The sequence below is a fragment of the Leucoraja erinacea genome, chromosome 26 (assembly GCF_028641065.1).
Source record: "Leucoraja erinacea ecotype New England chromosome 26, Leri_hhj_1, whole genome shotgun sequence".
NCBI lineage: Eukaryota > Metazoa > Chordata > Chondrichthyes > Rajiformes > Rajidae > Leucoraja > Leucoraja erinaceus.
In genome coordinates, this window is record NC_073402.1 from 32,356,456 (window position 1) to 32,421,372 (window position 64,917).

The 64,917-nt window shown below is 49.2% G+C and overlaps 4 protein-coding genes and 1 pseudogene across 5 annotated transcripts in view; 2 read left to right on the forward strand and 3 right to left on the reverse strand.

The window, feature by feature from the left end:
- The window catches only part of LOC129709581 (uncharacterized), a 13,940-nt gene extending 7,880 nt beyond the window's left edge, over positions 1 to 6,060 (reverse strand). The window contains exons 1-3 of the mRNA XM_055656031.1: positions 6,017 to 6,060; positions 4,696 to 4,860; positions 469 to 548 (exon numbers count right to left, since the gene is read on the reverse strand). Of these exons, the coding sequence (XP_055512006.1) occupies positions 469 to 548; positions 4,696 to 4,860; positions 6,017 to 6,060 (289 nt within the window). The remainder of the gene's footprint in view (positions 1 to 468; positions 549 to 4,695; positions 4,861 to 6,016) is intronic.
- A 6,845-nt stretch (positions 6,061 to 12,905) lies between these two features.
- tmem234 (transmembrane protein 234) lies at positions 12,906 to 19,097 on the reverse strand. The gene is made up of 5 exons (XM_055656669.1): positions 19,083 to 19,097; positions 18,152 to 18,303; positions 15,787 to 15,853; positions 14,416 to 14,508; positions 12,906 to 13,238 (listed from the first exon to the last, which is right to left on the reverse strand). The coding sequence occupies exons 1-5, from the start codon at positions 19,093 to 19,095 to the stop codon at positions 13,162 to 13,164; spliced, it is 402 nt and encodes a 133-aa protein (XP_055512644.1). The 5' UTR covers positions 19,096 to 19,097; the 3' UTR covers positions 12,906 to 13,161.
- Positions 19,094 to 36,404, forward strand: eif3i (eukaryotic translation initiation factor 3, subunit I). Its single transcript, XM_055656032.1, has 11 exons — positions 19,094 to 19,167; positions 21,278 to 21,395; positions 24,042 to 24,129; positions 25,194 to 25,259; positions 25,522 to 25,671; positions 27,355 to 27,482; positions 29,999 to 30,109; positions 31,364 to 31,453; positions 31,988 to 32,061; positions 34,477 to 34,569; positions 36,250 to 36,404. Exons 1-11 carry the CDS (start codon positions 19,094 to 19,096, stop codon positions 36,329 to 36,331), a joined length of 1,074 nt encoding a protein of 357 aa, XP_055512007.1. The 3' UTR covers positions 36,332 to 36,404.
- Positions 36,405 to 36,547: 143 nt separating this feature from the next.
- On the reverse strand, positions 36,548 to 56,887 carry LOC129709958 (myotubularin-related protein 9-like; annotated as a pseudogene).
- A 3,764-nt stretch (positions 56,888 to 60,651) lies between these two features.
- On the forward strand, positions 60,652 to 63,223 carry fam167b (family with sequence similarity 167 member B). 2 transcript variants are annotated; one of them, XM_055656672.1, is made up of 2 exons: positions 60,652 to 61,119; positions 62,621 to 63,223. In XM_055656672.1, the coding sequence occupies exons 1-2, from the start codon at positions 60,841 to 60,843 to the stop codon at positions 62,879 to 62,881; spliced, it is 540 nt and encodes a 179-aa protein (XP_055512647.1). In that variant the 5' UTR covers positions 60,652 to 60,840; the 3' UTR covers positions 62,882 to 63,223. The 2 variants fall into 2 exon arrangements, with proteins under 2 accessions (XP_055512647.1, XP_055512646.1); XM_055656671.1 differs by having other exon boundaries at positions 60,787 to 61,119; positions 62,618 to 63,223.
- The last annotated feature ends 1,694 nt before the right edge of the window (positions 63,224 to 64,917 follow it).

Sequence of the window (64,917 nt, forward strand, 5' to 3'; positions counted from 1 at the left end):
CAGGGAGAGGTTGGGCAGGTTAGGACTTTATTCCTGGTGGGGGGGGGTTGCAAGATGATGAGGGGTGATCTTATAGAGGGGTACAAAATCATAAATAGAATAGATGAGGTGAAAGCACAATCTTTTACCCAGTAGCGGAATCAAAAACTAGAGGACATAGGTTTAGGGTGAAAGGGGGAAGATTTAATCGAAACCAGAGGGGCATCTTTTTCACACTAAGGGTGGTGGGTGTATGGAACGAGCTGCCAGAGGAGGTAGTTGAGGCTGGGACTATTGCATAGTTTAAGAAACAGTTTGACAGGTACATGGATAGGACAGGTTTGGAGGGATACAGACCAAACACAGGCAGGTGGGACTAGTGTAGCTGGGACATGTTGGCCGGTGTGGACAAGTTGGGCTGAAGGGCCTGTTTCCATGCTGTCTCTCTCTGATCTTGCTCACCAATCACAATGCTGGTGTCAGGCTTACCATCGTCATAATCTGTGGCCTTCTTGGAATACTTCCTCCCACTGGTTGGGCTTTGCTTCTTTTCTATCAGTCGGTCCTCACTGGTAAAATGCACCGTGTAACTTTCACTAAGACTTGCCTAATAAATTCATATTTATCATGTCATATACAAACATTGAAATACTTATCGCAGGCATTCCGTGCCTGATTGCGCAATGTCCATATTTTGTGTATAGTTTTATAAAAGTAGTATTGACGGGGAGAATAACTTTGACATGACACTAATGTGCCACTCTTAGGAAATGAACGGAAATAGGCCCTTCGGCCCATCTTGTCCATGCCAACCAAGTTGGAATGTTGGGCTAGTCCCATTTGCCTATTTGGTCCATAGCCCTCTCAACACTTCCTATCCATACATATATATCCTAAATGTATTTTAACAGTCAGATTGTATCCACTTCCAAAAGTAGATTTCCTTTAAAAGTGTAACAGTATTCACCTAATTCTCTCTACTCCATTGGGCATAAGGTACAGAAGTTTGAAAGCCCGCACCACCAGACTCAGGAACAGCTTCTTCCCCTCTGTTATCAGGCTTCTGAACGGCCCTTCCATAAGCTAGGGTACTGTCCGATTCACCTCTACCCCATTGCGGACATTGGACTTTGTCTGTGGAACTGATGCTACAATGCTGAGAACTATATTCTGCACTCTGTATCTTCCCCCTTGCTCCACCTATTGTACTGGAGTTTGACATGCTTATATTTATGTATGATATTATCTAATCTGATTGGATAGCATGCAAAACAAAGCTCTTCACTGTACGTCGATATACGTGACAATGACAAACCTGAACCTAAACTGAATTAGTCATCTTTAGGAAAATAAACAAAGCTCCAAGGCTTGGGTTGTTAATTTGACTGCTCTATTCCAGAACGTTTCTCTGAACTATCACCCCATTGTGATGCTGTGGCCCTGGTCCTTATTCAGATATTTTAAACCCCGCTGCCACATGCTTGGCCTCACTGACTTGTCAAACAGGATTGACTGTCACAAACTCTTGTGGAAGTTACAATCTTGTGGGCTACTGTACTATAAAGGACATGCCAAGCTCTGTGAATGATCGAAACAACAAACACAAATAAACATTTCGAGCAAGGTCCACTTTAGTTCATTGTCGATCATGCCCGTCCATCAACTGTTTTTAATTGTTCAAGAAGGAACTGCAAATGCTGGAGAAACTCAGCGGGTGCAGCAGCATCTATGGAGCGAAGGAAATAGGCAACGTTTCGGGCCGAAACCCTTCTCCCCCCCACCCCCCATCAGTCTGAAGAAGGGTTTCGGCCCGAAACTTCAACCATTTTTAATTCACTGTTTATACAATTTCATGACCAAGGCTCCCACTCCAGATATTTAGTTTAGTTTAGTTTAATTGAGAGATACAGCACAGAAACAGGCGCTTCGGCCCACATAGTGTCTGCACCGATCAGTGACCACACATTATCCCTATCCTACACACTGGGGACAATTTTTACAACTTACCAACGCCAATTAACTTACAAACTTATAACCATATAACCATATACCAATTACAGCACGGAAACAGGCCATCTCGGACCTACAAGTCCGTGCCAAACAATTATTTTCCCTTAGTCCCACCTGCCTGCACTCATACCATAACCCTCCATTCCCTTCTCATCCACATGCCTATCCAATTTATTTTTAAATTATACCAACGAACCTGCCTCCACCACTTCCACTGGAAGCTCATTCCACACCGCTACCACTCTCTGAGTAAAGAAGTTCCCCCTCATGTTACCCCTAAACTTCTGTCCCTTAATTCTGAGGTCATGTCCTCTTGTTTGAATCTTCCCTATTCTCAAAGGGAAAAGCTTGTCCACATCAACTCTGTCTATCCCTCTCATCATTTTAAAGACCTCTATCGTCCCCCCTTAACCTTCTGCGCTCCAGAGAATAAAGACCTAACTTATTCAACCTTTCCCTGTAACCTTGTTGCTGAAACCCAGGCAACATTCTAGTAAATCTCCTCTGTACTCTCTCTATTTTGTTGACATCCTTCCTATAATTGGGCAACCAAAATTGTACACCATACTCCAGATTTGGTCTCACCAATGCCTTGTACAATTTTAACATTACATCCCAGCTTCTATACTCAATGCTCTGATTTATAAAGGCTAGCATACCAAAAGCTTTCTTTACCACCCTATCTATATGAGATTCCACCTTCAAGGAACTATGCACGGTTATACCCAGATCCCTCTGTTCAACTGTATTCTTCAATTCCCTACCATTTACCATGTACGTCCTATTTTGATTTGTCCTGCGAAGGTGTAGCACCTCACATTTATCAGCATTAAACTCCATCTGCCATCTTTCAGCCCATTCTTCCAAATGGCCTAAATCACTCTGTAGACTTTGGAAATCCTCTTCATTATCCACAACACCCCCTATCTTGGTATCATCTGCATACTTACTAATCCAATTTACCACACCTTCATCCAGATCATTGATGTACATGACAAACAACAAAGGACCCACACAGATCCCTGAGGCACGCTTCAGGAAGAGAACCTTGGTCTGTGTGTGACCTGTGCAGATATTGATCAGGGTTGATATAGGCGATCAGAGCCAGCGACCTTGCAGTGGGGGATCAGTGCCAGGTTGTTGTACAGAGACCACTGCTGATTGCCAAGTGACAGGGCACTGTGTGGATGGACGGCAGCTCACCAGGCACTAACACAAAGTGTTCCACGGGCATACGCACTATCTGGTGTGCAAAAGCTCAACGCTGAAGTAGGTCATCAACCCCACCACATCCTCACACAGAGCGCGAGGCTGCATCTCGCTACGAGTGGAACAATGCTTCACTCAGGAAACATCAGTCCCCGACTCTGATCATTGTCACGTAGACAATAGCAGGAGCTCAGCACAAAACTTGGTGACCACCCTTTACGGGCAACTCTTTGTATCCCGTGGCCAGGTATGCTAACAAAGAAATTCACTGTGACTTGTCACATGTGACAATAAAGTATTCTACGTGAGGGGTGCCCCAACAGTAACTCCCTGCCCAGTCTTGTGTCCACTTGCCCTGGCTACAGACACGTGGCAGGCACCTTCAGTACATCTAACTCTCAAAATCATGAGAGGAATAGATCGGGTAGACGCACAGAGTCACTTGCCCAGAGTAGGAGAATCCAGGACCAGAGGACATAGGTTTATGGTGCGTGGGGAAAGATTTAATAAGAATCTGAGGGGTAACATTTTCACACAAAGGGTGGTGGGTGTATGGAACGAGCTGCCAGAGGCAGTCGTTGAGGCAGGGACTATCGCAACGTTTAAGAAGCAGTTAGACAGGTACATGGATAGGACAATTCTGGAGGGATATGGGCCAAATGCAGGCAGGTGGGACTAATTTAGTTGGGACAAGTTGGCCGGTAGGGGCAAGTTGGGCCGAAGGGCCTGATCCACTCTGTATCATTCTATGACTCACCCGAGAGTTGTCAGTTCTAACCCTGTTGCTGCTGCGTGTGTCAGGGACTAAACAAGGAGTTTATGCTAATTACAAGGAACTGCAGGTGCTGGTTTACCAGGGAAAGACACCGAGTGTTGGAGTAACTCAGCAGGCCAGGCAGCTTCCTGGGGAATTGGGATAGGTGACAGTTTGGATCGGGACCCTTCTTCAGACTGATGCAGGGGTGGGAGGAACGAAAGCTGGAGAGTGAAAGGGCAGGACAAAGCGTGGTAGGTGAACACAGTGAGGGAGATGATTGGACAGAGCAAGATGAACACACACAAGGTGTGAGAGAAATGAATTAGGGAGTTGTGAATTGTGAAGCTTGAGGATTGATTATTTCCAACTATTCAGGAAATGTTCAAGAAGGAACTGCAGATGCTGGAAAAATCGAAGGTAGACAAAAATGCTGGAGAAACTCAGCGAGTGAGGCAGCATCTATGGAGCGAAGGAATAGGTGATGTTTCGGGTCGAGGCCATTCTTCGACCCGAAACGTCACCTATTCCTTCACTCTATTGATGCTGCCTCATCCGCTGAGTTTCTCCAGCATTTTTGTCTACTAACTATTCAGGAATGTAAAGTGGAAGGGAGGAGTGTAGGTGGGGGTCGGCCAGGGCTTTCTTGAGGTGACATAAAGAATTCAATGTTCACACCGTTGGGCTGGTGCAGGGTTAGACAGATATAACTCTTTTTAGATTAAAAATATGTAATGAAATACCTGCAGGATTTGAATGCTGGAGTTTGCTCACTACTTCCCTGGTAGTTTCTCTTCAGATGTTGGTTGCTCCCTTTGCAGCTGCTGCATTCGATGCATTTCTGCAGGAAGAAAAAACAAGAATGAAGTGTTAGTGTAGTTTGACACCTTCTTGTAATGATATCCAGGCTGGTAGCAAGGTGAAGAGCCCAGCAGGTCACAGGCACCAGGTACAGCACATAGAGTCATAGAGTGATACAGTGTGGAATCAGGCCCTTCGGCCCATCTCGCCCACACCAGCCAACAATGTCCCAGCTACCCTAGTAACACTTGCCTGCACTTGGTTCATAACGCTCCAAGCCTGTCCTATTCATGTACCTATCCAACTGATTGTTAAACGATGGGTTAGTCCCAGCCTCAACCACCTCCTCTGGCAGTTTGTTCCATACACCAACCACCCTCTGTGTGAAAAAGTTACCCCTAGATCCCTAGATCCCTCTGCTCTACATCACTACCCAGAGGCCTACCATTCACTGTGTAGGTCCTGCCCTTGTTCGACATCCCAAAATGTAACACCTCACACTCCTCTGTATTAAATTCCATCAACCATTCCTCCGCCCACCTGGCCAATCGATCCAGATCCTGCTGCAATCTTTCACAACCTTCTTCACTGACATTAGTTAGTTTGTTTAGTTTATTGTCACATACAATATATGAAAAGCTTTTGTTGCGTGCTATCCAATCAGCAGAAAGACAATACATGATTTCAATGTAACCATTTACAGTGTATAGATATCTGATAAAGGAATAACGTTTAGTGCAAGGTAAAGCCAGCAAAGTGCGATCAAGGACAGACTGAGGATCACCAAAGAGGTAGATAGTAGTTCAGCACTGCTCTCTGGTTGTGGTAGATGCTATAATAAATGATCAATAATACCAGGTAGCCACACCATAGTAGTGCAAAGCAAAGTATGTAGTATTATACAGAGTACATGGCAGATTGTTGCTGGATTAGGGCTGAGGTCAGTGTTGTGCAGTGTTTAAGAGCCTCATATTGTTGGGAAGAAGCTGTTCTTGAACCTGGAGGTCACAGTTTTCAGGCTCCTGTATCTTCTTCCCCATGGTAGCAGCGAGATGAGAGCGTGGCCAATGTGGTGTGGGTCTCTGATGATGCTGGCTGCATTTTTGAAGCAGTGCCTCCTGTAGATCCCTTCAATGGTGGAGGGGTCAGTACCTGGGATGGACCGGGCAGTGTGTGGTGGGGGGGTCAGTACCTGTGATGGACCGGGCAATGTGTGGGGGGGTGGGTCAGTATCTGTGACGGACCGGGCAGTGTCCACCACACCCTGTATTTTCTTTACTTTCGACTTTACTTTTGAGATACAGCATGGAAACAGGCCCTTCGGCCTAACAAGTCCACGCCTATCAGCGATCACCCCAAACACTAACACGATCCTATAAACTAGAGACAATGTACAATCTGCAGAAGCCAATTAACCTACAAACCCGTACGTCTTTGGAGTGTGGGAGGAAACCGGAACACCGTGAGAAAACCCACGATGTCACAAGGAGCACATGCAAACTCCACACAGACAGCACCTGAGGTCAGGATCAAACCTGGGTCTCTGACACTGTAAGACACCAAGAATACCACCTCAGCACTGTGCCATCCCTATTCTAAAAGGCAAGGCCTCAGAAATACTTGAAAAGCTGTTCTCTAAAAGGTTACAGTTTTAAACACTGCCTGAAAGTGCTGGTTTAATCCAGATTCAGAATGATTTCCTTAAGTTAAAAATTAAATTCAAGAGTAGAAGCATGTGATAGATCAGCCATGATTTCAGGGTGGACTAGACTTGAACATGACAGGGTGGGCTGAAGGGCCTTCCGGTACTTTATAACAGCGCCGGGCGGTTTTGGGATCACTTGCCTCGCGCGTATACTTTTTGTTCTGCTCCATGGTCTTCCTCACTTTAGTGCGGACTGAAGGTGCAGCATGATCTTTGGGAAGAGCCTCAATCTCTGCCTCAAGTGTGGGCCTAGGGCTGAGAGAAACCTCACACATGCTCTTCAATAATCTGTAGACAAGAAATATATTTCTTTCGATAATGTTCTGCAGCTGTAACCACATCTATGAGTAAAATATTAGGTCTTGTTAGTTTAGTTTAGTTTAGTTTAGAGATACAATGCGGAAACATGCCTATCAGCCCACTGAGTCCGCACTGACCAGTGATCCCCGCACACTAACACTATCCTACACACACTTGGGACTATCTTTCATTCATACCAAGCCAATTAACCTACAAATCTGTACGTCTTTGGACAACCGAAGAGCTTGGATAACCCAGGCAGGTTATACACACGTACAAACTCTGTACAGACAGCACCCGTAGTCAGGATCGAACCCGGGTCTTTGGCGCTGTGAGGCAGCAGCTCTACCGCCACGCCACCGTGCCCACCCTGATTCTTAAAATAAAGTCTTGTTCCCTTTGAATACGATGTGAATCGTGTGTATTACTCACCAATTATCCACTATTCTTTATATACAGTAATTTACGAGCTTTTTTCACACACTATGTTGCATCAATGATGATCTGCATCACACATTTAACAAGATGTATTTACGTTTATATTGCAGTAATTAACTGGAGTATCTCATCACAACATCAATAGTCCTTCTGCGTGTCTGCCATCACTCATCAGAGACACACAGCTGATGACCTCAAGGGCATCTACCAGGCGAGGAGGGGAGTAGAAGGTGGATCAGGAACATAATACCAGCCTTCCATAAATTCAGCAGTAATTGTCCTGGTGATAGTTGGTTTATGGTAAGGGGGGGGGGGGGCTGCCAATATCCCCACCCCTTGCTATTTACCTTGTGGCCGGTGCTGAGGATGTGACAGTGTTGTGAGAGAGACATATGCATTTACAGATCACTGACTGTAAGGGATGAGACAGCAGAGGGTGTGTGTAACACCGACCGCTGCATCTACATCCTGTTGTATCGAGGGGTAAACCTCTTCAATTCAGCCGTGCTAATTAATTATTAAAATCTCATCAACAAAATAAACTCATGCGATGCAACTTACAGGAGAATGTGAACACTAATTACCTCCACTTCCACTCACACTCAAAGGAGTAACCCTCCTCTCACACACAAGGAAATACGTACCAGCCCAACTAGGACATGAAGTGCTGGAAACTCAGTGAGTTCCGCAGCATCTCAAGAACATGGAGAGGTGACGTTTCGTGTCGGGACCCTTCTTCAACCCGAAACGCAGACGGCTGCGGAGGTCAAGTCAATGGATATTTATAAAACAGAGATAGATAGATTCTTGATTAGTATGGGTGTCAGGGGATATGGGGAAAAGGCAGGAGAATGGGGTTAGGAGGGAGAGATAGATTAGCCATGATTTAAATGGAGATGACTTGATGGGCTGAATGGCCTAATTTTGCTCCTATCACTTATGACCTTATGGAACCGTTCCCCAAAACATCACCTATTTCTTTTCTCCAGAGATGCTGCCTCACCCACTGAGTTACTCCAGCACTTTGTATTCTTTGGTGTAAACTAGCATTTGCTCAATCAGTTGGTCCAATTACAATGACCACCTGTGTGGATAGATCAGCCATGATTGGAATGGCGGAGTAGACTTGTGGGCCAAATGACCTATGCATTCTTCTAGAACTTATGTAACATCATACTTTGTGTCATAATCAAACACAGCAGGTGCAAGCTGGAACTGTTCACAGCTGGAATATTGACAAGGGGCTCCATATAGTGCATGAAGCACACAGCACAGAAACAGTCCATCCAGCACAATGTGCCCACACTGGTGTGTACGCCCTACACCTGCTTCCCAAAATGTCCACCACTCCATACCCTCCACAGATGCTGCCTGGCCCGCTGAGTCTGTCCATACCCTCACAGATGCTGCCTGGCCCGCTGAGTCTGTACATTCTCTCCACAGATGCTGCCTGACCCGCTGAGTTCCCCCAGTACTTTGTGTCGGCCTAACCCCATTCCTTTCCCACTCGCCCTGCCAACAGCATCGATGCTCATTGACTCAACAATCACAGCTGCAGCAAGCTCCCTGGGCAGAGAAGTTTCTGATTTAGTTTCAACTCTTTTGTTTTAATTAAACTTACCTGGTGCACAATGTAAATGCTAAATTATTAAGTGAAAAAACGATTAACTTATCAGAGCTGGATTACTCCCGAGAGATTTGAAGACAGACAGTGCAGCAGTGGGAAATGTTCCAAGCCAGGGCGTGTCATAAAGATTCTAAATTGACAGATACAATTGATTCCCTGTGATCACCTTAGTAACAGATTCTTAACTAGATTTCTGTGATGTCACAGGGCACCAAGTACTTTGACCTTTGATCATTATTATTTACTGAGACCAGACTTATTGATACTGTCTCATTGATCCACAAAATCTATAACGATAGATTTGAACCAAAGAATTTGTTCTCCAATACGGTGCTTGACCCATTTCCATTTATTAGCCCTGTCTCCTTCATTAACTCGATCAGACTGTAATGAAAGAAGTTGCGCTTGTACATTAACTCTCAATCTTTGAATTAAATAAAAACCTTACCTGCTACTGAGGAACCATCATTCACTCTGAAAGAAACCTCTGACATGGCTCAGCTAGTTGCGATATTTGACAGCTGACGCATTTTCCGTTTACACTAAGTTAGCTGATCCATCCTAAGGTGTCAGTAGCTTGTGCTTACTGCTTAAGGTGATAACTTGGTACTATCTCTTGACTCAGATAGATACAGCATAGAGCCAGGCCCAACTTGTCCATGCTGACCAACATGCCCCACCTGAGCTAGTCCCATATCCCTGTTTGGACAATATCCCTCTAAACCTTTGCTATCCTTGTACCTGTCCAAATGTATTTTAAATCTTGTAAAAATTGTACGTCTCATTCCACATTCCCACTACTCTCTGTGTGAAAAAGTTTCGCAGTCTGGGATTCACATACACTGGGAAAAATATTGAATGCATTTGCCCTATCTATTCCCCTCATGATTCTATACACCTCTATAAGATAGATCCCCCCTCAACCTCCTGTCCTCCAAGGAATAAAGTCCAGCCTGGTCTTGACTCCTTTGGAAAGTGTGAATATTTCCTCTTGATTAGATCTTTAAAGCTTTCAGCTGTGATGCACTTACACCAAGGCAGGTGGGACTAGTGTAGATGTAGCATTGTTGGTCGGTTTGGGCAGGTGGGGCTAGTGTAGATGGGCATGTTGGTCGGTGTGGGCAGGTGGGACTAGTGTAGATGGGCATGTTGGTCGGTGTGGGCAGGTGGGACTAGTGTAGATGGGCATGTTGGTCGGTGTGGGCAGGTGGGGCTAGTGTAGATGGGCATGTTGGTCGGTTTGGGCAGGTGGGGCTAGTGTAGATGGTCGATGTGGGCAAGTTGGGTCGAAAGGCGTTTCCACGCTGTATCACTCCGATTCCTTGCCAACTTATGTCTTAACTTACATCACCAAAGTGGATTCAATGCTATTGTGGAAGCCTGCTTGGGATAGACAATAGGTGCAGCAGTAGGCCATACGGCCCTTCAAGCCAGCACTGCCATTCAATGGCTGATCATCCACAATCACATTGGATAAATTGGTTGATGCTGCTGTATGTCGCTGCTGTAGTAGAGTATGGAACATGGAATTATCTCTCCACATCATTATCTATATCTCTCCTTTCCCTTATCCCTAACCAGTCTGAAGAAGGGTCTCGACCCGAAACGTCACCCATTCCTTCCCTCTGGAGATGTTGCCTGTCATGCTGAGTTACTCCAGCTTTTTGTGTCTATCTTTGGAATGAACTTGCTTGGTTCCAGTTTCAGTTTCCCATCTGTGGGGAACCAAGAGCCGTGGAGCAAGCATGGAATCAACCAAGCCTCTCGGAGAGTTGTAGGAACCACAAGACTCAGCACTTATTTTCCAAATTGGGAATCTATGGCACCTTTAATAAGGAATTAACAATTTTGGGAGGAAAAATGGTAGAATATTTGTAAATCGGGCATTTCAAATGTCAGCATAAAATTGCACATCAAATATTTAAAACACATTTGCTGTCAGCGTGATTCAAATATCTTGTCCACATGTGTTGTGCAGAAAGGTGTGGTGAATATATTCCACGTGACGTTCTACATTCAAACACACTTGATTGTTCCGACGTTATGGACAGACCACCCTGATGTTAATATTTTAATCAGTGCAAAAGTCACATGGACTGTGCGGTGGCTTTGATTCATTCCCCTCCGTCACTCAGTTCCAGAATAACATCGGCTAAAGAGAGCTGTGGCTGAATTTCCAGACCAACTGCAACAGCAGCAGTTACTACATGAGCAAGGCTATAACTGTTAATTATGGATTAAACCACTTATTTATGCGTGTCTACCATGGTTTAATGCTGGTACTAGCCTGCGATAAACGGATGCTTACATTTTTGGCATGTGTTCCTGTCTCCCACACTGTCTGTTCACACTCTGCTATTTAGTCAGCTTGTTCTTGAGAGGAGAAATGACTATCCAATATCCAACTCAATCTATTGCTCAGCAATTTTCAAGCATCGTACTATTTACAAGAAGAAAATGCTGACATTAAAACACTGGATTCTCATAGATCAGAAAAAAATCACGTCACTAGAGGCTGAAGAAAAACAAAATGGACTCTAATTACAAAAACCTTCTTGTCAAACAATGTATCTGGTTAGATGATAAATATTACTTACCATGAATGCCCAATGGCTCCTTCCCATTGTGATGGCATTGATTTATCATCATCTGTGTCGAGATATAGTGCAAAGCTTTGTTCCTTCGGTCAAATCAAACCATAGTATGCACCAGTACAGTTAAGCCACACACAAGAACAAGAGGGAGTCCATAGAGAAAACTATCAGTGCGGGATATAGTGTTACAGCATTGTAACAACTACAGAGAAAAAGTGCAGCAATCTCAATGTGGTAGGTTGGAAGATCGGGACGACACCCTAGCTTACGGGAGGACCGTTCAATTGTTTTGTGGGTTCATTGTTTGCACCCAGTCCAATTTGTCCTTCAGACCCAAGAGATGCTCTTTACTTTAATGCAACAGGAAATTACTTCCCATATCTTAGAACTGTGGAGAGGAAACAAACTCCTTATTAATAACACCCACACTGACCATAAAGAGAATGCTCTGAGAAATCTCTGCAAAATTAACTTGGTGTTGTGTCGACAGATTTATGGAGTGTGAAGGCACTGTTATTGCAACAGGTTGCAGACATTAATACCACCTAGTGGCAGCAACACCATACCACAGATTGGTCAAATCCATGACTGACGTTATGTTTGAAGTATGGAGATGTCACAACGTGGGACACTGATGGGGCATGACAACATTACTCTCGCAGCACTACACATTTACCATCTGCTGCACATTGCTTTCTGTTTCTTGGTGTTTAATATTACCAAGTTTTTCACTTCCCTTCACAGTTATTTTTATGTTACACCATGTCCAGGGAATGCCCTCTCTGTTCACTGCACATCTTTCAGCACAGATTTAAATCTGAAACTTCAGCTTCTCAAATAGGAACAAGCAAGAATTGAAAATTACCGCCCTCTAAATCAACAGCAAATTGAAGATAAAGCACAAAGTGCTGGAGTAACTCAGCGGGTCAGGCAGCAACTCTGGAGAACATGGATGGGTGACGTTTCACAAAGTACTGGAGTAACTCAGTCGGTCAGGCAGCATCTATGGAGCTAAGGAAATAGGCAACGTTTCGGGTGTTGAAACCCATAAGGGTCAGGCAGCATCTGTGGAGAACGTTGCCTATTTCCAGAAGGATTTCAGCCCGAAAAGTTGCCTATTTCCTTAGATCCACAGATGCTGCTGCACCATAACTCAGTGGGTCAGGCAGCATCTGTGGAGAACATGGATAGGTGACGTTTCACAGAGTGCTGGAGTAACTCAGCGGGTCAGGCAGCACCTGTGGAGAACATGGATAGGTGACGTTTCACAGAGTACTGGAGTAACTCAGCGGGTCAGGCAGCATCTGTGGAGAACATGGATAGATGACGTTTCACAGAGTGCTGGAGTAACTCAGTCGGTCAGGCAGCATCTCTGGAGAACATGGATCATCAACATTTCGGGTCTTTACCGTTTTTCAGGCTGAAGGATCCCAACCCGAAACATCACCTATCCATGTTCGTCAGCGATACTACCTGACCCACTGAGTTACTCCGGCACTGTATTTTATTCAAGATTTCAGTATCTGCAGTTCCTTGTGTCAGCAAATAGAACATAATTGCAATATTTAGTGCAGTATAAATCCCTGATGAAGTTGTGAACACACCAACGGCAGGACATATCCAACTGCTTGTAAGGTCTTTGTTGGCTTGCCATTCCAGTTTCTTCCTTACTTTATGAGGGTCAAATTCAGCAAAGGAATGAAGAGTTTCAGTTGATGGTTTTGGTAAATTGGGCTCCTTTTGGTCAAGTTTCCATGCTGATATTGCTTGCAACACACAGAGTAATGCCGATCAGGGTCAGCAGCATCCCTGCCATCGCCTCTGCAACAAAAACACGGTGCTGATCACTGAGAACAAATACACAATAGGTGGGTAGCAGTACCATTAATGCATTCATGTGTCATGGATAAACACGGAGCTGTACAGTACAAAAACAGTCCATTCAGCCCATCTCTCACCTTAATTTTATGCTCTCTAGTTTTAGAATCCTCTATCCTAGTAAACAAAACAGTGAGCATTCACTTTGTCCATGCCCCTCATGACCCAGCATGCAAGAAATCAAATGTAGCAACAAAGTTGTATGTCAGAGAAGTTGTATGTTGAACCTTAGCAAGACCACAGTTAGAGAGAGTGCTGCAAGCATTCCATCCCCATATTGCCAATCAGATATAGAAATAGATGCAACTGTGCAAAAATAGATTTACTGGGAAGGCATCAGGACCATCAGGAGAGATGTGATCAGACTGCAAATCTTTTGTCTCGATAAGGGGTCGGAGAAACATAACAAGAGAGTTGTTTCAGATTATAAAAGGATATTTCCATTGGCAAGGTAGCAGAACGAGAGATCATAAACACCTCCGCTCAGTCCACCTTTAATGGAACTGATCTCCCGGTTGCTCAGTACTTTAACTCCCCTTCCCATTCCCAATCTGACCTTTCTGTCCTGGTCCTCCTCCATTGTCAGAGTGAGGCCCAGGGCAAATTGGAGGAACATCACCCCAGCGGTATGAACATTGACTTCTCTACCTTCAAATACCCCTTGCTTTCCCTCGCTCTCCCACCAGTCTTACGGTCTCCGACTACATTCTATCTCTGTCCCGCCCACTCCCCTGACATCAGTCTGAAGAAGGGTGTTGGGATCCTTCTTCAGCCTGATAAAGGGTAAAGACCCGAAATGTTGATGACCCATTCCTTCTCTCCAGAGATGCTGCCTGTTCTGCTGAGTGACTCCAGCATTTTGGGTCTATCTTCGATAAATATTGAGGACTTGATAAGTCCAATGTAGATTTCAGAAGAACCCAATTTAGTCATTAATGTAGAATGAGAATCACCTGAGAACACACAAGTTCAGATGCATAGTAAACACAAAACAGGAGATGGGGATTAGTTTGTGGAGTTAGAGAGAGGTGAAGAGGTTGTGTGGAGCATAACACTGATGTGTGGTTATATACAACAGTCTTTAAAGTCTAAAACAGTGTGTGATACACATTGTACTTACGTTTACCGCCAATATCTTCCCCAAGTAATTTTCCAGTTAGTGCAGTGAACACAAATGTGAGAGAATTTGTCAAGAGGATGGCCAAGGACAAATCTGCAGAGACAGAGATTTCCCATTGAATAATGACCTCTCTGAGTATGTATGTACATTCACATCATCATTACAGAGCATTTACAGAAGTTACATTAAATGCTTTGCAATGAAAACGTGAAATGAAATTAAATTAAATGTTTAATTTCCTTGTTATCATCTATTGATCCATCCCTGCAATGCCAATTCAATTCAACTTTATTGTTATTGCACAAATACAAGTATAGGTACAACGAAATGCAGTTTAGCGTCTGGTCATAGTGCAAGATAGTAGAAATAAAAATAAAAATACTGGTTAACAATGTGTGGACTGTGGATGAATTAAACTGGTACATAGGCAAATAAATGTATACAAATGGGAGTGTCTAAAGATAGCTAGCGACGGGACTGTGAGTTCAGCAGTGTAATGGTGTTATTGAAAAAGCTGTTCCTGCCTGCTTGTGCGAGACCTGAGGCTCCTGTACCACCTCCCTGATGGGAGGAGGGCAAACAATACATAGTTAGGGTGAGAGGGGTCCTTGATGATTTTCCCGGCCCGTCTCAGACACCGTTTGCGGTGGAGGGCATCCATGGCAGGGAGCAGGGCACCGATGATGTGCTGAGCGGTTTTCACCACCCGTTGCAGTGCCTTCCTGTCAGCTGTGGTGCAGCTGCTGTACCATACCGTGAAGCAGGTGGTCAGGATGCTTTCGATGGTACAGCGGTAGAAGTTGGACAGGATCTGGGGGGACTGGTGAGCTTTCTTAAGCCTCCTCAGAAAGTAAAGGTGCTGCTGCACCTTTTTGATCAGTTTGGTGGTATTGAGGGACCAGGACAGATCCTCTGAGATGTGTACCCCGAGGAATTTGTAGTTGGAGACGTGCTGGAATACTGGAATACGGAATCTTCACTGCAAATTATTTTTAAAAATTCATTTCAACACTCTAACTCAGTTCTCTTCAGGGAGGCTTTTCCCAACCAGGGGCAACCTCTTGCAATGAAGCATCATCCGCAGTCATGGGCGGAAATCGCTTTCAACTTTCACCCTTTCACCTTAAAGCTCTGCCCTCTAGTCTTTGACAATTCCACCCTGGGGAAAAGGTTCTGACTGTCTCCCCTTAGTCTCTGGAGTGGAACGTGACACTGAAGCCTAAATCTAAAAGATTCAGAGATGTGAGAGTTGAACAACACCTGACACGTATTGTAAAGCACTGATATAGGTAAGAAACCACACAGGTAAGTAACCGCACAGGTAAGTAACCACACAGGTAAGTAACCGCACAGGTAAGTAACTACACAAACCTGTCGATGCCAAGGTGAAGTAGAAGAGAAGTGACCCGCTTTGGTTGAGAAGGAAAGGTATCAAATACTGGAAAACATAAGTGGACAAGAATAAGCAACAGCAATTTCCCTTCCAACACCAGTCATGTTGTCCTCCTGTCTAGAAAGATTAATGCAGGCATTTGTCAGTGAACTGAATGATTGAGACTATTCTTGGAGCAAGTTGGAATCCAACTCAAACCCTGTCCTACATGAGACAATTCCTTGCACAGTGGATGTCCACTGATGTTGCTCAGGATGGAACAAGGTGTACAGTCATGTGCTGTGCAATGCACCAAAGCACCATCAGAGCCACAGATTTACTGCAATACAATACTTGTTTACTAAGATAGACACAAAATTCTGGAGTAATTCAGTGGGACAGCAGCATCTCTGGAGAGAAGAAATGGGTGACGCTTGCTTCTTCAGAAGAAGGGTCTCAACACGAAGCTTCACCCATTCCTTCTATCCTTCGACTCAGCTGCCTGTCCCGCTGAGTTACTCCAGTATTTTGTGTTTATCTTCAGTGTAAACCAGTATCTGCAGTTCCTTCCTACACACTTGCTCACTACAAGATACTTTTCAAGTTAATTACCCATCTAGGCTCTGATTCTGTGATCATACAGATGGAAATTATGGGTGTGCAGCCCTTGATTACATGTAACATTAAACAGTTCTAAGCATGACTGGAGAGAAAAGTTAGATGGCATGGGTACTAAATGGTGGATCAACGGTCTGCAGGCAATAGTTCTAAACACTAATGTGTTACACAGATGCATGCTGCTGAGAAACCACGCCTAGGGTAGAAAGGATAGAGACACGGGTGTGAGAAAACGGGAAATCTTGATGAAATCACAAAATAAAATCATGAGAGGAATAGATCGGGTAGATGCACAGAGTCTCTTGCGCAGAGGAGGGGAGTCGAGGACCAGAGGATATAGGTTTAACGTGAAAGGGAAAAGATTTAATAGGAATCTGAGGGGTAACTTTTTCACACAAAGTGTGGTGGATGTCTGGAAAAAGCTGCCAGAGGAGGTAGTTGAGCAGGGTCAATCCCGATATTTAAGACACATTTAGACTGGTACATGGATAGGACAGGTTTAGAGGGATATGGGCCAAACACTGACAGGTTGGACTCGTGTAGCTCGGATATGTTGGTCGGTGTGGGCAAGTTGGGTCAAATGGCCTGTTTCCACACTGTATCACTCTATGACCTGATGACTAAATGGGGTGAAAGATTGTAGAATATAGAAATACTGAGAATAAAAATGAGTTGAGGAAACACGGAAAGGGTTTGGGAAAGACTTTGATGGATCGGGGAAGGTTAGCAGACAGTTGAATTATCAGCTGAGAATAGTGGAGATGGAGGCTGTAGGGAATGAGACATCAGAGGGTATCGGTGATAAGATCGGAGGAGTCACATTTTGCTGTCTTCAGAAAAACATTTCTTTCTTTCAGAATCTCTAAGACTAGGTTATCTGGAGCTATCTGTGAATTCCAGCTCTGTAGAAAAGGGCTAATCAACGCCCATATAGTAATAGTTATTGCATTTCAGAAGTAATTAACTGCACCTTTGGGATAAATCTGAGAGGTCGAATAATGAGTGATATTTATGCAAGACTTCATTTCTTACTATTACAGGTTCCTAGTCCATGTCAATGATAATTATGCTCATGTTGATATTTTTCTTTGATACTAATGTCGAAGTTAAATTCACAGCAAAATATCATGCCTGCTCGCCCTGATATAGGGGTCAGAGAAGCAAGCAGGATCTTGGTCAGGATCTTGGTCAGAAAGTTAGACGGTTAGCATGACTAAGGAGCAAGAAGTGTGGAGGAGTTGGAGTTGAGGCCCACAATTAGTGAGCTGGAGGCAGGGTGAGGCAGACAGGATACAAAATTAAACCCATGACACAAAGCTGTCAAAGGTAGAGATTTGAGGGATCGGGGAGTATTCTGTGTTGCATCAACATCAACAATCTACCATGGCCTTTCCTTTGGTTGCATTATGTACTTTGATTTTGCAATATTAATGTTTGGTCAACTAGTTTAACTGATTATTGATTTATTGTATTATTTATTATTATACGTTTATCTGTGCGTTATTGCATCAATGTGCTTATTAAGCTGCAATTAGCAAGAATGTCGTTGTTCAGTTCCTGGTACATATGACAATTAAACACTCTTGATTCTTTACAATTTCCCCAGAGAACAACGCACATCTTTTATTCCAATTTAAATAAAGATGTTAAATATGATTTTTTTTAAAGTAGTGATTTCCTCACATGACATTGCTAGCCTTTTATACATAACTCATTTGATGCAGAGTCTCAACACAGTTCAATTACCTTGTAATTAAGGACTAAAAATCTCATCTCTGCCAATAGTTGTGTAACCCAGTTTCCAGACTGGACCTTCTCGATGCCCTCTGTGCCTTTTTTAAGGAAAGGGTTAGTTGCCCCCCACAGTAGTGAGACCAGGACAAGGCAGAACGCTTCCACTGAAAGACAAAACACAAGAGGTTCTCAGTAGCGCCCCACTGACACCCCACCCCACAGTAGCACCCCACTGACACCCCACCCCACAGTAGCACCCCACTGACACCCCACCCCACAGTAGCACCCCACTGACACCCCACCCCACAGTAGCACCCCACTGACTCCCCACCCCACAGTAGCACCCCACTGACACCCCACCCCACCCCACAGTAGCACCCCACTGACACCCCACCCCACAGTAGCCACCCCACTGACACCCCACCCCACAGTAGCACCCCACTGACACCCCACCCCACAGTAGCACCCCACTGACACCCCACCCCACAGTAGCACCCCACTGACACCCCACCCCACAGTAGCACCCCACTGACACCCCACCCCACCCCACAGTAGCACCCACTGACACCCCACCCCACCCCACAGTAGCACCCACTGACACCCCACCCCACCCCACAGTAGCCCCCCACTGACACCCCACCCCACCCCACACCCCGCCCCACTGTACTGATTCATCAGAGACCAGCGGGTGGTGGGTGGAGGGACATGGGCCCCTAGCGCGGGCAGGTGGGACTGGTGTAGCTGGGACGTTGGGCAGCATGGACGAGTTGGGCCGAAGGGCCTGTTTCTGTGCTGTGTGTGGGGGAGGAGCAGCTGCGGCGGGTCCCCTCCTGCCCAGGGCCCGGCAACCCGTGGGGGGGAGACAGTGAGGGGGAGGGGGGGGGGAGACAGTGAGGGAGGGGGACACGACCACGACCACCGGCGACACTACAGACGGACTCACGGACGGTCGCCATGGGAGCCGACAGCCGCGGCCCTCTCACCCCCGCCCGTCACTTCCGCCGGCTTGCTCCTTCCTTCCGCTCCCCGTGCAGCGCCTGAGACCCGCGCAACATGGGTGAGTCCCCGCCGCCGCCACCGCCCGCCCGGGCCTCAGGCCCCCTCCCCCCCTCATCGCCCTCCCCCTCACCCCCCTCACACTCCCCCCCCCTCCCCCCCTCATCGCCCTCCCCCTCACTCCTCACCCCCACTCTCCCCCCCCCCCCCGGTCACGGCCCGTCTCAGGCCCATTCACCCCCCCCCTCACCCCCTCCCCCCTCTCACTCCCCCATTCACCCCCCCCCCCGGTCACGGCCCGGGCTCTGGTCCTCCTCGGCCGCGAACCCACAACTGGGCCCCTGCCTCAGCCCCCCCTCCTCACCCCCTCCCTCACCCCCCTCCTCATCACCCCTACTCTCCCCCCCCCCCTCAACCCCTCTCTCTCACTTCCCCCATTCACCCCCCACTCTCTGCCCCCCCCCCCCCCCCCCCCCCCGGTCACGGCCCGGCCTCTGGTCCTCCTCGGCCGCGAACCCCAAAAACTGGGCCCCTGCCTCAGCCCACCAGGCGCTGTGGGCTAGCCCAGGGTCGGTGGGCCGAATGGCAAGAGAAGCGGGTCTGTGAGATTCCGTATAATCAGCAGTGCCTGGCGCTGGTGGTTGATGTGGAGCAGAATTAGACCACTCGGCCCATCTACTCTGGGGGGCAGTGTTAGCAGTGAGGATGATGCTGGGAGACTGCAAGGTGACTTGGATAGGCTGGGTGAGTGGGCAAATGTTTGGCAGATGCAGTATAATGTGGATAAATGTGAGGTTATCCATTTTGGTGGCAAAAACGGGAAAGCAGACTATTATCTAAATGGTGGGCCGATTGGAAAAGGGGGAGATGCAGCGAGACCTGGGTGTCATGGTACACCAGTCATTGAGTAGGCATGCAGGTGCAGCAGGCAGTAAAGAAAGCGAATGGTATATTAGCTTTCATAGCAAAAGGATTTGAGTATAGGAGCAGGGAGGTTCTACTGCAGTTGTACAGGGTCTTGGTGAGACCACACCTGGAGTATTGCGTACAGTTTTCGTCTCCAAATCTGAGGAAGGACATTATTGCCATAGAGGGAGTGCAGAGAAGGTTCACCAGACTGATTCCTGGGATGTCAGGACAGTCATGAAGAAAGACTGGATAGACTTGGTTTATACTCTCTAGAATTTAGAAGATTGAGGGGGGATCTTATAGAAACTTACAAAATTCTTAAGGGGTTGGACAGGCAGGATGCAGGAAGATTGCTCCCGATGTTGGGGAATTCCAGGACAAGGGGTCACAGCTTAAGGATAAGGGGGAAATCCTTTAAAACCGAGATGAGAAGAACTTTTTTCACACAGAGAGTGGTGAATCTCTGGAACTATCTGCCGCAGAGGGTAGTCGAGGCCAGTTCATTGGCTATATTTAAGGGGGAGTTAGATGTGGCCCTTGTGGCTAAGGGGATCAGAGGGTATGGAGAGAAGGCAGGTACGGGATACTGAGTTGGATGATCAGCCATGATCATATTGATCATGGCTGATACTCCACCGTTCAATCTCTCCATCTCAACCCCATCCTCCTGCCGTCTCCCCAAATCTAGAGTTAGTGTACAGGGCTCTTGGAGATTCTCTGTAATAGTGGAAGGTTTAATGGAGCAAAAAACAAACTGCTAGAAGAACATAGAAACAAGGAACTATAGATGCTTGCTCCAGATTACAAATATGTGTAGTCTCTTGCCCGGCCAAAGTTTAAATTCATGGTCTGGAAGATGCTTCTGACTTGACACCAAACTGCAACTTCAGTTTAGAGTTAATCTTGAGCTCAGCCTCTTGAGGCGGGCCCATCGAATGAAACCTGGCCCGAGAACATTGAGTCCTCGAACGAGTTGTGTTGCGTAGCTTCTCCGATGAAAATTATATTTGCAATATCTATGTAAATCTAGGCAGTGCCAATATGAGTCTGAAATGAGACATTCGGTTGGCAACTAATTCATTGGGAACTTCCTGAAAATTATTGAAGGAAAAATTTGATGATTGAAGTACAGTGGGATTAGAGAGCTTTGCTGGTTGTTAACAAGCTCACCACATTGTATGTGATATGTGTTTACATTAAATGATTATTTTATCAACTGTTGAATTGATCCAGTTTTCTTTTTTCTCTCCTGTATCAGAGGCCTATCCTGTTACAGGGTCATGAAAGATCAATCACACAGATTAAGTACAACAGAGAAGGAGATCTGGTGTTCTCCTGTGCCAAAGATACTGTAAGTACGAGACCCATGTTACTTGTAACATCACCATTGGTAACTTCAATGGAATTCATATTGAGCTCCATGAAATCATCAGTGGCAAATTTGTCAGCTGATGATGAAATGTTTAACGATCTATGTCTAATGTAAAAAAAGGAGTAACTCAGCGAGTCGGGCATCATCTCTGGAGAACATGGACAGGTGACGTTTTGGGGAGAGACATTTCTTTAGACGCCATTATATATATGTGATAATTGTGAACAATTGCTGCCCATTTCTTCACTCTTGCAAAATTAATTCTATTGTGTTTTCAGAAATATTTAGTTTAGTTGACTTTAGAGATACATAGAAACATAGAAATTAGGTGCAGGAGTAGGCCATTCGGCCCTTCGAGCCTGCACCGCCATTCAATATGATCATGGCTGATCATCCAACTCAGTATCCCGTACCTGCCTTCTCTCCGTACCCTCTGATCCCTTAGCCACAAGGGCCACATCTAACTCCCTCTTAAATATAGCCAATGAACTGGCCTCAACTACCCTCTGTGGCAAAGAGTTCCAGAGATTCACCACTCTCTGTGTGAAAAAATTTCTTCTCATCTCGGTTTAAAGGATTTCCCCCTTATCCTTAAGCTGTGACCCCTTGTCCCTGACTTCCCCAACATCGGGAACAATCTTCCTGCATCTAGCCTGTCCAACCCCTTAAGAATTTTGTAAGTTGCTATAAGATCCCCTCTCAATCTTCTAAATTCTAGAGAGTATAAACCCAAGTCTACCCAGTCTTTCTTCATGGATACAGCATGGAAACCATCTATTCGGCTTGTTCACTGAGTCCACACCGACCATCTATTGTCCATATGCTAGTCCTATGTCGTATACACTAGGGGCAATTTACAGAAGCCAATTAACCTACAAACTTGCATGTCTGGAATGTGGGAGGAAACCCACACAGTCCTAGGGGGAACGTGCAATCTCCACACAGACAGCATCCGTCATGATCAAAGCTGGGTCTCTGTCTCTGTAAGGCAGCAACTCTACTGCTGTGCTAGAGTCAGTTATTAAAGATGGGATAGCAGCACATTTGGAAAGTGGTGAAATCATTAGACAAAGTCAGCATGGATTTACAAAAGGTAAATCATGTCTGACGAATCTTATAGAATTTTTCGAGGATGTAACTAGTAGAGTGGATAGGGGAGAACCAGTGGATGTGTTATATCTGGACTTTCAGAAAGCTTTCGACCAGGTCCCACATAAGAGATTAGTATACAAACTCGGCATTGGGGGTTCAGTATTGATGTGGATAGAGAACTGGCTGGCAAACAGGAAGCAAAGTGTAGGAGTAAATGGGTCCTTTTCACAATGGCAGGCAGTGACTAGTGGGGTACCGCAAGGCTCAGTGCTGGGACCCCAGCTATTTACAATATATATTAATGATTTGGACAAGGGAATTGAATGCAACATCTCCACGTTTGCGGATGACACTAAGCTGGGGGGCAGTGTTAGCTGTGAGGAGGATGCTAGGAGGCTACAAGGTGACTTGGATAGGCTGGGTGAGTGGGCAAATGTATGGCAGTTGCAGTATAATGTGGATAAATGTGAGGTTATCCATTTTGGTGGCAAAAACAGGAAAGCAGACTATTATCTAAATGGTGGCCGATTAGGAAAAGGGGAGATGCAACAAGACCTGGGTGTCGTGGTACACCAGTCATTGAAAGTAGGCATGCAGGTGCAGCAGGCAGTGAAGAAAGCGAATGGTATGTTAGCATTCGTAGCAAAAGGATTTGAGTATAGGAGCAGGAAGGTTCTACTGCAGTTGTACAGGGTCTTGATGAGACCACACCTGGAGTATTGCGTACAGTTTTGGTCTCCTAATCTAGGGAAGGACATTCTTGCCATAGAGGGAGTACAGAGAAGGTTCACCCGACTGATTCCTGGGATGTCAGGACTTTCATATGAAGAAAGACTGGATAGACTCGGCTTGTACTCGCTAGAATTTAGGAGATTGAGGGGGGATCTTGTAGAAACTTACAAAATTCTTAAGGGGTTGGACAGGCTAGATGCAGGAAGATTGTTCCCGATGTTGGGGAAGTCCAGGACAAGGGGTCACAGCTTAAGGATAGAGGGGGAAATCCTTTAAGACCGAGATGAGAAAAACATTTTTCACACAGAGAGTGGTGAACCTCTGGAACTCGCTGCCACAGAAGGTAGTTGAGGCCAGTTCATTGGCTATATTTAGGAGGGAGTTAGATGTGGCCCTTGTGGCTAAAGGGATCAGGGGATATGGAGAGAAGGCAGGTACGGGATACTGAGTTGGATGATCAGTCATGATCATATTGAATGGCGGTGCAGGCTCGAAGGGCCAAATGGCCTACTCCTGCACCTATTTTGTATGTATCTATGTGCTGCCGATGATTCTTACCTTTATGACAGCACAATTGATTCTTTTAATCAAAGTATTTAAAAACTAAATTTATTAGTATTGTTATAACATAATGCACTGTTTAATGATCGAGGGGATCTATCTGGTCTCTCAATTGATTAGCAAGTATCAATAAGTAATTTGGTGGCAAATGTGTTACAGTGCTGGAGAAATGTGGGCGTGAGGCCAAAGTGATAATATCAGCAAACCATGATGACTTCTTTGTTCTCTCTTGTTGCACAGGTTGTGAATGCCTGGTATTCTTTGAATGGAGAGAGGCTTGGCACTTACATTGGACACACAGGAGCGGTGTGGTGCGTCGATGTTGATTGTATCCTTAACAGCAGCGATGACCTTGGTTATGGTTTGTCGTGTCTGTGACCAGCACGGTACTTGGATAAATACAGCACAGATAATACTTTAGTGGCTATGGGATATTTTGGGATGGTCTGAATATTTGAAATCCGGTGAAATCCATGGTCGCAGATTGGTCACAGGTGACAATTTGGCCCATCATGTGATACCATTTATATATTTCATCAACAGTGTGAATACTGTTCAAACTTGGGGTGGAGGAGGGAACCAAAGTTATTGAAAACTGAAAATTAAACGGTTCTTGTCAGAGGGAGAGTAGGTACTACCACGGGTGAGAGAATTGTCCATTTTCTTTCAATTTCACCACATCAGTAGAGTACACCTTCCACCCTGTGCGTATTTGCCCAGTAATAGCACAGATGGAGTGTTGAATACTGTGCGACCTCTGAGTTTAGTTTAGTTTTGTTTAGAGATACAGCGTGGAAACAGGCCCTTCGATCCACCGAGTCCGCACTGACCTGTGATTCCCCGCACATTGACATTATCCTGCACACACACACACACTAGAGACAATTTTTACATTTACCAAGCCAATTTACCTACCTGCATACCTGCATGTCTTTGGAGTTGATACAGGATCCACGGTTTGTGGAATCCATTGTACTGAGTACTGTCCTCTACACCAACATGACAGCATTTGAATCTCATAAAATGTCTTGGATTGCCGCAAATACTCTAATATTTCTCAACTCACTTAATCTCTCGGGTTTTGAACAGTCATAGTACAGATAGAACCTTGAAACGTTATACATGAAGGTCGAGAACCATGACAGAATGTAATATTTGGAGATGCAGGGCAATCTACTCAGAAGTGGATCGGACAATTTACAATAACTGAAGGTCTAGTGGATTTGTACGTCCCTTCTAATGACAATCAAATAACATTGTTGAAGAAACCACAAATAAAATGCTCCTTGGACATATTTTGCTTATTCTGACACTGAGTGTAAGTGTGTGTGCATTTGTCTGACTTTCATTTTCCTTCTAGATTATTCTTATTCTCCTTAATCTAATAATCAGGGGATACAAAGCATGTGTTAGCTGGTTCTGCAGATAACTCGTGCAGAGTCTGGGACTGTGAAACAGGTGAGATGTTGTTACAGTTTACTCTTGCTGTAAAGCAGTGGTGACATTGATGTTCAGCTGGCACCTCGAGCAGTCCCTGTATAATTGTTGTAAGCCTCCAGAGTTGTTTAGTATTAAAGTAATGTTCATAAACTCTTTTGGTCTGAGTACAAAACACAAATTGTGATGTGATAATATTCCTGGTCATTTGTTTCTTTGTCTCTGTGGGATTGTATTTGTAATGCTCTATTCTTGATTCACATTTGATTATTTTCATTATCAGGGAAGCAGATGGCATTGTTTAAAACCAGCTCTGCGGTGCGAACTGGTGGATTTGACTTCAGTGGCAACATCGTCATGTTTACAACGGACAAGCAAATGGGCTACAGTTGTTTCGTCAGCTTCTTTGACATCCGAGATCCTGCTCAAATCAGTAAGAATGACAGAAATATCTTCCCTTCTGAGACTATTCTTCCTTCAAAGATAGACACAAAATGCTGGAGTAACTCAGCCGGACAGGCAGCATCTCTGGAGAGAAGGAATGGGTGACGTTTTGGGTGGAGACGCTTCCGCATCTCTGGAAAACATAGAAAATGGGTGTAGGAGGAGGCCATTCGGACCTTCGAGCCAGCACCGCCATTCATTGTGATCATTGCTGATCATCCACAATCAGTAACCCATGCCTGCCTTCTCCCCATATCCCTTGACTCTGCTGGTCCCAAGAGCTCTATCTAACTCGCTTTTAAATTCATCCAGTGAGTTGGCCTCCACTGCCTTCGTGGCAGAGAATTCCACAAAATTCACAACTCTCTGGGTGAGAAACTTTTTTTTCTCATCTCAATTTTAAATAGCCTCCCCTTTATTCTAAGACTGTGGCCCCTGGTTCTGGGCTTTCCCAACATTGGGAACATTTTTCCTGCATCTAGCTTGTTCAGTACTTTTATAATTTTATATGTTTCTATAAGATCCCCTCTCATCCTAAATTCCAGTGAATACAAGCCCAGTCTTTCCAATCTTTCCTCATATGTCAGTTCCGCCATCCTGGGGATTAACCTCCTGAACTTACGCTGCACTCCTTCAACAGCAAGAATGTCCTTCCTCAAATTAGGAGACCAAAACGGCATACAATCTCACCAGGGCCCTGTACAACTGCAGAAGGACCTCTTTACTCCTATACTCAATTTCAGACTGAGTCTGAAGAAGGGTCTCGTCCCGAAACGTCACCCATTCCTTCTCTTCAGAGGTCCTGCCTGTCCCGCCGAGTTACTCCAGCATTTTGTGTCTATCTTCGGTTTAGACCAGCATCTGCCGTTCCTTCCTCCACATGTGCTTGCTTCAGGTATTAACAGAAGCTGGCTCTTTCAGATACCTGAAACCGATTTGATTTATCATCTGAGTAAAATAGTGATTAAGGCCGGAAGGACAACATTTAATAACAATAAATTAATGTTAATCTGTGTCAAAATAAATGGTGTTCATTATCATAGTGGATGTGGAGAGGATGTTTTCACTAGTGCGAGAGTCTAGGACCAGAGGTCATGGCCTCAGAATAAAGGAGGTACCTTTAGAAAGGAGATGAGAAGGAATTTCTTTAGTCAGAGGGTGGTGAATCTGTGGAACTCATTGCCATAGACGGCTGTGGAGGCCAAGTCAATGGATATTTTTAAGGCAGAGATGGATAGATTCTTGATTAGTGCGTGTGTCAGGGGTTATGGGGAGAAGGCAGGAGAATGGGGTTGAGAGGGAAAGATAGATCAGCCATGATTGAAGGGTGGAGTAGACGTGAACTAAATAAGAATTTGAAAGATATTTGGGCAGATATGGATGGGAAGGGTTTAGATGTCTGTTGGTCAAATGCAGGCTAGAGGATTGTAAAACTAGAGGGCAGGAGAAGAAGAGATAGATCAGCCATGGTTGAATGGCGGAGTAGACTTGATGGGCCAAATGGCCTAATTCTGCCCCTTATGTGACTGTGAGCTTGCTCTGGGGATTGTGTGAACATTGATTACTCTGGCCGTGGCGTGTTCTGCTCAAACTGCTCTGCAGATGCAAAGCTCTGCCGTGATAACTTGATTCAGAACTTTTATTTTCTTGATACTGTTCTGTTGATCTTTAGCTAATAATGAACCGTACATGAAGGTGGCAGTGAATGACTCTAAAATAACAAGCGCAGTTTGGGGACCTCTTGGAGAGTTTGTCATCGCTGGACTTGAGACTGGTGAATTGCTTCAGTTTAGCGCAAAGGTAAGAAACTGCTGTGATCACCAGCCTTGAGTGTCAGCACACGAATGCTGTTGCTTGCTCCCTGGTGTGGAAAGAACAAGATGGAACAGGGGTGGGAGTGGACCTCCAGGCCACTCCGGCCTGCCCCCACCATTAGGAGTGGACCTCCAGGCCACTCCAGCCTGCCCCCACCATTAAACACATCCCACCCGGCTGGTCTGTGGCACAAGAGGCAAGAGTGTTTCATTGTCATATGTACCAACACCCAACAATGATATTCTTACATGCAGCAGCACAACAGGTCTGTAAACACAGTATTCCGAAGATAGTATAATAAACACGTTTAAACAGTTAAATAAATAAAATATATAGTGCAAAAATTAAACAAAGGCCAAGTCCCTACAAACTGAGAAACTAGAATTGTAGAGGTGTACAGCTCGGAGGCCCTTCGAACCACTAAGTCTGTGCTAGCCATCATGCCTACCTCTGCTAATCCCACCTGCCTGAATAGATTCCATATGTCTAGTGCTTGTGCACAAGCCTCTTCAATGTAGTTCCTGTTAAACCTCCTCAGTCTCACTTTAGACCTGTGCCCTCGAGTTTAGACATCCCTACCCCTATCCTGGTACCCTCCTTTGGTCCTGGGAAGATAGACTGGAGCCCCCCCCCCTGTCCAGGTAACCTCTGCACTCTGCAGCTTAATCACATCTCACCTGTCGTGTGGCAATCAGAACATCACACATTACTCCATCTGTCATGAACGTACACAGAATCCAGAAGATGGGAAACAAATATGATCAATAATAAATCAAATGGTTGTTTTTTCGCCGGCAAATAATAGTGAAAGGCCTGGATAGGGTGGATATGGAGAGTCGAGGATCAGAGGCCATGGACTCAGAATAAAAGGACGTTCACTTAGGAAGGGGATGAGGAGGAATTTCTTTAGTCAGAGGGTGGTAAATCTGTGGAATTATTTGCCACAGACGGCTGTGGAGGCCAAGTCAGTGGATATTTTTAAGGCAGAGATGGATAGATTCTTGATTAGTACGGGTGTCAGAAGTTATCGGGAGAAGGCAGGAGAATGGAGTTAAGAATGAAAGATAGATCAGCCATGATTGAATGGGGCGGAGTAGACTTGATGGGCCGAATGGTGTAAACTGCTCCTATCCCTTATGACCTAATGAAATGTAAACATCTATTGCAAGCACTGGGCACTAATTGGATAATTATACTCGGCCAATGCTTCATGTTTATCATTGCAACTTCCACCCATTTGTATTCTGACTTTTCCTATCCTCTTGGACATGGTATTGTGGGCGAATGCACAGAAGCTTATTTTTACTGTATTATTCCATGAAAGTGGGGAGAATAGGCAGCTTAATGTTATAATTGAATGGATGGCTCAAGCCCAGTTTTATTGGTGGTCTGGTAATATAAAATAAATGTCTTTCATTTTTTTATTGGTAAAGCAGTCGTTTTATAGGGTACGAGCCAATATATTTGCTTTCCAGTTAAACGGGGTCAGTAAATAATCTAGCACAAACTATTTGTATGACATTTAATTGATAACTTGGTAAAAGAATGATCATCGAGGAGTTTGTGCAAAAATACACACCTTCATTTGTAGAAATGTCAAACACAGGTTAAAAGTGATGTGATCCATGAGAAAATGGCACTCATGATAAGTTTAACAATAAATAGATTATACATTTCCAATTCTGTAGAATCCTATAAAACTGTGTTGTGTGCAAAAAATGTGTAGATATTCTTATCTGGTGCATTAGTCTGCAACAGTGTTGGAACTGAAGGTCTTGTCTGCAGTAACTGACCCTTGAGTGCTTTTAAAATATGATTAAGTTGCTCCTCATCTAGTAAAAGCATTTATTTAGTTAAGAGATACAGCGCGGAAACAGGTCCTTCGGCCCACCGAGTCTGTATCAACCAGCGATCCCTACACTAGAGACAATCTTTACATTTATACCAAGCTAATTGATCTGCAAACCTGTACGTCTTTGGAGTGTGGGAGGAAACAGAAGTTCTTGGAGAAAAACCACACAGGTCACTTGGAGAATGTACAGACAGCACCCGTAGTCAGGATTGAACCCTGGCGCTGTAAGGCAGCAACACTACCGCTGTGCTATCTATACAATGTCATATATGAGTTTAATACTCGGCTAAGAGGATTATTATTTCTGTTTCTTATTTATAAGATTGCAATGGGCCATTTTTAGATTTGCAGTCACCTTTCCTAAGTATGAATCTGTATTTTCATAACTTATTTTTGTTTGAAATGCATACATTGTAAAATGTAGTTAATATTTGGTCACCCTTTTCAATAGTAATTGGAGGGAAGTATGTGAAATAAGTGTTCCTCATTATCTCATGTTCAGCAGCTGAGGTTTTTGACAGAGCTCGGCAATATTTTATAGTTTGACAGTATCACTAAATACCTAATTTCACAGTAGGAATTAGTATTTTTGACCAGAATTGATATTTCAATGTTAATGATTGGTGTATTATTTTTAAACTTTTGACAGTCTGGGGAAATAATCTCTAAAGCAAAGGAGCACACCAAACAAATTAATGACATCCAGACATCCTTGGACCTAACCATGTTTATCACTGCTTCAAAGGATAACACTGCAAAGGTAAGCAATACAACATCACCCCTTGAACCTCTCGGTCTAATGTAGCTTCAAGCAGACATTTAGCACTTGTTCCAGGTGATGTGTGTGGGCATATCCACAAGTCAGTGAAGCTGCTTCACGCTGCCTCGGGCAAGGCCAGCAGCATCATCAAGGACCATTCACACCCCGGCCACTCCCTCTTCTCCCCTCTACCACAGGGCAAGAGGTACAGAAGTGTGAAAACAAACGCTCACCTCCAAATTCAGAGACAGTTTCTTCCCAGTTGTTATCAGGCAACTGAACTGTCCTATCAACAAATTGAGAGCGACCCTGATCTCCCATCTACCTCATTGGAGACCCTCGGACTATCTTTAATCAAACTTTATAGGACTTTACCTTGCACTAAGTCATGTATCTGTATACTGTGGGCTGCTTGAGTGTAATCATGTATAGTCTTTCCACTGACTGGTTAGCAGATGGCAGAAAGATTTTCACTGTACCCGTGACAATAAACTAAACTAAACATACCAGATAGTTTTGTTCTGTAACGTAACGTTGTGGAGTTTTGTTTCAAGAATGTGATTAACTGTCAGTGATGTTCCATCGAGTTAATGAAGGGCAGCCACCTTCACCTCTTGTTCCCAAGGCTTGTGACTGAGTAAACTTAAACGGATCTGTTCACTGTTACCCTGTTGATGGCTGGGGCAGGTTGTCAAGGTGTTGTTTGGTCAGCTTCAATGAAGAGAATGTCCCGGCCCGTGGTCATGCATTGGCAGCCGGTGCTGGGAACTGTGCAGCCACTGTAGCAGTGTGGATGTTATCAGGACGTGTGGCACTTGCTTTGTGCAACTCACACTGCCACTCATCACATTGGCATCACTCAGAGGGCAAAACCAAATCATTTGGTCCTTTGCACAAAGATGTGTTTAATTTAGATATACAATGAATGAACAGGCCCTTCACACCACCGAGTCCGCTTCGACCAGCGACTCCCACACACTAACACTATCCTACACAGTTTATCATTTTACCAAAGCCAATTAGCCTACAATCCTGTACGTCTTTGGAGTGTGGGAGGAAACCGGAGCACCCGGAGAAAACCCACTCAGCTCATGGGAAGAACATACAAAGTCCGTACAGACAACACCTGTAGTCAGGATAGAACCCGGGTGTGTGGGGCTGTGAGGCAGCAACTCTACCACTGTGCCACCCTGTGTGGTTGAAGTAAAAGTCACTGTCTCTGTGTTTCTCAGACCTGCACGTTTTCTGTTACAGTTGTTTGATTCAACAACTTTAGATCACCTGAAGACATTCCGGACTGAGCGACCTGTGAACTCGGCTGCCATCTCTCCTAACGCGGAACATGTAAGTCGCTCAGATTGCCTGCACGTACTTCCTGCGCACTGCTACAATCCTTCCTGAGTAGGATGAGTGTTTGTCGGTACTGGGCCTGTACTCGCTGGAGTTTAGAAGAATGAGAGGGGGACCTCATTGAAACGTACAGAGCAGTGAAAAGCCTGGATAGAGTGGATGTGGAGAGGATGTTTCGACTAGTGGGAGAGTCTAGGACTAGAGGTCACAGCCTCAGAATTAAAGAACCTACTTGTAGGAAGGAGATGAGGAGGAATTTCTTTAGTCTGAGGGTGGTGAATCTGTGGAATTCTTTGCCACAGAAGGCTGTGGAGGACAAGTCAGTGGATATATTTAAGGTAGAGATAGATAGAGTCTTCATTAGTACGGGTGTCAGAGGTTATGGGGAGAGGCAGGAGAATGGGATTAGGAGGGAGAGATAGATCAGTCATGAATGGGTGGAGTAGCATTGATGGGTCGAATGGCCTAATCCTATCACATGATCTTCCTGTGCTACCTGGTTAATCTCCATGCGGGTGTTTTTGACAGGTTGTCCTGGGCGGTGGGCAAGAGGCCATGGACGTAACCACCACCTCAACCAGAATCGGCAAATTTGAGGCTCGGTATGTATTGGGCAATGAGCTGTAATGTACCGATGATCATGGCATTAGTTGCTTGTTTCCCTTTATTTAAACGATGTGAATGTACCGGTGGCATCCTCCCACAGCAGTCATGGTCACGGTTTGATGGGATTCAGTGGCCATTTATATTGCTTATCGCAGCCCGTCCTTCACACAGGCAGCTGTGAATTATTGTCAGCTTCATGTACAGGGGAATCCAGTCGACTGGAACCTGTGCTGCTCCACTAACCTGTTCCCATCACATCGTAAATCATGCCAATCCTTTCGTGTCTCTCGTAAAACATATTCTTTTAATATCTACATGGTCGTAAATAATCTTGTGTAGGAAGGAACTGCAGATACTGGTTTAAACCGAAGATAGACACAAAATGCTGGAGTAATTCAGTGGAACCGGCAGCATCTCTGGAGAGAAGGAACGGGTGACGTTTCGGGTCGAGACCTTTCTTCAGACCTTTCTTCAGACATCACCCATTCCTTCTCTCTAGAGATGCTGCCTATCCCGCTGAGTTACTTCAGCTTTTTGTGTCTATCTTCATCATCAATAATCTTTATTGGTAAGGTGTTGAAACTGCCACTGGTTCAGCCCTATTGTTGGAAGAATTGAGTCTGCAGCTTCTGTCAATTCCTGATGTTTCTCTGCAGGGTGGAGTGACTCTGTCTGTGGTGTGATGTCCAGCTGGTCTCCACACACACACACACACACACACACACACACACACACACACACACACACACACACACACACACACACACACACACACACACACACACACACAACACACACACACACACACACACACACACACACACACACACACACACACACACACACACACACACACACACCACACACACACACACACACACACACACACACCACACACACACACACACACACACACACACACACACACACACACACACACACACACACACACACACACACACACACACACACACACACACACACACACACACACACCCACACACACACACACCACACACACACACACACACACACACACACACACACACACACACACACACACACAACACACACACACACACACACACACACACACACACACACACACACACACACACACACACACACACACACACACACACACACACACACACACACACACACACACACACACACACACACACACACACACACACACACACACACCCACACACACACACACACAACACACACACACACACACACACACACACCACACACACACACACACACACACACACACACACACACACACACACACCACACACACACACACACACACACACACACACACACACACACACACACACCACACACACACACACACACACACACACACACACACACACACACACACACACCACACACACACACACACACACACACACACACACACACACACACACCACACACACACACCACACACACACACACCACACACACACACACACACACCCACACACACACACACACACACACACACACACACACACACACACACACACACACACACACACACCACACACACACACACACACACACACACACACACACACACACACACACACACACACACACACACACACACACACCACACACACACACACACACACACACACACACACACACACACACACACACACCCACACCCACCCCCCCCCCCCCCCCCCCCCCCCCCCCCCCCCCCCCCCCCCCCCCCCCCCCCCCCCCCCCCCATTGGCAGATGGAGCCAGTGATCACCACAGATGCAACGCTGCACCCAGTCTAATAGCAATTTGATCAGTCTGCCTCGGTTGGGGGAAAAGGAAAAGCTAGCAGTGAAAGGCTGTCAACAGAAGGCCCAGCTGCTTTTGATAGTCAGTTACAGAGATGGGGGTACATTTGTACACCAGCCTTGTTATCTAGTAATGACTTTACATAGGCGTTGACTTGAACATTGTGGAGTCCTGGGGCCTCTCGCCAGGGGTCACCAGCGATGAATCTCCGCCCAGTGGACTTCGGGAGCCGCGGCCTCCGGTAAGAAGTGGCCGATTCGGAATTCCAAGTCGCTGAGAGTGTTCTCCGTTCCGACACCGGAGCTCCGATCATCCCGGCGAGAGGGCCTGAAGGCCTTGACCACGGGTGGACAAAGAGGGAGAGGACTGACCTTTATTGCCCACTCACAGTGGGGAAACGTTGATTCTGCTGTGTGGGGGATGTTCTTGGTAAATTCTATCGCGTGTCGTGTTCTATTTTATTCCTATGGCTGTATGGTAATTCAAATCTCACTGAACCAATTGGTGCGTGATAATAAATGTCTCTTGAACTCTTCATGGAGACTAATGCTCACTACCATTATTTCTCATTAAATAACACTTTGTTTCTTTCTTTAGATTTTTCCACCTGTCTTTTGAAGAGGAGTTTGGTCGAGTGAAGGGTCACTTTGGCCCCATCAACAGCTTGACCTACCATCCTGATGGGAAGAGGTATGTAGGCAGAATAACGAAACAATCATACAACGTCGAACTGTACCGCAACAAAATCTTTCCATTCCGCTGTTCAGAGCCTCTTAATGTTCATCAAGCAGACTTGGTTTTAGGTGTGCTTGTGTTTGGGCTTGTGTTTCTGGCTTGCTGGGTTGCTGGGTGTTTTTCACCCAGAGAATTGTGAATCTGTGGAATTCTCTGCCACAGTGGAGTGGCAGTGGAGGCCAATCCACTGGATGTTTTCAAGAGAGAGTTAGATTCAGGGCTAACAGAATCAAGGGATATGGGGAGAAAGCAGGAATGGGGTACTGATTCTGGATGATCAGCCACGATCATATTGAATGGCGGTGCTGGCTCGATGGGCCGAATGGCCTACTCCTGCGCCTATTTTCCTATGTTTCTGTGGCTGAGGATATCTAGCAAACTGCAGGCTGTTTGAACCGGGACTGTGCTCTGGACTGGTTCACACCTTCGTACTGAGCGGAGTTCGTGAACCTATGGCAGGTCTGACTGGTACAAGTTCCGTGGACTGACCTCCCAGCAATAGTGCTGGAAAACTGCAGGGCAAATGCTCCAAACTGTGGCAAATGCCACATAATGTAGGACGATTAACCTTGGGAGGGTCTAGGATTGTCACCTGGTTGTCCCTGTACAAAACATGGTGTGCATGGCAGAGAGGGGGAACAGACTGTGTGTCCAGTGGGGGCATGCTGTGGGTTTGCCCAAACTACCCCAGATTCCCAAATGAACTCTGGAAAGCTGTGGTAAAGTGCAGGCAGGGACTTGGGCAGCATGTGTCACCATGCCCCGTGTCCCCATCCTCACGCAGAGGTGAGCAGCTTGTGTCACCTTGCCCAGTATCAGGGTAGAGTACAGAGGAGAGAGAGTACAGAGGAGATTTACTAGAATGTTGCCTGGGTTTCAGCAACTAAGTTACAGAGAAAGGTTGAACAAGTTGGGCTTTATTCTTTGGAGCGCAGAAGGTTAAGGGGGGACTTGATAGAGGTTTTTTAAATGATGAGAGGGATAGACAGAGTTGACGTGGAAAAGCTTTTCCCACTGAGAGTAGGGAAGATTCAAACAAGGGGACATGACTTGAGAATTAAGGGACTGAAGTTTAGGGGTAACATGAGGGGAACTTCTTTACTCAGAGAGTGGTGGCTGTGTGGAATGAGCTTCCAGTGAAGGTGGTGGAGGCCGTTTCGTTTTTATCATTTAAAAATAAATTGGATAGTTATATGGATGGGAAGGGAATGGAGGGTTATGGTCTGAGCGCAGGTATATGGGACTAGGGGAGATTATGTGTTCGGCACGGACTAGAAGGGTCGAGATGGCCTGTTTCCGTGCTGTAATTGTTATATGGTTATATGGTAGTATCACCATCCACACACTGGGGTGAGCAGTATATGTCCCCATCCACATGCAGGGGTGGTTTGCAACAATTCCAAGCCTAGGTTAATGTGACTTTTTCTTTTCCTTGACCATTGTCCTCTTTGATCTGTGTATTCACACTTTACCCTTCCATACCTCTAGTCACCCTCTCCCCTGACTCTCAGTCTGAAGAAGTGTCTCGATCCAAAACATCACCCATTCCTTCTCTCCAGAGATGCTGCCTGTACCGCCGAGTTACTCCGGCATCTGTGTGTGTGTGTCATTAATGAAATTCTCTCCTGTTTACAGTTACAGCAGCGGTGGTGAAGATGGTTACGTGAGGATACACCACTTTGATCCTCAGTACTTTGAGTTTGAGATGGAATTCTGAAGTGTGAAGCGGAAGCATTGAATCCAAATTGTAACAGAGTCTTTATTTCATCAAATAAATATCAGCAGCAACAGTTCCGTTATGTCTATTTCATTTATTACATACTTAGAAACATAGAAAATAGGTGCAGGAGTAGGCCATTCGGCCCTTCGAGCCTGCACCACCATTCAATATGATCACGGCTGATCATCCAACTCGGTATCCTGTACCTGCCTTCTCTCTGGCGGCATTTTTGCTGAATTAGCGTAAGGGAAATGTTGTCATTGTCTAGGGCGGCATGGTTGCGCAGCGGTAGAGTTTCTGCCTTGCGTCACTAGTCCCGGGTTACATCCTGACTACGGGTGCTGTCTGTACGGAGTTTGCACGTTCTCCCCGTGACCACGTGAGTTTTCGCCTGGTGCTCCGGTTTCCTCTCACATTGCAAAGACACTGGTCCCACCTGCCTGCGTTTGGCCCATATCCCTCTAAACCTGTCCTATCCATGTACCTGTCCAAATGTGTGTTAAACATTGCGATAATCCCTGCAAACTATCACTATAACGTCACTTTAAAAGATTCAATTTACAAAAGGTCTGTGCATGCAAATAAACTTTATTTAAGTTTTCATTTTATATAAATACATATGCTTTGATACTTTATTAAATGTGCAAAATTAACAAATGAGTTAAATGAGATACACGTCAATGTTTAGAACTCAACACTTCTTGGAGTTTGTCAAATATGAATCAACAAGTATCAGGTAGAGGAGAGGACTGGGGTGAATGCATCCTCAGAGTTCCCATAATTATTCAGAGTAAGCCCACAGTTGTGTGACTGTCACATTGCAGGTTCTGGTCAGTGGCCAGAAATGACCAGAGTAAATGACCACTGCATCTCAATATTCACGCCTCAAAGTCACCTCACCTTTGACAGTGATTATTCAAAATGACTGTGTCAGAGGTTATGGGAAGAAGGCATAAGCATGGGGTTAGGAAGGAGAGATACCTCAGCCATGATTTAATGGTGGAGTAAACTTGATGGGCTGAATGGGACTGAGATAGACATGATGTCAGTGATCTTGCTCTGTCGGGGGGGTGGCATTGATTGGGGAATGTTCACCATTTAATGGTTTGCGATTCACACTCAATTCACACAACTGAGTAAATCTGGAATATGACTTATATCTGTTTATAACAGCAGACCTGGAACCATCCACAAGTTCTCCTTCACGTGAAGAGAAGTAGGGTTACACTTTGATATAGTTGGGAGCTACATAGAAAATAGGTGCAGGAGTTGGCCATTCGGCCCTTCTAGCCAGCACCGCCATTCAAGATGATCATGGCTGATCATCCACAATAATTCCCCCATTCCGCCATTTTTCCCCACAGATTCACAACTCTCTGGGTGAAAACGTTTCTCCTCATCTCCGTCCTAAATGGCCGACCCCTTATTCTTACCGACCCTCTTGACCTGTTTCCCTCACAGTTACAGCCTGCGGTGAAATTATCCACCAACAAACTCTGAAGAAGGGTCTCGGCCCAAAACGCCACCTATTCCTTTTCTCTAGAGATGCTGCCTGCCCCCCCTGAGTTACTCCAGCATTTTGTGTCTTATCTTCGGTGGAAACCAGCATCTGCAGTTCCTTCCGACACAAGCTCCCAACTTTGGACTGACAGCGAAAGAGAATCATTCGGAAAGAAATCTAACTGTCCATTGGATTATCAAAAGCCTGACCTCAGGAATGTCACCAGAAGGGAACGTGGTCTCAGCTTCTCTCCCCACAGATGCTGCCCGGCCGCTGAGCATTGCAGCATTTACATATCCCTACAGTGAATCTGGTGGCCTCAGCACTGGGCCATCTCACTTATCCCTACAACCATCTCCCTCCTCCACGATGAAGGAAACGATGTACTGGTCTGGCCACACCTGGATAGTTTAACAATCGGTATGAGTTCACAACTCTAATCACATTTCTTGCCAGAAGACCAAGTTAAATAACAATAATGTTTTCAACTTTATTCAAAAATAATAGTTTCCTCAGATGGAAACGTGTTCCTTATCCGTCCTCCTCCTCCCTTGACCGGTGTGTGGGTAAGGCCCATGGTCAGTGACGACCTTTGGCCCAGTGACCCTGTGGGACAGTGCTGACCTTCATGGAGGTATATCGTGGACATTAGACGGACACTGGAGCGCTGGGCACCGCTGGCTTCTCGTCCACCTCCACTGCCGCCGGCGTTGCTGAGTTTGTTGCCGGTGGTTTTCTCCTCATCAGGTGCTGCACCTGCTCCCAGGCCTCCTCCTGGTGCTCTGCTGATTGTTTCCACCTGAGGAACACACCTGGAAACACAAGCGCAGCGGTGACTGCCAGACACAGGTGTGGGCCGCAGCAGTCCATCAACCTTCTGGAAGACAATCCCACCCGTCTCCTCCATCCCCTCATCCCAACTTGTGGAGGAAGGAACTGCAGATGCCGGTTTAAACCAAACATAAACGCAAAATGCTGGAGTAACTTAGCGGGACAGGCAGCATCTCTGGAGAGAAGGAATAGGTGACGTTTCGGGTCGAGACTTCTTCAGACTTCAGTCTTTGACCCAAAATGTCACCCATTCCCTCTCTCCAGAGATGCTAGCTGTCCTGCTGAGTTACTCCAGCATTTTGTGTCTCCCATCCATCCAGCTCCCGACCCAGAAACGTCACCTATTGAGGTTTTGGTCGTGACCCTTCCTCAAACAACTGGAAAAGCAGCAGCTCAGACTAGTTTGAATATTGAATTCTCCAGCACAGTAAGGCCCTTCCTGCTCACTCTCTCTTTGCCTGGACTCACCCCCACCCTGGAGTCTCGGGCCAATGGTCAGTTTATACAGACCAGCACCAAAGAGTAACACCAGAGATTGCAGATGTTGGTATCTGGAGCTCAGAGTGCTGGAGGAACTCAGCGGGTCAAACAACATCTGTGGGGGGAATGGACAGTGAAGGCTTTGTGTTGAGACCCTCCTTCAGTCTCCACAGATACTCCACAGATCTAGCATAATGTTCGGTGATATTAACTGGGGAATAAGTGTTTGAAGTAGCCCCGTAGGATCCTTCACTGTATCTGAGAGGGCGAGGTGTAACATCTGGTCCCTGCTCTCTAGCTGTACACATCTGGCAACCTCTGCTGGCTCCAGTACCTACCGTGCCAAAGCTGTAGACTCTGTGGAGCCACCGATGGCCAGATGGCCAAGCTGTTCGGTTCGTAGAGTGGGTTGAGATATTGTTCACGCTCTGACGGGCTGTTCAGCTTTGCCCATAAGGATATCGTTCGCTCCTTCACTTTCAGCATCAACCTGCCAACAACAAGGGAACAGTTAGTACTGGAGTGAGCAAGAGACTCCACTCATCAACCCGACCAACGCTGGAGCTCAGGAATTCCCGCCATGTCCCCACGTCCCACTTAAACTGCTCCTTTAAATCAACCCCAACAAGTGATTTTATGTTGAATTGGAATATTTTCTTCCTAGTTTCTGCATCATGCTACAGGAAAGATGTTAAGTTGGAAAGGTTGCAGAGAAGATTTACAAGGATGAGGATTTGCGAGAAGATTTACGGGGACTTGAGGTTCCGAGTTATCGGCAGAGGTTGAGTAGGCTGGGTCTCTATTCCTTGGAGCGCAGGAGGATGAGGGGTGATCTTATTGAGGTGTATAAAATCATGAGAGGAATAGACCGGGTAGATGCACAAAGTCTCTTGCCCAGAGTAGGGGAATCGAAGACCAGAGGACACAGGTTTAAGGTGAAGGGGAAAAGATTTAATAGGAATCTGAGGGGAAACTTCTTCACACAAAGGGTGGTGGGTGTATGGAACAAGCTGCCAGAGGAGGTAGTTGAGGCTGGGAATATCCCGACGTTTGAGAAATAATTAGACGGGTACATGGATAGGACAGGTTTAGAGGGATATGGGCCAAACGCAGGCAGGTGGGACTGGTGTAGATGGGACAGCCACAGAAGGTAGTTGAGGCCAGTTCATTGGCTATATTTAAGAGGGAGTTAGATGTTGCCCTTGTGGCTAAAGGGATCAGGGGGTATGGAGAGAAGGCAGGTACAGGATATTGAGTTGGATGATCAGCCATGATCATATTGAATGGCGGTGTAGGCTCGAAGGGCCGAACGGCCTCTACTCCTGCACCTATTGTCTATGTTTCTATGTTTACACAGTACACGGTCCCCACCTTTGTGCAGGGTCGTTGCCCAGGAAGGTGCCACAACACGAGGCGTACGCGTGCTGGAATAGGGTGACCAGGAAGTGCGGCTGGAACTGGAAACATCGCGGGAACTGGCGGCAAATCTGCCAACATCCGTCCAGGAAGAGCAGGAAGACGGGCGACTCGGCGCCGGGCCGCGCGTGGGAGTAGGCGGACGCAGCACAGCGGGCAGAGAACGGGTGGCCAGCCTTGGGGTGGGGGGGGAGAGACAGGTACACCACGTGCACTACACCCTCACACCGCCCCACACCCCCACCCCCAACCCCACCCCCAACCCCCATCCCCCAACCCCACCCCACCCCCCATCCCCAACCTCACCCCCACCCCCCCCCCCCCCCATCCCCACCTCACCCCCACCCCCATCCCCACCCCCACCCCCCACCCCCATCCCCCCCCATCCCCACCCCCACCCCACCCCCACCCCACCCCCATCCCCACCCCCATCCCCACCCCCATCCCCCACCCCCCCCCCCCACCCCCACCCCCATCCCCCCCCCCCCACCCAACCCCCCCCCCCACCCCCCACCCCCATCCCCACCCCCATCCACCACCCCCCCTCCCCACCCCCAACCCCACCCCCCATCCCCACCCCACCCCACCCCCACCCCCCACCCCCACCCCCATCCCCACCCCCCCCCCCCCACCCCACCCCCTCCCCCACCCCCACCCCCACCCCCACCCCCCCCGCCTGCCCCAAACCCTATCCCCAACCCTCACCCCCACCCCCACCCCAGCCCCCCCCCACCCCCAACCCCACCCCCACCCCCCATCCCCAACCCCATCCCCACCCCCCCCCATCCCCACCCCCACCCCCAAAACCCCACCCCCACCCCCATCACCCACCCCATCCCCACCCCCATCCCCACCCCCACCCCACCCCCCCCCCCATCCCCACCCCATCCCCACCCCCATCACCCACCCCCACCCCCAACCCCCCCCCACCCCAATCCCACCCCCATCCCTACACCCCACCCCCACACCCCCCCCCCCCACACCCCCCCCCCATCCCCCCGTGGTCCCCGCGGTCGGTCCGGTCACTACAGCACCCACTCAAGTACCTGCAGCCACTCCCGCTCCCGCACGACTGGAAGCCCAGCACCGTCCGTCAGTCCCTGGGTCCAGGATGACCTGGGCCAATGAGGTGACCTGTAGAGTGGCGTCCCTGCCCTCTGACCCCTGGACCAGCACCGACCCCTCCTCCCTGCACACACAGCACCCATCAGCACCCATCAGCACCCACCACTACAGCACCCATCTCCCCCCAGCACCCATCACTACAGCACCCATCACCCACCCATCACCCCAGCACCCAGCACTACAGCACCCATCACTACAGCACCCCAGCACTACACCACCCATCACTACAGCACCCATCACTACAGCACCCATCAGCACCCATCACTACAGCACCCACACTACAGCACCCATCACACCCATCACTACAGCACCCATCACTACAGCACCCACACACTACAGCACCCATCAGCACCCATCACTACAGCACCCATCAGCACCCAGCACCTCCCGTGCCCGCAGCGTACCCCACCTATCCACACACTGCATGGAGGGAAGGGGACGGTGCTGAGTCCCCTGCACCCCCTCTCTCCCCTGCACCCCCCCCCTCTCCCCCCTGCACCCCCTCTCTCCCCTGCACCCCCTCTCCCCTGCACCCCCTCTCCCCTGAACCCCTCTCTCCCCTGAACCCCCTCTCCCCTGCACCCCCCTCTCTCCCCTGCACCCCCCATCTCCCCCCTGCACCCCCTCTATTCCCCCCCAGCGTACACACAGTGTACCCCACCTGTCCACACACTGTGCCACCAGGCAGGCGGTGGTGAGCAGGGTCTTCACATGCTCCAGCCAGCGACACGCCTCCAGTTTGCTGAGCCAGCGGTCGACACTGGTGGACGGGTCATTACAGGCATCGAGCAGCTTCACCAGGCTCTCCTGCAGCCCCCGCCCCCTGTACAACATTACAGTGAGATACAGCACGGAAACAGGCCCTTGTACACGCAACCACCCCACCCCCCCCCCACCCCACACCCACCCCACCCCCACCCCCACCCCACCCCCACCCCCAATCCCAATCCCCACCCCCACCCCCACCCCCCACCGGCAATCCCCACCCCCACCCCCACCCCCACCGGCAATCCCCACCCCCACCCCCACCCCCACCCCCACCCCCACCGCAATCCCCCACCCCACCCCCCCCCCACCCCCACCCCCACCCCCACCCGGCAACCCCCACACCCCCACCCCCACCCCCACCCCCACCCGCCCCCCCCACCCTGTATAACAACATTACAGTGAGATACCCACACGGAACAGGCCCCTTCTACACGCGACCACCCCCCCCCCCACCCCCACCGGCCAATCCCCACCCCCACCCCACCCCCCCCCCACCCCCCCCCCCCCCCCCCCCCACACCCCACCCCAACCCCCCCCCACCCCCCCCCCCACCGGCAATCCCCACCCACACCCAACCCCCACCCACCCCACACCCACCCCCCACCCCCACCCCACCCCCACCCCCACCGGCAATCCCCACCCACCCCCCCCCCACACCCCACCCCCCCCCCCCCACCCCACCCCCACCCCCCACCGGCAATCCCCCACCCACACCCACCCCCCACCCCCCACCCCACCCCCACCCCTCACCCCCACCCACCCCAACCCCACCCCCCACCCCCACCCCCACCCCCACCCCCACCCCACCCACCCCCACCGGCAATCCCCACCCACACCCAACCCCACCCCCACCCCCACCCCCACCCCCCCCCCCACCCCCACCCCCCACCGGCAATCCTCACACACACTGGGGGACCATGTACAATTTCCCCCCCGATCCCCCTCACCTCTCCCTGGGTCTGTGCAGCTTTTCTCCAGTTGAGGTCGTGTGCTTTGTTCTCCAGGCCCCCGCCCCTGACCCTGGCCGGTAGAGAGCGGGTGTCGATGATGAACCCCACTTCCCCGGGCCGGAGGGCAGCCGCAAGAACCCCCCTCATCTTCCACGCACCTCCTCCCATTCACACCCGTCAGTGGCTGGCTGCTCCTGACAATCACCTGCAGGACAGAGGCGGGGGTCAGATGCACACGCCACCGCACACACCCCCCCACCCCCAACCCACCCCCCCCACACTCACCACATCCCCCCCACACACCACCCCACACCCCCCCCCCAACCCCACCCCCAACCCCACCCCCCCCAACCCCCCACCCCCACACCCCACCCCCAACCCCATCCCCCCCACACACCCACCCCCCACACAGCCCCACACACACCCACAACCCCCAACCCCATCCCCCCAACCCCACCACACACCCCAACCCCCCACACAGCCCCAAACACCCCACAACCCCCCCAACCCCACCCCCACACAGCCCCACCCACCCCACAACCCCACCCCAACCCCCACCCCCACACACACCCCACACAGCCCCCCACACCCCATAGCCCCCACAACCCCACCCCCTCCACACCCCCACACAGCCCCACACCCCCCATAGCCCCCACAACCCCACCCTCCACACCCCCACACAGCCCCACCCACCCCACAACCCCCACATACCCCACCCCCAACATGGTCACCGGGGAACGTGCAAACTCCACACAGACAGCATCCGAGGTGAGGATTGAGCCTGGGCCTGTGGAGCTGTGTGGCGGTGGTTGCACAGGCTGCCCCACACCACACTTGCCTGGCGCTGCTGGGTTGGGCATGATGTGGGTGGGTGTGGGGGGGGTGGGGTCTCACCATGCGGGTCCTCTGGTGCCAGTAACACAGCACCGGGAAACGGCCACCGTGCCTAAAGGTGGCGGCAATCCTCAACACGGCATCGTTGCTGGTCCTGGGGACTATCGAGGCAGCGGGGTAACTCGTGCAGACACTGAAGTCCTTGTTCACGTAACTGAGCCTCCATCTGTCCGTCTACACGAGGAAAGAAATGACAGCTAATTAAATACCAAACAGCAAATTAGTTTGCATTCTGGGCAAGCCCCACCTCCCTGCATCATGCCCCTATCCCTACAAACCCTTCCTGTCCATATATCTGTCCAAACGCCTTGTAATTGTACCCACTTCTATAGCTACCTCTAACAGCTCGTTCCACATATGGACCACCCTCTGAGTGAAAAAGTTACCCCTGTAGTCCCTCTCCAATCTCTCCCCTCTCACCTTAATCCCGTGCCCTCTAGTTTTAGAATCCTCTACCCTAGTCCCATTTGCCTGCGTTGCCCAACAGACATCTAAACCCTTCCAGTCCGTATATCTGCTCAAATATCTTGCAAATTCTTATTTCGTTCAAGTCTACTCCACCATTCAATCATGGCTGATCTATCTCTCCCTCTCAACCCCATTCTCCTGCCTTCTCCCCATAACCTCTGACACACGCACTAATCAAGAATCTATCTATCTCTGCCATAATAAATACCCATTGACTTGGCCTCCACAGCCGTCTGTGACAATGAATTCCACTGATTCACCACCCTCTGACTAAAGAAATTCCTCCTCATCTCCTTTCTAAAGGAAGGGCCTTTAATTCTGAGGCTGTGGCCTCTGGTCCTAGACTCTCCCACTAGTGGAAACATCCTCTCCACATCCACTCTATCCAAGGCCAGTTTCACATTTCTCCCCTGTCTTGCAGAGGTGTGGGTATAAGTGGAGGCGTGGGTATGAGTGGAGGCGTGGGTATGTGGAGGTGTGGGTATGTGGAGGGTGGGTATGTGGAGGTGTGGGTATGTGGAGGCGTGGGTATGTGGAGGGTGGGTATGTGGAGGCGTGGGTATGTGGAGGTGTGGATATGTGGAGGTGTGGATATGAGTGGAGGTGTGGGTATGTGGAGGCGTGGGTAGGTGGAGGTGTGGATATGAGTGGAGGTGTGGGTAGGTGGAGGTGTGGGTATGTGGAGGTGTGGGTATGAGTGGAGGTGTGGGTATGTGGAGGTGTGGGTATGTGGAGGTGTGGATATGTGGAGGTGTGGGTATGTGGAGGTGTGGATATGTGGAGGTGTGGGTATGTGGAGGTGTGGGGGTGTGGAGGTGTGGGTATGAGTGGAGGTGTGGGTATGTGGAGGTGTGGGTATGTGGAGGTGTGGATATGTGGAGGTGTGGGGGTGGGATGTGGAGGTGTGGGTATGTGGAGGTGTGGATATGTGGAGGTGTGGGTATGTGGAGGGTGGGTATGTGGAGGCGTGGGTATGTGGAGGTGTGGGTATGTGGAGGGTGTGGGTATGTGGAGGTGTGGGTATGTGGAGGTGTGGATATGTGGAGGGTGGATATGAGTGGAGGTGTGGGTATGTGGAGGCGTGGGTATGTGGAGGGTGTGGATATGAGTGGAGGTGTGGGTATGTGGAGGCGTGGGTAGGTGGAGGTGTGGGTAGGTGGAGGTGTGGGTATGTGTATGTGGAGGTGTGGGTATGTGGAGTGTGTGGGTATGTGGAGGTGTGGGTATGTGGATATGTGGAGGTGTGGGTATATGTGGAGGTGTGGGTATGTGGAGGCGTGGGTAGGTGGAGGTGTGGATATGAGTGGAGGTGTGGGTAGGTGGAGGGGTGGGTATGTGGAGGGGCGGCGTGGTATGAGTGGAGGCGTGGGTATGTGGAGGTGTGGGTATGTGGAGGGTGGGTATGAGTGGAGGTGTGGGTATGAGTGGAGGTGTGGGTGTGTGGAGGCGTGGGTATGTGGAGGTGTGGGTATGTGGAGGTGTGGGTATGAGTGGAGGTGTGGGTGTGTGGAGGTGTGGGTATGTGGAGGGTGTGGGTATGAGTGGAGGTGTGGGTATGTGGAGGTTGGGGTATGTGGAGGTGTGGGTATGTGGAGGTGTGGGTATGAGTGGAGGTGTGGGTATGTGGAGGTGTGGGTATGTGGAGGTGTGGGTATGAGTGGAGGGGGGGTATGCGGAGGGTGGGTATGTGGAGGCGTGGGTATGTGGAGGTGTGGGTATGTGGAGGTGTGGGTAGGTGGGTTTATTTGGAGGTTGAGTGATACACTAACGTGGGCGGAGAGTTGGGCGTAGTGGTCCTCAGGGCTGCACAGGTCCCAGCCTTCCTGCAGCCGCAGCAGCTTTGGGCGATAGAAGAAGGGGTAGGTGTGGGCGATGGACTCCAGTGACAGCAGAGCCTGCAACACAAACCACAACACAGGGCACTTTAGTTTAGTTTAGAGCTACAGCATGGAAACAGGCCCTTCGGCCCAGCGAGTCCGTACTGACCAGCTCTATCCAGCACACTTTGGCCAATCTACAATTACACCAAACCTGTATGTCTATGGGATACAGTTGTGGCAAAGATGTCCCCCCAAACCTGCACCAGGGACACACCTGCAGCAGGGACACACCTGCACCAGGGACACACCTGCACCAGGGACACAAGCGGTTACACATTGATGGACAGGGCGAGCGGTGAGATGAGTTGCAGTTGACGATGTATCTTGCATTGTGTTAGACGTCTGTCTCCACATCCTTCCTGTAATGGGCCAATGTGCACAATCTTTCCTCACAGCTGCCCCACCCCAACCCTGCCATCTCCTGTGAAGCGGAACTCAGAGAAAGTCTTCAGCAACTTATTTCCCAACTTCCTCTGCACATAGAACATGCACGTTGGCTGCCCATCCACCCATCCACCAAACCCACCCACCCACCTACCTCCTTCACCATTGCCTCTCTGCCTTGGAACAATGATTCCTAAATCATCTTTGGAAAATCATCTCATTTATTCTACTTACTTTTCAGAAGTGCCTTCCCTTCCCTGTGTCTGGCAGCCCCTGGGATCTGCTCTGTGTGTTCTTTTTAGTTTAGAGATACAGCACGGAAACAGGCCCTTTGGCCAACCAGCGATCCCCGCACACTGACACTATCCTACACACCCTACAAACCTGGCGTGTGGGAGGAAGCCCATGTGATCATGGGGTGAACGTACAAACTCTGTACAGACAGCGCCCATAGTCGAGTCTCCGGTGCTGCAAGCGCTGTCAGGCAGCAACTCTACCCCTGCGGCACTGTGACTGGCCTCCAATTATGGGGCCCAGTTGTGACAATGAATAACAGGAAGGATGGGTGTTACAAGCAGCACGTTAATAATGCTTGACCCTTGGAACCAGGAACTAGCGACAGATACACAGTTCCCTGTAGCAGCTTTGTCAGCCCAGAGTATGAGGGAACTATGGGTCAGCACATGGAAAATAGGTGCAGGAGGAGGCCATTCGGCCCTTCGAGCCAGCACCGCACATCTCCGCCTGGCTCCCTCCACTACTGTGAGAAATGCAGTGACCAGATCCCGAGTCTCCCCACCCCAACCTCTCCCATCCCCCCCTTCCCCCCGTGTGTGGGGTGGGGGTTGGGTTTGCGATGAGTGTAGGACCTGAGCATCCATTCAACATTGAATACCTCAATGGAACTAGCAATGTTCAGGCACTCGTCCATACCAGGTATCTCCAGGTGCCAGATACAGAAGTCTTTACATTTGATAGTGATCGTCCCTGTAGACCCTGTAAATCTGGAGAAGAGAAGAGAAGACATTGAGAAGATGGGGAACAATGGCCACAAATCCTTGACATTGTCACATATAAGCTCTGTCATAAGATGTCAGCTCTGAACTACAATAGACTATAAATATTATTATTTTGCACTATTATTATTTGTTTTTTGAGTGTGTGTGTATATATATAAATGTATATATAAATCTATGTGACTACATATATATACAAACATTTATTTTTCTCTCACGTTGGTCAAATCGTGTTATGTTTACATATTCTGTAATGCTGCTACAAGTAAGAATGTCATTGTTCAATCTGGGACACTTGACAATCAAACACTCTTGACTCTTGACATGGAAACAGAAACAATTCTAAGTTTGAATTCTGTGACGCACAAAGTTCAGCTTTTTCGAGACATTTAATGCTTAGAAGGAAATACAGTTTATTGCTTGTAACATTAAAAGCTCCGAGACGATGAACAGATTATAAAATTGGTTCCAGCTCATCCCTCTCCTCACCCTCCTGCATTAAACACAACAGTCACAGGAACACGCAGACATCAGGCAGACGAGGGCTGAAGCAGTTTCACGAAGCGTGACGCTCGACATTATCTACAGTGCAGTGAAGACAGACACAGAGTGCTGGAGTAACTCAGTGGGTCAGGAAGCATCTGTGGAGAACATGGATAGGTGACGTTTCACAGAGTGCTGGAGTAACTCAGCGGGTCAGGCAGCATCTGTGGAGAACATGGATACGTGACGTTTCACGGAGTGCTGGAGTAACTCAGCGGGTCAGGCAGCATCTATGGAGCTAAGGAAATAGGCAACGTTTCGGGCCGAAACCCATTAGGGTTTCGGCCCGAAACGTTGCCCATTTCCAGAAGGATTTCGGCCCGAAAAGTTGCCTATTTCCTTAGCTCCATAGATGCTGCTGCACCATAACTCAGCGGGTCAGGCAACATCTGTGGAGAACATGGATAGGTGACGTTTCACAGAGTGCTGGAGTAACTCAGCGGGGTCAGGCAGCATCTGTGGAGAACATGGATAGGTGACGTTTCAGGTCGAGACTGTTCTTCAGGAGTCTGGTGTTGAAGATGGAGAATCCACAACATGAGACTTGATGTAATGAAGATTAAATGATTGGATGGTATGAGCTTCCACAGAGGGGGTTCATCTTGCAGGCTTGGTGTTTACAAATTCATTACATGGGGGATTTTGAGTGATGTACGTAATGGCAACATTGAGATTGCAAGGTGACATTGACGCCAAGTTTCAGGCACCGTGCAGGAACCAAGGCCATGAGCCCGTGGATGAGGAGGGAGATGGAGGATGTGCTGGGTCCCCGTCACCTGTATGTTCCCTTCCTCAACACCAGCCCCACAAACCCAAATTCACAGTGCCAATTCACTGCCACAGATGGCGTGAAGGCCAAGTCAATGGGTAGTTTTTAAGGCGAGATTGACAGATTCTTGATTAGAACGTGTGTCAGGGGTTATGGGGAGAAGGCAGGAGAATGGGGTCAAGAGGGAGAGATAGATCAGCCATGATTGAATGGCGGAGTTGACTTGATGGGCCGAATGGCCTAATTCTGTTGCTCGAACCTATGGCCTAATGGGAGCGATGGACGATGGAAGGATAACAGCAGGGGCTAGAGGGCCGAATGGTCCCTGTTACAGTGGTCTACACAGTCCAGTCACAGCTGACCACAGATAGGAAGAAGCACAGGCAATGCTTGGCAACGTCACTCCAGTAGAGGCTGGGACAATTCTTCAACCAAGCTGTGCAGAGTGGGGGGGGAGTTGGACAACTGGGGAACAGTCAGGGCCAGAGCATCGAGAGTGGACGCAACGGACAGACTCGTCCCTGCCCTCCACAGACGCTGCCTGACCCGTCTAATTCCTCCAGCACTTTGTGACGGAAGGAACTGCAGGTGCTGGTTTACACCAAAGACACACAGAGTGCTGGAGTAACTCAGCGGGTCAGGCAGCATCTGTGGAGAAAAGGAATAGGTGACGTTTCAGGTCGAGACCCTTCTTCAGTCTGGCTGATGAACCAGTCTGACCAGTCTGATGAAGGGTCTGGACCAGAAACGCCACCCATTCCTTTTCTCCACAGATACTGCCTGACCCGCTGAGTTACTCCAGCACTTGGTATCTTATCTTCCTCCAGCACTTTGTGTTTTGTTCCAGATTCCAGCATCTGCAGTTCCTCGTGTGTCCAAAGCTTTGGTAGTGTCCAGTTGTCCAAGGGGAGGGAGTGCAGGCTTGCAGCAAAGCTTGAGACCAGGCAGTGATGCAATAGCAGACCTGTCCTCGACGGCTCAGTTACTCACTCGGTGTTTGGATATCGGCACAGGTTCTCAACGCTGGTTAAAAACAAATGGAGACAGAGAGGCGGCTCTGGGTTAGTGTGGGGGTCACAGAGCGACGTTCAACACACGCCGCGCCTCCCGCACGGGTATGTCACAACGTCAACGTGATTACTGGAGGTTAGACACAAATCATCATCCACAGTTAGTGTCAGGTGTTTAGGAAACCCTGGGGTGTTACAGCGGGGACATGTGTTGGGGCAGGCAGGAGGGCAACGGTGACATCCTGGGCAGGGGGGGCGTGGGGGGTGTAAGGAAGGGTGGGGGGGGGGGGAGTGGAGTGGGTGGGGGAGCAGAGGGGAGGGGCAGCATTGAAGACAAATCCTCGGGGGATGTCAATCCGGGCCTCTGGGGTGGGGTGGTGAGAGTGTGGTCATTTGGTGTTGGGAGGGGCAGGGGTGGGGAGGGGGGGGGGAGGGTGCCTGGAGGAGTGGGGGTGGGGGTGGAGGGGGGGGGGGGGGGCGGTGGGGAGGGGAGGGGGGGGGTCAGTGTGAGGGTCCCGGGCGGAAGTAACTGTCACTGACACACGGGACCTGTCAAAGAATAACAAATATTGTCAACACTGCTTCACAACTTTAAACGTAATCACTAAAATCATTTGAAAGCAACAAAACGCATGGAAATAACCCCCTCCATCTACCCCCCCCCCCCCCCCCCCCCACCATCTACCACCCCCCATCTCCCCCCCCCCCTCCCATCATCTCCCAATGACCTAATTCTGCTCCTGTCATCTGACCTTTGAATAGCATCTTCCACACTGTATCACAGTAACGAACAGCCCTCCCATAAGTTCAAGACTAGTCCCCACCTCCACTGGGCAAATATCTCTCACCCCTTCCTATCCATATATCTGTCCTAATGTCAAAGCTTCCTTTGGCAGCTGGTTACAGATAAAGACCAGCCTCTGGGTGACGAGGAATCTGTAACTAACACTATAACGCTGTAACACCATATCCCACCCTATGGTGTTTTTCTCGTTGCCCCTCCCTTGTGTACTTGTGTGTACATGGTTTCACTAGAGAGCAGCAAACACTGTATATGGGTACAAGCGGCGATAATAATCCAACACACACGTATCTCAGGAGATGGTGCATTGGCAAATATTGTTCACAAGTTCACGTTATAAGAGCAGATTTAGGCCATTCGGCCCATCCAGCACTCCACCATTCAATCGTGGCTGATCCCTGCCTCCTAATCCAATTTTCCTGCCTTCTCCCCATAACCATTGACACCCGTTCTAATCAAGAATCTATCTATCTCTGCCCTAAAAATATCCACTGACTTGGCCTCCACGGCCCCTGTGGCAATGAGTTCCACAGATTCACCACCCTCTGACTAAAGAAGTTCCTCCTTTCTAAAAGAGCGCCCTTTTAATCTGAGGCTGTGACCTCTGGTCCTAGACTCTCCAACCAGTGGAAACATCCTCTCCACATCCACTCTACCCAGGCCTTTCACTCTTCTGTAAGTTTCATTGTACATGAATATTTTGCACGAAATGCGGATAGTGGTGAGGACTTGCGTCACTTTAACTGAGTGACCGGGGAAATGTGAAAGTGTTTCAGTTCCCCCACAGCCACTTGGTGATCTGCTGAAACAGGAAGTGCCAGTCACAGGGCCTGTCAACAAATGGTCGCTACACTGACAAGGGCAGCCACTCTGCCACATCCTGTACCGGGTCTCCAGAGTGAAAGAAGAAATATCATGGGAGGAATAGATCCAGTAGCCCAGAGTTGGGGAATCGAGGACCAGAGGATATAGGTTCAAGGTGAAGGGGAAAAGAATGTATAGGATTCCAAGGGGTATGGAACAAGCTGCCAGAGGAGGTAGTTGAGGCTGGGACTATCCCAACGTTTAAGAAACAGTTGTACAGGTACATGGATAGGACAGGTTTGGAGGGATATGGACCAAGCGCAGGCAGGTGGGACTTGTGCAGCTGGGACATGTTGGCCGGTGTGGGCGAGCTGGCCGAGGGCCTGTTTCTGTGCTGAATGACTCTGACCCTAACTGGGAGAGTCCAGGACCAGAGGCCTCAGAATAAAAGGATGTGCTTTCAGAAAGGAGGTGAGGAGGAATTTCTTTAGTCAGAGGGTGGTGAATTTGTGGAATTTATCGCCACGGACGGCTGTGGAGGCCAAGTCATTTGGAACATTTTAAGAGGAGATTGACAGATTAATACGCGTGTCAGGGGTTCTGGGGAGAAGGCAGGAGATGGGGTTAGGAGGGAGAGATAGATCAGCCATGATTGAATGGTGGAGTAGACTTGATGGGCTGAATGGCCTAATTCTGTTCCCATGACCTATGAACTCCTCATCGCCTTGTGGACAATCTCACCTTTCACCTTTAACACATTCAGTGTTTCTGCTTCTAACGACTTGCGAGAGACAGAGAGGGGAAGTTTCAAATCCTTCTGACCCTGAGAGTAAACACGTTGCCTGCCTCTGTCTAACACGGGATTAACCAGCGCTCTCTCCACCCCCTCTCCCCGACAGCCAGGGCCCCTGCTCTTACACGCTCCAAGCTGCACAGATGAGGAATGTGGAAGGGGGGGTAGGTGAAATCAGAGCGTTTCCTGAAGCTACTACAGCGAGGCCGCTCCTCGCCAGCTCGGCCTGAGCTCCCGGGGAGAGGGCACTGAGCGTGAAGCCCGAAGATGCACACAGAGTGCGGGTCAGGCATCTGTATGGATAGGTGACGTTTCACAGAGTGCTGGTGTAATTCGGGTCAGGCAGCATCTGTGTGGAGAACATGGATAGGTGACGTTTCGGGTTGAGGCCCATCATCTGTCCATGGCCTGATAGTGCAGCGGTAGAGTTGCTGCCTCACAGCGCCAGAGACCCGGGTTCAATCCTGACCGCGCGGGTGATGTCTATACGGACTTTGTACGTTCTCCCCGCGACCGGCGTGGGTTTTCTCCCACATCACATAGAAACATAGAAATTAGGTGCAGGAGTAGGCCATTCGGCCCTTCGAGCCTGCACCGCCACTCAATATGATCATGGCTGATCATCCAACTCAGTATCCTGTACCTGCCTTCTCTCCATACCCTCTGATCCCCTTAGCCACAAGGGCCACATCTAACTCCCTCTTAAATATAGCCAATGAACTGGCCTCAACTACCCTCTGTGGCAGAGAGTTCCAGAGATTCACCACTCTCTGTGTGAAAAAAGTTCTTCTCATCTCGGTTTAAGGATTTCCCCCTTATCCTTAAGCTGTGACCACTTGTCCTGGCCTTCCCTAACATCGGGAACAATCTTCCTGCATCTAGCCTGTCCAACCCCTTAAGAATTTTGTAAGTTTCTATAAGATCACCTCTCAATCTCCTAAACTCTAGAGAGTATAAACCAAGGCTATCCAGTCTTTCTTCATAAGACAGTCCTGACATCCCAGGAATCAGTCTGGTGAACCTTCTCTGCACTCCCTCTATGGCAATAATGTCCTTCCTCAGATTTGGAGACCAAAACTGCACGCAATACTCCAGGTGTGGTCTCACCAAGACCCTATACAACTGCAGTAGAACCTCCCTGCTCCTATACTCAAATCCTCTTGCTATGAAAGCCAACATGCCATTCGCTTTCTTTACTGCCTGCTGCACCTGCATGCCTACCTTCAATGACTGGTGTACCATGACACCCAGGTCTTGCTGCATCTCCCCCTTTCCCAATCGGCCACCGTTTAGATAATAATCTGCTTTCCCGTTTTTGCCACCAAAATGGATAACCTCACATTTATCCACATTAAACTGCATCTGCCAAACATTTGCCCACTCACCCAGCCTATCCAAGTCACCTTGCAGTCTCCTAGCATCCTCCTCACACCTAACACTGCCCCCCAGCTTAGTGTCATCCGCAAACTTGGAGATATTGCCTTCAATTCCCTCATCCAGATCATTAATATATATTGTAAATAGCTGGGGTCCCAGTACTGAGCCTTGCGGTACCCCACTAGTCACTGCCTGCCATTGTGAAAAGGACCCGTTTACTCCTACTCTTTGCTTCCTGTTTGCCAGCCAGTTCTCTATCCACATCAATACTGAACCCCCAATGCCATGTGCTTTAAGTTTGTATACTAATCTCTTATGTGGGACCTTGTCGAAAGCCTTCTGGAAGTCCAGATACACCACATCCACTGGTTCTCCCCTGTCCACGCTACTAGTTACATCCTCGAAAAATTCTATAAGATTCGTCAGACATGATTTACCTTTCGTAAATCCATGCTGACTTTGTCCAATGATTTCACCACTTTCTAAATGTGCTGCTATCCCATCTTTAATAACTGACTCTAGCAGTTTCCCCACTACCGATGTTAGGCTAACTGGTCTGTAATTCCCTGTTTTCTCTCTCCCTCCCTTCTTAAAAAGTGGGGTTATGTTTGCTACCCGCCAATCCTCTGGAACTATTCCAGAATCTAAGGAGTTTTGAAAGATTATTACTAATGCATCCACTATTTCTGGAGCTACTTCCTTAAGTACTCTGGGATGCAGCCTATCTGGCCCTGGGGATTTATCGGCCTTTAATCCATTCAATTTACCCAACACCACTTCCCGACTAACCTGGATTTCACTCAATTCCTCCACCTCCTTTGACCCGCGGTCCCCTGCTATTTCCGGCAGATCATTTATGTCTTCCTTAGTGAAGACGGAACCAAAGTAGTTATTCAATTGGTCCGCCATATCCTGGTTCCCCATGATCACAAAGACGTACCGGTTTTTTTGTAGGCCTTCGCCCCACCTGGTTCGCCTCGACCAGCGATCCCCGTACACACTAACACTCTCCTACACGCACTAGGGGCAATTTTACATTTTATACCAAGCCAATTAACCTACAAACCTGTTCGCCTTTGCTGGAAACCGGAGCACCCGGAGAAAACCCACGCAGGCCATGGGAGAACGTACAAACTCCGTGCAGACAGGATTGAACCCGGGTCTCTGGCGCTGTGAGGCAGCAACTTTATCGCTGCGCCACCGTGCCGCCTACACCGGCAGTAATGCGGTAAATCACTGAGCGCTCACCTGTTCAGGTAAGGACAAGAGATTATACGTTGGAACCATGGTGACAGGGAGATGTGTTTGTCAGTAGAGTGGGCTCACATTTCACAGGTAAACTGCCCCAGAGATTCAGCTCGACATCTGGATGCCTGGCAGCTGTTCCCGGCTCGGGCTAGCATCCAGCTGTGCAGAATGCCACAGCAACATTCCCGCTACGGTCACCCCCCCCCCCCCCCCGGGCGTTTACAAGTCCGGTGCATAAACGGTTAAACAACTGTGATGTTTGCACAGCCAGTCTGGGCTGTTTAGGAAGCGAGAGATGATGTATTTCCTCTCCACTGACAATGTCAGATAACTGTGGCCATGCTGCCTGCCCCATCTTTATCTCAACTTTAGTTCTGAAAGGAGGCTCACGTGTTCACAAGTTATAGGAGTAGAATTAGGCCATTTGGCCCATCGAGTCTACTAGCCATGGCTGAAGGTAGACACAAAATGCTGCAGTAACTCAGCGGGACAGGCAACGCCTCTGGGGAGAAGGAATGGGTTAGATGCTGCCTGTCCAGCTGAGTTACTCCAGCATTTTGCGTCTGCAATCATGGCTGATCTCTGCCTCCTAACCCCATTCTCCTGCCTTCTCCCCATAACCCCTGACACCCGCTACAATCATGAATGTGTCTATCTCTGCCTTAAAAATATCCACTGACGTGGCCTCCACAGCCCTCTGTGGCGATGAGTTCCACAGATTAACTACCCTCTGACTAAAGAAGTTCCTCCTCACCTCCTTTCTAAAAGAGCATCCTTTAACTGAGGCGGTGGGCCCGCTGTAACTTGTGTTGTCGGTCATGCTGGCCGCGATGGGTTGCAGCTAGTGAGGGTTTTACTTTGGGAGAAGTTTGTAACGAACTCACTAACCTCTTGTCGATGGCATCGATGTTTCTGATCAGAAGCCAAAGCTCCTCGGTGTGTCCGGCGCGGGAGGACAGCAGTAGATGGTGGCTACTGACACACAGAGTTCCCTTCACCGGTCCCGCCAGCGGCCGCCGTAATATCACCCCGTCAACTCTCCACGTCTTGATCAGCTCCGCGAACTCCATGTGCGCGCTAATCGGGCGTTGTCCGGGCGCTAATCGGGCGTTGTCCGGGCACTGACCGGGCACTGACCGGGCACTGACCGGGCGTAAAGCGGGCGCTAACCGGGTACACCCCAGTCCGGGCTCCGAGCTCCGACGCGGCGACGTAACACTGCTGCCCGTGACATCAATTAGCGTCAGAGAGCCGGCACAGAGAGACAACGCTGCCCCGCTCCTCCCCGCCCACGCCCGGACACAACAGCGCCTGCTGCACGGCAGAGGCAAGCAAGGCTTGCAGAGAACATTTGGCTGGGCAGATACACAACGTGCTGGAGGAACACAGCGGCTCAGGCAGCGTCTGTGGGGAACGGACAGACTCATGGGGGCAGAACGATGGAAAAGAGAAGTGTTGGCGGGATAAAGCCGGGCCGGTGATCATGGATACTGGCGAGAGAAGGCGAGGGTGAAGAGAGAGTTTCTGTCCACCCCCTCACAGATGCTGCCCGACCCGATGTATCCCTCCAGCACTATGACCAGCTTCTAAAGTTCCATGTGTCTATCTTTCACCCCACAGATGCTGCCCGACCTGCTGAGTGTTTCCAGTATGTTTTTATTATTTTACAGTTCCAGCATCTACAGGCTGATACATTTACATTTCAATGTATTTTATTGACCATACGGTCTGTGGCGATGTGCTGGCCAGGATGGGAAAGGCGCTATGGGAATGAAAACCATTCTTTATGTTCACTATCTACAACAATCCAGTGAAATAAACCTCGCCCTCTGTCGTGGGCCTTTGTTGTTGATTCACATACACTCATATTGGACAGCACGGGATATGGGCCAAATGCAGGCAAATGGGACTAACCCAGTGTGCATGAAGAGGTTGGGCCGAACGGCCTGTTTCCGTGCTCCACAGCTCCATATGAGCCTGAGAACCGTGAGCTCCGGGTTCAGGAACAGCTTCTTCCCAACAACAATCAGGCTCTTGAACACTGCACAACACTGACCTCAGCAACTGTGATCTAACACGGGCTGTGTCTGTCGTTGATCTACAGACCTCAATGTTACACTATTATGGGTATCTAGTTATTTTAGTTATTAATTTATTGCTTCGTTGATTAATATATATATTTATTTCAGAGTTCTGGCATTTCCAGGCCTGTAAAGTTGCCGGTACTTGCGGCACGTGGCTAGTTCTCAACAAAAGCTTTTTACTGTACCTCGATATACGAGACAATAAACTAAACTGTAAACTGGCACACTTGACTACGGGTGCTGTCTGTACGGAGTTTGCACGTTCTCCCCGTGACCGCGTGGGTTTTCTCCGAGATCTTCGGTTTCCTCCCACACTCCAATGACGTGCAGGTTTGTTGATCAATTGTTTTTTGGTATAAATGTACAAAATGTCCCTAGTGTGTGTAGGGTCGTGTTAGCGTGCGGGGGTCGCTGGACTCGGTGGGCCGAAGGGCCTGTTTCCGCGATGTATCTCTAAACTAAACTAGACTAAACTAAAACGGAACTCTCTTGTCACTTTGCCAGTGATGTTGCTGTGGCCCAGGGCCCTACAGAGGGAGATGGATTACAATTGTCATGTATTCCGTGGGCGACACTGAAACCTTTGGACCAGAGTTTTCCGTTCAGCAAACATGCCCTTGAGACCAACACAATCAGAAGCAGAGTGGGTTGCAAACGTTAACTTATTTCTGAGCCCCACCCATATTTTCAAAAATATTCCTCACTGTGGAATCTTTAACAACTGTTTCAATTTCATAAACTATGTTTCATAACCTCAAACACATTTACTGACTGTAGTAGAGTGGGGAGTAGAGGAGAGGCGGCAGAGAGAGAGAGAGATTCAAAGACAAAACACAAAGTGCTGGAGGAACTCGGCGGGTCGGGCAGCATCTGTGGAGGGAATGGTCAGACAGCGTTAGGGGTCGGGACCCTTCTTCAGACTGATGGAGTGGGGGGGGGGGGGGGAGAGAAAGTGGGGTGAGGGGTGGGGGGGGGGGGGGGTACGTGAAATTAGATAATTCAATGTTCATGTCATTGTATTGTAAGCCACCCACTGGCTGACTATAAGGTGCTGTTCCTCCAGTTTGCGTGTGGCCTCACTCTGGCAATGGGGGAGGCCCAGGACAGAAAGGCCAGTGTCAATGTACACTGGTTAGTTCTGACACTTAACCCTGTGGAAATCACCCTGCCTCGTCAATACCTACCCTGTCTGTGTAGAACATGGAACAGTACAGCACAGGAACAGGCCATTCGGCCCACAATGTCCGTGCTGAAGATGCCAAGATCTCCTCTGCCAGCATGAGATCCACAACCCCCCCATTCGCTGCATGTCAAAGGTTGCAAACGTCTTTTCTTGCCACGTTTACAATATATATTAATCATCTGGATGAGGGAATTGAATGCAACATCTCCAAGTTTGCGGATAACATTAAGCTGGGGGGCAGTGTTAGCTGTGAGGATGATGCTAGGAGACTGCAAGGTGACTTGGATAGGCTGGGTGAGTGGGCAAATGTTTGGCAGATGCAGTATAATGTGGATAAATGTGAGGTTATCCATTTTGGTGGCAAAAACAGGAAAGCAGACTATTATCTAAATGGTGGCCGACTAGGAAAAGGGGAGATACAGCGAGACCTGGGTGTCATGGTACACCAGTCATTGAAAGTAGGCATGCAGGTGCAGCAGGCAGTGAAGAAAGCGAATGTTAGCTTTCATAGCAAAAGGATTTGAGTATAGGAGCAGGGAGGTTCTACTGCAGTTGTACAGGGTCTTGGTGAGACCACACCTGGAGTATTGCGTACAGTTTTGGTCTCCTAATCTGAGAAAATACATTCTTGCCATAGAGGGAGTACAGAGAAGGTTCACCAGACTGATTCCTGGGATGTCAGGACTTTCATATGAAGAAAGAATGGATAGACTCGGCTTGTACTCGCTAGAATTTAGAAGACTGAGGGGGGATCTTATAGAAACTTACTAAATTCTTAAGGGGTTGGACAGGCTAGATGCAGGAAGATTGTTCCCGATGTTGGGGAAGTCCAGAACAAGGGGTCACAGTTTAAGGATAAGGGGGAAATCTTTTAGGACTGAGATGAGAAAAACATTTTTCACACAGAGAGTGGTGAATCTCTGGAATTCTCTGCCACAGAATGTAGTTGAGGCCAGTTCATTGGCTATATTTAAGAGGGAGTTAGATGTGGCCCTTGTGGCTAAAGGGATCAGGGGGTATGGAGAGAAGGCATGTACAGGATACTGAGTTGGATGATCAGACATGATCATATTAAATGGCGGTGCAGGCTCGAAGGGCCGAATGGCCTACTCCTGCACCTAATTTCTATGTTTCTATGTTTCTATGCTGCCTGACCCGCTGAGTTACTCCAGCACTCTGTGCCTGGAGCTGCTGCCTCACAACTCCAGAGACCTGGGTTCCATCCGGACTTTGTAGTTTGTACATTCTCCCCGTGACCGCGTGGGTTTTCTCCGGGTGCTCCGGTTTCCTTCCACCCTCCAAAGACCTGCTGGTTTGTAGGTTAATTGGCTTCAATAAAATTGTAAATTGTCCCTAGTGTGTGTAGGATAGTGTTGATGTGCGGGGTGATCGCTGGTCGGCACGGACTCGATGGGCCGAATGGTCTGTATCTATGTTTCTAATCTAAATAATATCTTGATCTACCTCCTCTGTGCATTCCCCCCCCCATCTATTCCCCTCATACCGGATCGGACAGGCTAGATACAGGAAACATGTTCCCCATGTTGGGGGAGTCCTGGACCTGGGGTCACAGTTTAAGAATAAGGGGTTGGCCATTTAGGACAGAAATGAGGAAAAACTTTTTCACCCAGAGAGTTGTGAATCTGTGGAATTCTCTGCCATGGAAGGCAGTGGAGGCCAATTCATTGGATGTTTTCAAGAGAGAGTTAGATTTAGCTCTTGGGGCTAACGGAATCAAGGGGGTATGGGGAGAAAGCAGGAACGGGGTACTGATTGTGGATGATCAGCCATGATCACAGTGAGTGGCGGTGCTAGCTCGAAGGGCCGAATGGGCTCCTCCTGCACCTGTTGTCTATGTCCACACGTCCACACGCTCAGCCCTGGTCACCTTGTGCTGTGGGAGTCTGCCTGTGCCTGTCCCGGGCACACGTTCGGATGTTTGGAGGAATATGGGCCAAAGGTGGGCAGGTGGGACCAGTGTAGCTGGGACATGCTGGCCGGTATTGGCAAGTGGGGCCGAAGGGCCTGTTTCCACACTGTGCAACTCTATGATTGACTGCGAGACAAAGACCGCGGGGCGAGGTCCCTTTAAGCGGGGAGGGCGGCACCGTGGATGCTGAGCGCGGCGGCGGGTATAAAGCGCGGGCAGGGCGGGCAGGAGTCGCCAGTTATCGGGCACGATGGCGTTGGTCCAGGCGGCAGCAGATGAGGAGGATGACCTCGGGCAGCTGAAGGCACTGGCCGACAAACTCAAGCTTCAGACTCGCCGCCCGTCATTCGCCGAGTGGCAGGAGCGGCTCCGGGGCGACCCGTGGCGGGAGTGTGGCGACGGGGAGCCGGCCGGAGCGGGGACCGGGACCGGGAGTAGCCAGCCCACACACCGGGTAGACATCGCTGTCCACAGTATCTGCGGCTTCACCAACATTGCCGGCGCTGTGGGCTGGCTGCGCGCAGAGCTGGTGAGTGCCGGCGCTCGGGGAACCTCCGCGGCCAAACCTTCGCTCCAGCACAGACCCTTCGGCCCAGCACAGACCCTTCGGCCCGCAATGTCCCTGCCCAACATGATGCCAATTTAAACTAATCCCTAAATTAGACAGAGTGCTGGAGTAACTCAGCGCGTCAGGCAGCATCTCTGGAGAACACGGATAGCTGCCTGTCCCGCTGAGTTACTCCAGCTGTTTGTGTCTGTCTTCGGTTTAAACCACCATCTGCAGATCCTTCCTACAAATGCTTGGGTGATATTTGGGTCGGGACCCCGAAACATCGCCCATTCCTTCTCTCCAGAGATGCTGCCTGTCCCGCTGAGTTACTCCAGCACTCTGTCTATTCTCGGTATAAACCAGCATCTGCAGTTCCTTTCTGCAAGTTCAGCTGCCTGCACGTGACCCTTGTCCCTCCATTCCCTGCATATCCATGTGCCTGTCTAAAAGCCTCTAAACACCAATAGCGTATCTGCCTCCACCCCTGGCAGCGCGCTCCAGGCACCCACCTGCCCCCGACATAACATAATGTCGCCGCTCTCTCCTGAACGCTGTGGCCTCTAGTCTTGGACATTTGCCCCGTGACTGGGGGAGAAGCTCCTGTCCGCCTGTCTGTGTCTCTGTCTGTGTCTCTGTCTGTGTCTCTGTCTGTGTCTCTGTCTGTGTCTCTGTCTGTGTCTCTGTCTGTCTGTCTGTCTTCCCTCCGCCGCCTCCCTCGCTCTACTGCCAGGGAGTTGTTGTCAGGGCGGTCCCGCCCGGCCCGGCCCGGCCCGCGGGGAGTGAGTGACTCAGGCGCTGGCTCTGGGCTCGAACACAGGCTACAGCTTGTCCCGTCCCGTCCCAGAACAGAAGCCTTCCCTATCCCCCTCTCTCTCCCCCCTCCCCTGCCCCCCTCCCCCCCCCCCCCCCCTCCCCCTCCCCCCCCCCCCCCCCCCCCCCCCCCCCCCCCCCCCCGAGTAACCGCGACGGGCATCACTGCCGGACCCCCTGACCCTCTGACCCCGACATCCTCACCCTGACCCTAAAAGCCCTGTCCCACTTTCCCGGGTTTGCTCACGAACTCTCCGAGATTTCCCCTTGATTCGAACTCGGGGAATGTCCGAAGCGAGTCCGTAGGAGCCCGTAGATGTTTCGTAGCGGCTCGTAATGCCAGCCGTAGGAACTCGAGGCATCAGGATAAGTCGGGACGTTTTTTTCAACATGTTGAAAAATGTCCACGAGTTAAAAAAAAAAAAAAAATAGCCCCGAGTACCTACGAATGGCTATTGGGATGGACGTGCGCCCGGGACTGACACGAGAGAGGTCGCAATCCGGGCCGAAGCTCAGAGTTCTGGGGGAACTGGAGGAGTTTCTCTCAGTGCTCCACCTCCCCCCCCTCCCCCCCCCCTCTCTCCCCTCCCCCCCCCCTCCCCCCCCCCTTCCCTCTCCCTCCCCCTCTCCCCCCCCCCCCCCCCCCCCCCCCCCCCCCCCCCCAGAGAAGGACATGCAGGCTGTGGACCAGCAGCTGGCACGGAGGCTGATCTCCCTCCGGAGGGAGATGCATCGTTTGAAGGTGGAGCAGATGTGCCAGCAACACAAGCAGATGTTGGAGGACGTGACTATGGGGCTGGAGGAGTGTGAGGAGGAGTCGGACCTGTTGTGTGACATTCCCCTCAAAGCTGCCTTCAGCCTCTCCACCCCACTCAAACACATCGGCATCACCAAGATGAACATCAACTCTAGAAGGTTCTCTCTCTCCTGATCCGACCACTGGATGGACGTGATAAGTAGATCACGCCCTGGCCCTGACTTACACCCGGCCTCTGTCACTCTGACATGCAGCAAGATGAGTAGAGGCCTCCGTGACAAACTGTCCCAATGCTCCAACATCAACCAAGAACATCTCCAGAACCAGCCTGGATGTTGACCCCATATTTCACACTTTGTGATGAGGAATGTTTCCCATCAGCTGATGGTTCCCTGGGGTGAGCAACTGTGTAACGGGTCACTCCACAAGGTGCCTGCCTAATGGTCAACCAACATGTCCCACCCCACCTCATCTCATACCTACCATTGACCCATGTCTCTCTGAACCTCCCCCCCCCCCCCCCACCACCCCCCCCCCCCCCCCCCCCCACCCTCCCCCCCCCACCCCCCCCCCCCACCACCCCCCCCCCCATGTCCTGTACCTGGAGTATGTTGAGTCAAGGTGGTGCCTCCTCTTTACCTGACCGTGATGCTGTCAGTAATATCCACCAACAATCTGCTCATTTGCGAAGCTGATCTTTATTTTGTAAACGTGTTCTATTGTACAGTAGGTTTGTGATTTGCTGTTTCTGTTGGACAAATAATCAACAACATGGAGCGTGTGTGTGTGTGTGTGTCTGTGTGTGTGTCCGTGTCCTGTCTGTATGGAGTTTGCATGGTCGTGACCTGCGTGAGTTTTCCCGGAGATCTTCGGTTTCCTCCCACACTCCAAAGACGTGCAGTTTGTAGGTTAATTGGCTTTGGTATATGTGTAAATTGTCCCCAGTGTGTGTAGGATTGTGTTAGTGTGCAGGGATCGCTGGTCAGCACAGACTCGGTGGGCCGAAGGGCCTGTTTGTGCACTGTATCTCTAAACTAAACTAAGAGCTTGTTCATAATGTCTAGGAGCAGAATTAGGCCATTCGGCCCATCTAGTCTACTCTGCCATTCAATCATAGCTGGTCTATCTCTCCCTCCTAACCTCATTCTCCTGCCTTCTTCCCATAACCCCTGACACCCGCACTGATCGGGAACCTGTCAATCTGTGCCTTACCCACACTTGGCCTGACGGGAACATACAGCAATGAGGCAAGACTGACTATCCTTCACAGGGACCTCTAGCTTCAGCTCGAGTGAATGATTCCAGTTGCCCTGCCTGGAGTAATGCAGCATGGCTCGGCTGTGTAGGTGGGGAGGAGTCTGTGTGTGTGTGTGGTGATGTACAGGGTGTTTGCTGCATGTCCCCTCACACTAGGGTCTGCAACAGAGCGGGACCCCCGTGTCATCTGGGCCCGGACCCCGTGTGGTGGGAAACTGTGGGGTCACTTTGTTGTTGTTTTAATAAATATTTTGTTTATAATTTTACATGAAGTGTTCTCTCTCCATCATTGATCTGAATTCTTAACCTTCATTCCAACAGCGGCTATGGGGAGAAGGCAGGAGAATGAGTTTGGGCAATAAAGATAGATCAGCCATGATTGGTTGGCGGAGTAGACTCGATGGGTTGAATGGCCTAATTCTACCCCGAAAGCTTATGGTCATGACATCCTTATGTGCAGATATTCAAGGGTTCCTGGGTGGGTGGAGACTGGGGGGTGTTCCCAGTCACAACTCCCTGGTTGAATAAAACTCTGCAAAAGGCATAAACAGAACCCCCCCCCCCCCCACTGTGAAACGTCACCTATCCATGTTCTCCACAGATGCTGCCTGACCCGCTGAGTTACTCCAGCACTCTGTGAAACGTCACCTATCCATGTTCTCCACAGATGCTGCCTGACCCGCTGAGTTACTCCAGCACTCTGTGAAACGTCACCTATCCATGTTCTCCACAGATGCTGCCTGACCCGCTGAGTTACTCCAGCACTCCGTCTATCTTCGGAGACAAAGACAGGACGGGCAGCTCAACCTTCCAGGATTCCGATGTTTCAGACACAGTGGAGAGGGAAGTGGAGGAGGAGGGAAGGCAATGTGGGTGGAAGACAGAAAGAGATGTACAGCACAGAAATAGGCCCTTCGGCCCACCTTGTCCATACTAACCAAACTCAGCGGCTC

Bases quoted from the DNA above. Each gene is read 5' to 3' on its own strand.
- eif3i (XM_055656032.1), top strand. From the start codon at position 19,094: ATGGGAGCCGACAGCCGCGGCCCTCTCACCCCCGCCCGTCACTTCCGC. The intron at 25,672-27,354 runs GTAAGAATGACA...GTTGATCTTTAG, and splicing joins CCGAGATCCTGCTCAAATCA to CTAATAATGAACCGTACATG. The intron at 27,483-29,998 runs GTAAGAAACTGC...AACTTTTGACAG, and splicing joins TGCTTCAGTTTAGCGCAAAG to TCTGGGGAAATAATCTCTAA.
- tmem234 (XM_055656669.1), bottom strand. The intron at 14,509-15,786 runs GTTTGTGTAGTT...CTGTCTCTGCAG, and splicing joins CTTCACCTTGGCATCGACAG to ATTTGTCCTTGGCCATCCTC. The intron at 13,239-14,415 runs GTAAGTACAATG...TTTTTGTTGCAG, and splicing joins GGAAGATATTGGCGGTAAAC to AGGCGATGGCAGGGATGCTG.
- fam167b (XM_055656671.1), top strand. From the start codon at position 60,841: ATGGCGTTGGTCCAGGCGGCAGCAGATGAGGAGGATGACCTCGGGCAG. The intron at 61,120-62,617 runs GTGAGTGCCGGC...CCCCCCCCAGAG, and splicing joins GCTGGCTGCGCGCAGAGCTG to AAGGACATGCAGGCTGTGGA.